We start from the raw sequence: 72,089 nt of genomic DNA on the forward strand, positions 1-72,089 counted from the left end.
CTGTAAGACAGGAAGTGCAGTGAAGGGGACATGATTAGTGTTTGTGTCGACAATGATCCCTCAGGCTAGTAAATGCTGAAGAATGGTGTTGCCTGGAAATGCAGGCAGTGGGCTTGTGGTGCTGACTGTAAATGACTGACACTGCTTGGTAATGAGCCAAGACTGGATACATGAAACCAAGGAGAACTCCAATCGTGTTTGTATAGCTTACATTAAGTCACCACTGGAGACAGTGAACACCTGCAGGCACTAACACTACTTATCATGTCTTTGCTATCATGGTAATACTCAGCTGTAGCAGGGAAATTGTTGCAGTGGTTATCTGGTGCCTCAGACGTCCCTCCATGGACTCGGCTTTCTTAGCTAACAGGAACTTTGCATTCTTTTAGACATTATGATAACTCTCTTCCTTCTACCACTCAAGGCCTCAGTATGCTTTATCAAAGTCATGTGACCTACCACCTGACCACATCTAAAGGCAAAAGTGTTTATACCTGTTCCGAATGGCCACACTCGCAGCTGTGGGCAAAGAGGCCTGCTGTCACAGAGAGGGGAGGGGCTGGCAAATGGGAAGATAAATCAGACAAATGGGGATAATGGTGCATAATTTTGGACAGTCTGTCCTCTGTGGCAAACGGAGTGTTGAGCTTGGGTTTGTGGATGTAGTTGTGTGAGGAAAGAGAGAAGAGGACTTTAGGGGGAGGTTCAGTCAACAAACCAGGCTTAACTCTTGACGCAAAGCAATGTCATTGGTCAAAAAGGCACTAAGTTGGCAAAAAGAGCACATTCCTGGTGGCACATTGAATGGCACATTTGTTTACCTCGCAATCATTGTGGCAAAAGATGCAATAGTTATTGTGGAGATGACTTTCAGTTTTAAAACCCTATCTGAGCTATAAAAAAAATAAAAAAATACTGTGCACTGTTTTGGTGCCTGATAAGCCTTTAAATTAATCTGTCATTCAAACTCAACTTCCAAGATTGTATTTCATTGTTTCATCACACCTTACAAAAACTAGTTCTTTTCTAGCATAATCCAGCCCTTAGTTTGACACCTCTGCACACAGACATGGAAAATCGCTGCATAAAGTTGGCATGATTGTTTGGGGAGACTACAGAAAATTGTCAGACGGAGCCCTCACACATCCATGATTCTGCTGTCACAAACGCTGTTTCAGATGCGACATATCAGACGATTTGACAAGCGTATTCTTTGAAGCATGCTGAGACCCTTAAGGCAGTAGAGGGAACATTGCGCTGTTAACCTACACTGGAATGGTGACTGTGTCTCGCCTCTCTCTGTGCCAACAGGATTTTCGTGCCGTCTTTGAGTGTGGTCGTCCAGAACAACTATAAACACTTTTGCCTTCCAACGTGTCGTCCACCCATGTATAAACCAGTTCAATTACAGCATACCCCCCGCCCTTTTATTGCGGGGCTGTGCAATAATTTAATATGGCCAAATATTGCCTCTCTGTGGGATCCTATTTTGTATATGACTTTACCATGTTATTATTATACAGGTATCTGCTCATTTGTCCAAATCAATACATCTGAACAAGCTGTAATTAAATAAAAAATAATAATTATTGCACATTTTGGTTAATGTGTGTGAAGAGTTTTGTGCTTCATAATATGTAACAGTGGAACCGAGTTAATTGCATTAAGCATCGGTTTGAGTATTATATAATTTTACATTCATCGGCCATATATTTATTCACTCTTGTGATATTGATTTTAATTATATTGTCCAGTCAAACAGGACTAACCTATTTTTTCCCTTACAGACCAACTAGGAGCCCATTCATACCAGCTACATTCTCACATTGTCTCGACTAAATCTTGTTAGAAGTCAAGTAGCGATCAGTCCTATTGTGACTTTTCAAGGCGTATGAAGTGTGTCAAAACAAGCCAATCAAGCACCATCAAGCACTCACAGACTGAAGTTCTTCATGGCTGCCGAAAAAGTGTTCACTTAACTTTACATGGAACAATCACGAAAGTTGTTGGAAAGCTCCTTTAATGTGTTACCTTCTGACTACCCCCATCCAACCAAATCACTACTTTCTCTCAAGTGTCACCCCCGCTTGTGGCCTCAGGTCTGTGAGTGGCAGTTACTGGGTTTCTCCCCCCTTCCTCCCTCGCAAAGTCCCTCACCCACTTCTCCCCCACGGTATGTTTGAGTCAGACCCTCCCCCACTCCCTCCCCCGTTAGCCTTGACTCAGGCTTATTGCCCTCTCTCAGCTGCTTGGCTGAACAGTGACTGTTGATTGGTGGTTGAGATGGAGAAGGAAGCCTTGGGAGTATTTATAGAGACTAGAGACTCTCTCATTTACCAGAACAATAACAACCCTCCCCCACACAAAGAGAGAGAGAGAGAGGCAAGCTGACTTTTGGTTTCACATCTTAGGGGAAATGTGCATACTAGGACATACTTTGTCCTACTGAATAAGGTGGCTGTCAGGTCATGTTGATGCTGTGTGCCATTAATAGGTTTAATGTTATATAGTTCATTCATGTCTTGGATTATGGTCTTGAGAGCAAACTTCTGGGATGCTTTGAAAAGTGTTTTATGCATTTGTATTCAAGCATTATTTTAAGCATGTTATAATAGTCTGGTTTACAAAAAGTGAGTGCAACAAGTGAAAAGTATTCAACTCAGACATCACCAATTAGAAGCAGCAGAAATTAATGGTTTAATGTTTTTTTTATTTCCATTAACTGCTGGGGCCCCAAATAATTTCCAGGTATTAAAACATACAGTGAGTATATGCTTTACCTGAGATGAGCCAACAGACCGTATATCAGAAATTGTTCCCTATACCAGCAATGAAACAAGTGAAACCGGTGTATTTTAAGGCTGCATTTTCTGAGTACTCAGTCATATGGCTACACCTCTATAAACCCACATGTTTGTACCAGCTATAAGACTTGATACACTGCGAACATTGCCACTCATTACTGGCAGGCAGAGACAGTCCTGGGAGGATTAGTCAGGTAGGTAGGATTGAGTCAGCTGGTCTTAGATCAGTGGCTATTAGTTGTTTGTGACAGAGATTAAAGATGACTGGAGTGATTACCTCAGTATCTGCTGGTTGATGATTACTGTAGTGCGTGGTGCAAAGCGTAGCTACCCATCAGTCTGTCCATCTAATCTTCCAGTTCTTTAAACGCATGATAAGTCATTCATCTCAGCCGGCAGATCATTGAAAGAGGTATTACTGCACAGAGTAAATGCAGTAAAACTCACACAGGGTTTGGTATAAAGCATTGCAGGAAGAGCTAATACTGTAAGCAAAGTAAACAAATTATATCATGAGGGAAACTTCAAATAAGTTTCTGGTAATGAAACCACAAACTTAGTTGTAATGTATCTCCTAGAAATATTTGCACTTTGTGTTAAATACAAAAGGATTTTGTGTATTTGTGGATCTTAGTGTATCTTTTTTTCATGTAACTTTTTTGAGTATAGGTCCATAGGATGTCATATAAATGAATAATTTTCTAGTTTCCAGGAAAACTAAGAATATCTTGTACCTATAACAACTGAATTTCGGCATACAATGACAACAGGCTCTTCATATTCGAAGAATTGAAACAAAAATACAAAATTTCTAATACTAATTTTTCAATTTAGAAGAATTTTATCATTAAAACACACCATAATTCTTCTAGCAAATAACTATCCTTTATTCATTGCTACTTTCTCACCCCCCAGGACTCATCGGAAAGTAGAAGACTAGCTTAGAACAATGATGTGGGAGAAAAAAATAACAAATGCAGAGTGGAACTGTTTATAATCACAAGTTTTAACTATTAAAATCACAGTACCTACTGAGAATGAGTTTGCTATATTCAAAACAGAATAAATATAATGGATAAAAAAAAAAAAAAACAATCCCATTGCTAGCTGTTAGCTAACCTTTACCAAAGATACAGGGAATCGGTAATGAGCAATGCAGTTATATGGCCCATGGCGGAAGCAACACCTTTTCAGAGACTGTTCATCTCGTGCACAAGCAGGACAATGCACATGCACAGCTGACATAGATCTCTTCTGTCATTATCTCTGTTTGGTATGTACACGAGGGACCAACAAAACAGAGTTAGCTTGTTGACTGGCTGCCAAAAGGAACATCTTGTTCCACCATTTCCTTGTTCTTTAGTTGTGGGTGTCACGTTTCTTGAAGCTTTTCCTCTACAAACTTGCAGAACCACACACTTCCCAACACTGGTGAGGGGCAATGAACACTGGCCTCTACAGACTGTCTGTCGGCTTGAAGTCTGACATGAAGGGCCTTGGAGCTAACAGGCAGGAAGTTGGAAGATTGCTGGAAGTAATGCAGTCACCCCAGGCAGACAGTGGTAATAAAATGCAGGCAGATGATGCACCAACAGAGTATGTCAACTGTTATGACCAAGCCCAAGTAGGTAGGGCGGAGCTGTGCTCAGACTGGTGTCGAAACTAACTTACCGGCTGCGAATATTATCTGCTGTGAGAGTTGAGGCCTGTTGTGCTCATCAAAAGTTGAAAAGGCTCATATTGATTTGTTGAAAATATGAGAATACAAATATGTGAAGCTAAACGAATACTTTGTTCACTGGTTAAAACTGTGTGAAATCAACTCATCATGCAACAGCAGCATCTTTATTGCATGTTTTACAGTATGGCACTGTGATGTGTCCAAGCTGGGAATGGAAGCAACACTTACAGCCCATTGTCCCTGTAAACACAGCCGCATGAACTCTCTCTCTTTTGCGCTCTCTCCTTGAAATGCAAACACACATGCACACTCTCGCATAAGCGTAGAAATCAATACATGGCTTAAGGCATGGTGTGCAGAGACTCCTCCCCTAAACCATAAACTACAGTCTGAAATGTGGATAAGTCTGTTAAACATACACAATATATAGAAAAATACAAAAAGGTATTTCAGGGACAGGACTGCAGTGTATCCTTCGCCTAATTACGGCAACACAATGGATATATAATTACAAAACGCATATCTTCCGCCACAATCATGGCTGATTGGAATTTCATGCAAATATCTTGGGTTTTAAACAGACACAGTGATGTGATTGGTGAGCTCCAGAAGGTTTGGGCATGTTGCCTCAGCTCTTTAATGCAAATGACACTATTAGGAGTTTTTGGCCCTGGGATAAAACTAAAGACTGTTTTGATACATTTTAAAATGTTTGTTTGTCATATGGTCACAGTAATCCTACACAGCACATATGCTCTGCCAAGTCTGAGTGTTCATCACAGTACAACCAAAACTTATGTTGATTCGGTCTTTTGTTTGGCCTGACTGGCTGGGTGAGTTTCTCAGAAAGCACCCACACCTGGGAGTGGCTTATTAACACTAGCTTAAAGTGACCGGACAATGTCAAACAATGACAAACGCCTGCCAGCGGTTGCCCATTTATAGACGAATTCCCCCAACAATAGATTGGCTCGTTCTCCCAAAGTGGTTCCATTCATTTGCAATTGCAGGCAAGAGGCCTTCGTCCTGAAGTGGGCAATCAAGAGACACGTGCATCTGCAGAGTGGAGGTGCAAACACACACAGAAAGACACACACACACGCGCGCACACACAGAAACATTAAACGCACGCCTGCATCCATAGTCCGTACACGTAAACGAGGCAAACGGGCATCCATGCACAGCAGTAGTTACACTGCTGCTGCAGCCAGTGTGGCCTAGAATAGCACACAGGCTACATTCCTCTGCCCTCCCTCCACTGCCTGGCTGAGGCGAACACACAGCAGACTGGTGGGTCACATGGACCAACAGTGATCTCAGTCATCCTGGAGATGAAGTGTGCATGCACATACCAGACTAACACTCTTGCTACACCACACACGCATAGGCCAAATAGATAAGTAGGTGCAGCCAAGTTGAAAACTAGAATTTCTACTCCAGTGTTATGGAGTTTTGACACTCACTGTCAGATATAAGCATGCATGCTGACTTCTACACACGTGCATTAGAAAATACAAACAAACAAAAAAACAATTATCTATCTATCTATCTATCTATCTATCTATCTATCTATCTATCTATCTATCTATCTATCTATCTATCTATCTAAATGAATAAAACTTAATGACAGCACTTGTATTTCACTAATTCAAACACAACAGCAGCGGACACTTATGAAGACAAACAAGATGTCCAAATATTCCTTCAAAAAGAAACAGTGGGGAGGAGGGTATTTAAATTGGCTACTGTGTCACAGCTCTCCAACAGCCCTTTTTTTTCTACGCCCATGCACAATTATATTAAGTAGGGCCAATAGGAACAAAGAAGAGGCAGGACCGAGGCTCCACCTCTCCCCGACTGCCTTCCTCTGAGCTTTTTAGATGTACATAATCCCTGAGTTGACCCAGAAAATAGGCAGTCGTTTCAAGATCTGATGCGGCAGTCTTTGTGCACACCGTCCCCGCTTGAGCATGAAGCGTAACCCTGTGGAATACATACTGTAATTCAAAGGAGCTTTACCTTGCAGAGGATAACTGTTTTTAAAAGACGGAGCTGAAGCAAGTCGCGCAACTTTGTGAAAACGGAGCGGATACGGGTAAGTGATTTTTATCGGCTTTATTTTTTGGAGAAATTGGGGGGTTTTGGTGTGTGGTGGTCTCAGGGACTGCTACTGCTGCTGCCGCTCCATTGTTTGCATTCCCCTGTTTCAAACTCGAGATGAACAAAATGGATAATATCACTCCACAACGTCGGGGGGGAATTATTGAATACAAACATTTAAACACATCGAGACAATGTAAGCGGAGAAACGCGAAGCTTTTGTTGAATTTTCTGCCTTGTTAGAAATGTGGTGATTCAGCTGTTGGGGAGATGTTGCATGATGTCAGTGTTCTTTGTTGCAACCTTACGTGCGTAAAATGTAACAGATTTTTCTGCCTCAGCTGACATGCAACATAGATGGGATTTAAGCGATGTATTACGCGATGCACGTATTTTTCCCGTGTTTTGTCGATCCCGTCCAGGACGAATTATCCGGCTGTAAAATGCACCCAAACAGTGTATGTTAACCTGTAATTTCAACCTGGGCGTTCATACCTTGGCACAAAGAGGGGAGGTTTTAGGAAGACTAAACACACCAGGAAGGCTTCCAGTGTTCGCCAATAGGCAAAACAATCTTGCAGATATTTTTTTTCTCGGAAGCGTTTTCGGTGGGTGAACTTGTGGTGGAATTGTCACGTTAGAAGGAATTTAAAAAAAAAAAAAAAAAAAAAGGAAATACATCTTTGTTTCATTTTCAACGAAGGTGAATGATGTGGTCACTGTAAAAGAATCAATAGACAGGATATGACATTGGTTTGGAGAACAGCAATGTACATCACACATGGCAACATTAACACTATTGTGTATCTTAAACCAGTTTAATACTGGTTCACATGGACAGCTAACTATGTGCATGTCAAGCCAGAATAAACCCTGATCACCATACTCTGAAATGTTGTTACTGGTTCCAAACATCTTGTTTGCTCCTTGCATTGTCCTAACAGTGTCTCCTCTCTTCTCATAGACAGGAGGCATGGCAGACCATCTGATGATGCCCATGAATCACAGCTCAGCGGGCGCCAGTCTCCACGGTTACAGGATGGGCATGAATGGCGGCCTGCAGGCAGGTCACCAGCAGCATGCCAACCAGCAGGGCATGCGGGCGCTGCCCAATGGCCAGATGATGCACTACGGTGGTGCCCAGGCCAACATGGAGACTGCCATGAGGCAGCGGCAGGGCATGGTGGGCGGACCCATGAATGGACAGCTGAATGGGGCCCAGATGGGTCACCACCAGATGACCTCTGGTAACATGATGTATAATGGCCAGCCCCAGCAGCAACAGCATCACCCTCAGCAGCAGCATCACATGCATCCACAGCAACACCAGCAACACCAGCAACACCAGCAACAAGCCCAGCACCCACAGCAGCAGCAGCAGCAGCAGCAGCAACAACAGTTCATGAATGGAGGGTTAACATCCCAACAGCTCATGGCCAGCATGCAGCTGCAGAAACTCAACACCCAGTACCATGGACACCCACTGGGGCCTATGGGTGGGAACCACATGGGGCCCACGGCCCAGTACCGCATGAACCCGGCCCAGCTGGCTAACATGCAGCACATGGCTGGGCCAGCCCTGGCCCTGAACGGCATGGATGCGGATATGATCGACGAGGAGGTCCTGACCTCGCTGGTCATGGAGCTGGGCTTGGATCGGGTCCAGGAGCTGCCAGAACTCTTCCTGGGCCAGAATGAGTTTGACTTCATCTCAGACTTTGTCAGCAAACAGCAACCCAGCACCGTTAGTTGCTGAGAGGACCTGATTTGCAAAGGGGCACAAATGGACACAGAAGAGTGAGAATTGTCCAGGATGGTTGAAGGGTGCTCATCTCTTCACTTTTTATTTTGTGAGCACCTCCCTTTACAACTAAACCAAGTTGCGGCACAGGGTGCACAGAAGAGAACTCTGGATATCCACAGTGAACGCACAGTGCTTGAGTCTCACACGTGCTAGTGGCCAGAGGGTGGCTGGCTTTAAGGCCTAGTTCTGCTTCTCCCATTTTCCTGGACATGAATGTAACAAAGAAAAGCTGAAATTCTTAAAAGCCACTCTGAACAATGCTATGACACTGTGTAGCCTCGAAGCTTGGACTCCATGACAGTTTACCAGTAAAAAGGTGTATTTATTTATTCCTATCTGAGAAAACTGATATAAAGAACAACCACCTTCTCCATTTTGGGAACCAAGTGGCTTTAATAATTTTTTGTTCTGAGAGTAGGATGGGGAGGAAATTAAATTCAAGTTCACTGCTCATGATTTTTTTTTCCCATTCTATTTGGCCTAGTATTAAAAATAAGCTCAGATGACAAGGTCATCTAAAAAGAGCCTGAATTTTCTATCACAAAAGTCAGACATGACAGAAGTACAATGGTAACTCATTTGAATGGGAGTCTCATCCAGATTTTAAAAATGGTTCACTTTTGTTAAAGTGCTGCCTTTTTAGATGTGATGTTCTCGAAAATCTCCTGCTTGTACTGTATGAAGCTGTATAACTCCAACGTGTCCACACTGTTGTGTTCTATTGGAGACGTAGAACCGCCTTAATCACGCAGATTCTTATTTATTGGTTGTTTATATTGTCCCCTTTTTGTGGTCAAGATTCGGGGGGGTTGGTCTTTGTGAAAGGGGTTTTGAGGATCAATAAAGATGGCCTGGATAGAAGTGTGGCCTGCTTTTCCATTCATTGCACAGCTCTTCCCCCGGGCAGTGGAGAGCTAGCTAAGTGCTTAGGTTAACCTGTGGGTGAAGGGAAACCACAGTTTCTTTTAAGTCTGGGATGGAAATGTTTAAACAGATGCAATATTTATGCTTTTGAGAAGGATATCTCCTCTATGTCAAATCTCCTTGGGTTTCAGTAGCCAATCTTTTCCTTAATTCACCATTTTCATCGCCAAAAAAAACCAGTGTCACTAACAGGGGTATGATTGACATATGGTGATAATTACATGTTTTTCTCACTGGTTAGAAAAAGAGCAGCTGTATTATATCAGAGTAGATCTGATATGACATGCCAGGTAATGATATCCAAATGGGATTTACCGTTTAACATTTATTCTGTGGTGATTAGCTAAACAATTGCCATGCATTGACATTAAAGGCGGAGAAAATATTCCCACAAAGGTCGGTGGTTTTACAAAAGTGGCATTTGAATAACACTGGTTTCTCTCTAGCACCCCAAACATTTGTTTCTTTGCTGTGTGTAAAGAGTAATGTGTGTGTGTGTGTGTGTGTGTGTGTGTGTGTGTGTGTGTGTGTGTGTGTGTGTGTGTGTGTGGTTGGGGGAGGTGACCAAAGAATGCCTACCTTGATGGGGGTTTAACTGACTTAAAGCTTGTAAGCCATGACTCAAAGACAGTGCTGCCGTTTCCCAGGTCAACCAGCGGACGGTCAGAAAAAACAGACTATTGGCTTTGAACAATAACTTTGAACAAATGACTTATGCAAATTCAAAACAACCCCTCTCTGCTTAACGCCACAGCCAGTTGGAAGAGTAAAACAATTTTCCTTGTATAATTGCGTTCATTATGAAATGAGGGTAAAGAGATTCTCCGCAGTGGCTGAGTTGGTTGGATTGTTTTGTGCCTGCGGGCTATGAAAATGCTTGATTGAGGTCATGTTGGGAATGTCACCACCGCATTTAGCTTTTCACATTGTCAACAAAGGCATCTTTAGCAAGCATCATGGGTAACGAGGGGCAAATGAGAGCACGTTGTTTGAAACCGGGAATAGTGTTTGCTGATTGCTCAATTTCTGATTCAACTCTGATCTCAAAGCAGCTTTATATATTTCCTATTTTTCCAATTGTGTTAAAGGCCGATGAGTTGAGTTGAAACAAGGTATCATGGATGATCCAAACTGAAATATGTTGGCCTGAATACGGGCTTGTTTCAAGTAACAAAGACTTGCTTAAGGGTGTGTGTGTGTGGGGATCTTCTTGGCTTGATACTGTCAAGAGAATGGCTCATAAGTAGGCCAACAGCCTTGGCACGGTGCTTAGTAACGGTTGTGGGTCCCTTGCCCAGTACCAATCTGGTGAGATGGTCTTCTGGTGTGTGGCACATGGGGCAGGCTGGCACACTGTCAGAACTCTGTCTCCTCATATATCTCATAATTGTATGCTGCACTGTGAGCTCCTTGTTTAGCCCCAATTAAATGCAGAGGTTTTGTTTCTTGATTGTGACTCCATAGACGAATGGCTAACTCTGCCAAACGGCCCTGTTTGCTCTCCCAATCCCTTGTTATGACTGCCGCCTGCCTCACAGAGGCCAGTCTAGACGCAGGCTAAGCAGGGTGGGACACTCAGAGACGTTTACAGTTACTTCTGTTTTTCTTACTCTCTCGTTTTCAGCCCACCCACAGCAACTGCTCAACACAAGACTGCGTCTTCCTGTGGCAGCTTGTTGTTTTCTCTATATAAGTCAGAGACCAAAAGCCACATTGTGATAGAGAGGCAGACAGGCAGAGTGAAAGAGACAGAAGATAAGAAGGGGGGAAGAGAAAATGTAAGGATTTCTCCAGCTTACAATTAGAAATTAGTTTGAGGGTTTTTTTTGTTCTCGTCGTCGGGGATTTCGTAGCTGGGTTTTCCCGCAACGCTTTTATGATTCCATTGAAAACCTGCAATAAACATCATGCGAGGTATGCTAAATGCAATCCAGATTACATTCCTCTCCTCTGCCCCATATCTGTGAATGAAGTTTATAAGTCTATGCATTGAGTACTGTCTAGTTTTCTCATCCTGGGCTCTGGTCCAGCTGTTGCCAAGCCTGAGCTCATGATAATCTCATTCACTAGCGCCAGTGACAGATAGGTGGTCATTTGCTGTTGTCACGCATGGCCAGGTCTTCACTTGCACACACTCACAGCATCAGCACACAACCTGATCAAACAGGCAGACAGGGATACCTCAATATCAGTGTGGAGCCAGGGGAAGATAAAGGATTTATGTCTCAACTCTGTTCATTGTGATCCTTAGACCCACACCTACAGTGTGTTGGTAGACTATGGCGAATCCATCTTTGGTTCAATGAGGAAACCCCAGTAGTGAAAGAGCAGCAAGAAAATATAGCTGATGTTCTGGAGATTGTGTCATTTTGAAACGGTATTACTAAACTGAGTGTTACCATCTCATTGAAGAGCTAATTTTGACATTAAAAAAAAAAAAAAACACTTCAAGAATCCCCTTGGTGTCAATGACTGTAAAGCAAAGAGTGAAATTTGCAATGAAAGTGAGAATCAGACTCGAGTTTCCCAGATGAGAGGATGAGTTATCTGTTGACAGCAAGGGGCATGGCTCTATCTGTGTGTGAATATTGTGTGAAGAGGGGGCAGGTTTGAACTTGTCTGCTTTAACAAGAGAGTTTGGAGGATTTTGGCATGTTTTGTGTTAACTTTGTGTGTGTGGCTGTGTGTAAGAGTGTGTGCTGGCAGGGGGTAAATAAACAGCAGATCCCTCAGGGCAGGGTTCATTCAGTGGACATGTTGCTCAAGCCGAACTTCCTGATTTTCTAGTTGAACAGTCACCTTGTATCTCCACTTGACATGTATTCTTATTGGACACTGCTCTTCCCTCCCCTTGCTTAAAGTGCCCCCCCACTCACACACACCTCATAAAAAAAAAAGAAGAAAAAAAAGAATAGCTAACGCATCACAGACATTTCAATGCAACAGGCCCCCAATGGAAAACATCAGTTGTTGCACTGTTGGATTCTGCTCCTGGGCTCTTTAGTAAAAGCTCAGCGACTCAGCTTGTAAGCAACAAGGGGGGGGGGGGGGGGGCACTAATCACATCACACTTTCTTTCCTGGAGCCGCATAGTTTAGCTGTGTCTCAGTAATTGTTTTGTTTTCCACGTGAATCCTGCAGATGGGGCTTTTAAATTCAGCTATGTACCTTGTGCATGCAGAGGTAAGTGGCTGAGTCTGGCATGTCGGGGCAGGTGACACCGACGTTGCCTAGTGACTAGCAACTCCTCCTCTGACCCCCCTCCCCAAATCTGAGGGTTGAGCGGTTTGCCAGCTCTTTGAAGTAAAGGGGAGGGGGTGTAAATAATTTATTTTCCTGCACACAGCTGACACTTCTCCGTCGAGGCAGCTCAAACACATCGAGGTGTCCCAACAATGTCTAAAGGTGGTAAATATTTAAGGCCTGTGTGATTTACACAGTTCAACCAAACTGAGCAGAGATGCAGTTTTGCAATTGTGGCAGAACGTAAACCCTGCTGCTGTCAGCACATACCAAGTAGAGATTTTAGATAACATCCCTTGTTAAAATGTTATTTAGCGTGTGTTTTATTTGATAGCCTTTTAACTACACGGATTACCAGTTTGAAGGGTTTTTTTAATTATGTAATTCAAACCAATTCAGCCATAGAAATAATTTTAAATTGCCTTTCAAACTACTTTATTGTTTGGCACTCTGATGTGTCAAAGCCTGTCAAGCACATTATAAAGAAATATTAACATTAACAGGGAGTTGGCACAGTAACAGCAACACTTGTACAATGTGATACAATCTAAATAAGAGCTGTGAAAATAACATTACACTTTTAAGTCTTAAAATGTTACAATTTTGTTGACATCATGCCAGCGAGGTGTTAAATAACCGAGGTGTTCCTATTATTACACCCCACTGTATAATATAACCTAGAGTTGAATCTGACAGTCTCAACAAAGATTGAACATCATAAATTTCACTTCACTGGATTGTATGTGTTGTAGAGAAGTTTATTTTATTGTGCTCACCTCCTGTAGTTGCAATTTAATTTAACACAGTTTTATTTAATGTGAGCAGGAAAATCGTTCGGCTCAGCCCGGGAGAATTACAGGTTCATAGGTTAGAAAAGAGGGAAACAGTATTAGTGCAGGCTATGTTCTGTACACAGTGTCTTTGTGAGCAGGGCTTTAAGCCTGCGTGCTAATCTGGTGACAGTGGCAAGCACATGCTACCAAAGACAGAGTAACAGGCTATAGGCTGGGGGTGGAATTAATACAAGAGAGTAGTTCTTGTCAGGCTTTGCAAGTGTTATCCTGCAGGTGAAATCTACATGTACTGCAAAAGCAGTGTGTTTATGCCAAGGAAAACCATATGCATTTTGACTGTATTTGCCAGTGAGTGATTTTTTTTATCCACATATTTGTGCCCATCTACATGTGATTTCTGGCCTTTTTTTTGTTACATGCACTGATAAATAATACCCAAGCTACCATGTGACCAATTTTCCTTGAAGGAAAATCCTGACATTAGCTGGCCCACACCATCTGTAGACAGGGCCAGGACAGGGTGAGTGTGTTGGGGTGAGAGACGTCAAGACACAGTTCTTGGTAGATATTATCAATCAATCAGAAGTCACAAGCGAAGCAGCATCATTTACGGAAAGTGGTAAAATCAAATTTGATTTTAGAAACATCTGTAGGTAGACACAGCTGTCAGTGTCGTGTTTTACAAACATCATTTCTAAGGAAAGAGGAAAAACTGATGCTTTGGGCCGAGTTCTTAGAGATGTCATGGTTCCTCTGGGATGTGATCCCATTTTCTTTTTTCCCTCATTATGTAGTAAAACAGACCCTGAGTTTGCATTGAAAAACAAAATAACAAGCCTGAAACAGTGACAGTTAGTCAGTCTGACAATATTCAGAATAACTGACGTTTCATCCTGTGCGCTCTCTTTTTGAGGCATTTGCATTTTATACATGGCCGGAGGAAACAATACATACAAGCCCAGGACTTTTTAACAATCTGGGAAACATGATCCAAAGATCAACCTGACAAAGAAATTCAAGTACAATTCATTCTCAACTGAGGCCTCAGGGCTTTGCAGGCACACCAGGACCCTCACCCCTCACTGTAAGCACCTCAACTGACAGCCCAGAGGCATGCTGGGAATTCTGGGATCAGGTGGAGAGAAGGCGGTGGACTGAGCACCTTATTTTTCTAACTGTTTTTCTCTAGCTGTGCCAACACGTGTCTGCAGAGTGCAACATGCCATGCTGGTTCAGCAGACTGGCATTTTTATATGCTATAACACCTGAGGCACAGACCGTGAAGTCGTTTTTTTTCTCACAGTTTTGACTGATCTGCAAGCCACAAAACTTCCTTTGATACACACTGAAACTGTCTCATTGCTTTACATGGTATATGACTGTTGGGGCAAACACAGTGGATGACTCAGGAACTCTGCACAGCATTGTTAGTAAATATCGAGGGTAGGATTTCCCCAAAGTGCCTAACAGCATTCTACTATATGTCATAACAATAACGACAATCTATACTGCTTTTATGTTTTGGATATTCAGCTTAATACTTAGAGACCTCTGCCTGTAGCCCTATCAGCGAATAAGAACGGCACCTGATAAAAATCACACTGCAGTGTTAAAACTCACCTCACAACCTTCACAAACACAATATGTGGCACGAGGAGCTGTTATTTCTAAAAATAGCACTGGTTTCATGCACAACACTTTGGCTACTATTACACATCAACAAGCACAGGCTTCAGCCATGAGCTCTGAGCGGGTCACATGTGCCTGAGCATAACACACAAACACAGCACAGATTGTGTGTATGTGTCATATGCTTGTTCTCTCACACACACACACACACACACACATCCATGTCAGTTAGTATCAGTGGGTTTGGTCACTGTTTTCAGCCCTACGTGTTATGTTTTCCTGTTTTCACTAGGAGGATGTGGTTAGATTTTTCTGTCTTGGGCTGAGTTGCTTCAGCAGACACACAGAAGTCATGTTTCGCCCACAAGCCTAATAGCCCACTCATGTACTGACAGAAACAATGACAGCCATATTTACCAGAAACAACATGAACAATAGATGCAGATAATCTTGAAGAGAGAGTCTTTAAATAATGGAGAATAAATTAAATAAGACAACAACAACACAGGAGAAATACTGACAATGAAGCAACAAAATAACAACTGTGAGAAATCAGCATTACGTGGTATAAAAATATCACCAACATTATCATGCTGAGTCTACCAGATGGAGATATGGCCACCTATGGCAGTGCATGTCCGTGAGTCCCAAGGAGAAACAGCTAGGAGACATGTCTTCTTAAAGGTAAACAGGGCTGTGCTGCCCTCTGTTGGTCAACTTCTGTAAGTGGAAAAACCCAAAGAAGATGACATTGTTCTTCAAAATAAAAATATACAAAATATATGAATAAATAGCAAAGTAATTAATGTATAAACATGTACAGTTTTAAATGGACTTCCTAATTTTAACTCAGTTAAAATATGTATATATGTATACATACACACACACACCTCTAAGAGCTTCAAAATGTCAGATTTGTCAAATCTTATATGTTGTATACAGTATAATTAGTCTATATAAAAAGGTCTGTCAAATTAAAGGGAGAAAATATTTCTAATTCAAAGAATAGGTTAACAAAACACGAGAGTGTAAACAGGATGTCGTCACAAATTGTGGTTTAAAAAGGCGTGGCAGACGTAGCAGAGCAAAACTAAACCAACTGTTGAATTATTATATATTTATTGAACAATGTTAAGTATGATAGGGCTCTCCATGTAGGAACTCTAATAATATAGTATAAAAAATTAAAAAAGTACAAATAACAAAGACAGGACAAGGCATTGTAAACAACATCCAGAGTAAGACAAAAGAAACAGATTTCCTCATGGCAGTATTTTCAGAATAAAGTTTTTTTTCCTTTCATAAAACATGTTTTTTTTTTCTCCCCATAATATTGTTGTAGTTGCAAAATTGCGCCTCAAACAGAGACATTAATCAGAAGCATTCCCAACTATTGGGATGAATGTAGTGATTTCTTTTCTTATTTTAGGGTTTTCTTTCTTTTAGCATATCCAACACAAACCGTTGAAAAAGGCAAAAATACCATATATTCATGAAGTACAAAATATGAAATGTACAGAATAAATGTAACATAATAAAAGCAGGCCAAAAAAAGCCTTTTACAGTTAAAATGGCCACATTTGACTCTTCAAGTTATACTGAAATGCAAAACAGATGTCAGACAAGTGGGTGATCCTACGTATCCCATGCTGCCTTAGGGCTGGATTGTGCTACACAAAATAGACATTCCTCATTGGATGAGGTCAGGACAGGGGTATGTAATACCAGATATGGTGGTCTGATGGAAGCTGCTACATGTAAATGGTCAGTATATGTCCAATATGCAGTGCATTATATACTGATCCCAGAACAGGGAGGTGGAGCTGGAGTTAAGTCCTTTGGAAGGCTGCTGCTGGTCGTCTGACCTCCTCAAGGCCGTTTGAGCTTGTCGATGTGGAAGGTGAGTTTGAGGGCGGGACCGAGCTTTAAGCCCATATATTTCATCATCATGTCACTGCGCAGCAACAGGAGTGCTTTGCCGTCAATCTCCTGTAGCAGAGGGAGGGAGGAGTGAAAGAAATTTTATGTTATTTGGCACGGTCCAAAAAGTTCAATTTTGTAAAAGTAGCAAAGGTACGAAACAAAAACCTATGTATAGTATAAGCTAAAAAGTGTATTTGAAGTTTCAGAGAAAAATGTTTAGGTCTATATTTTCTAAAGCAAAACACAGTGAAGCATCTTCATCGTTATGAGTGAATACATACATGTTTTCTGAAAAGGTCAGCATGTGGAGCCAGCACTGGGTCGATATCTCTGATATACTGCATAACATCCTCCACTGTCCACAGGTTGGGGTCCTGACCACTGGGCCTCGGGCTCTCCCGGAAACTGCCTGAGCCTGAGGAGGCACAAGTTCACACACAGATTCATTCATTTTCATCTGCTTAATTGTTATGTTACTTCAATTTTTCACAAGGGTTCACTAAATGACCAAGCACTAACACTCTTGAGTTTGTAACACCAAAATATAATTCACAAAAAACACTACATATTAACCAAGTAACAACTGGTAGAGCTGCTCTAGCATGTGAGCTAATCTAATAAATCTAACTTCTATGCGTCCTGTGCTGATATGATGGAGTTGTAAATCCTGCTTTATCTGTTTTGTCAAAACAACTAAAGCTCAAATTATACTTCTTTCATCATCACCGCTGTGAGGGTTGGCGTTCCCTACATTTCCTCATCTGCCCATGTCTGAGAATGCCTCGGTGGAGGGCTATATTTATAACCACACAGACCGTACACCCTGACAAGCGTGAGCACATCCGTCTGTGCGGACACAAATTGTAAAACAGGATCATCCACTTGTTTATGGTCAATATCCCACTATTTACCCACTGTAAGTAATTCCAACAGTCTGTAAACATTATTCCTCTTGCAAATATATACATTTCTAGCAAACAGCATATTGTGACAAAAGTGCTAAAATCTATCATTATGAGTCTTAAAAACTGTATTGGTTAAAAGCCTATTTACTTACAGTTCATTCAAAGTGATTCTCCTGATTCTAAGGTGTTATGACGCATTCAGGCAGACAGCTGCCTTGCATGAACAAAATGCAGGTCCCTTATTCATTTGAATGCGGCCTTCCGGTGTCACAGCTCGGGTATCCATGCAGAAGGCTCCAGCAAAAAAATATGCAGCGTCACCATATGGCAAAGTGCTATGTTGGCCGATCAAATATGTGTAAGCGCACATTCCTGGTAGACTGATTTGTAAAGCTGTATTTCTGCTGTTTATCTCACGGAGATAAAATGAAAGCCGCCATGATTACTTACGATGATGATGACCAATGTCAGAGTACGATAAACCACTGTGCATTATCAGAAGCAACATGGCCACATTCTTTTACTTTTCTTTATTTTTTTTAAAATATAGGGCAGTTTTAGTTAAATCGCCCACTTATTATAATATCACTACACTGAACTACTGTATCAGTGTCTCTTCCTACCTGTAAAGTTGTTGTGATGCAGCAGCTTGGAGGGAGACCTCAGTCCGGGCGGCAGTCCCGTAGAGTTTGGAGAGAGAGGGCTCTTCTTTAAGTGCTCTGATGCGGCAACACTGTTCTCCATGAAGGACTCGCCTGGGAACAATAAATCAACACACTGATACTTAAACAATCCCAAATACCAAGAGAGACCACCAGCCAAAAAATACTGAATGTTAAAAATATATTTTACAGAGATGTCTGTAACCCTCTGAGAAAACTGCAGTGATTTGAGTGTGTTCTGGCCTTCTGTAAAAGTGGAAGGCCTTTTAAAAGGGGACACTGCCCTTTAACATAAATCTCTTCAAATATTCCATTAACATAATTAAAATCTAAGGAAATTGAAAGATGATTAAATGATTAACCTCCTGCCCCAGAATTTAATACCCCTGCTCCTTAGCCAAGAGCCTCTTTTGTTTTACAAGCACCTTTTATATGATTATATAAGGCTTTACTGGACAACTCAGAGCAGTTGATTAACAGAATAAAAGGTCTCATATAAAACATGGTGCAGCATTACAGTTGAGAGCCACTGATTATAATAAATAAATATTATAACACATCAGTGGAAAGGTTATCTAATCAGTGAAATCCTTTGGTTTGAGTCCGTTTCTAATTCTTATTTTACTCATAAACAAAAGAACAAAGAAAAATACCATCCAAAGGCATTTTAAAAATTAGAAATTTACGAGCCAGGAGCAGAATACCTCTCATATACAATGATCCTGCAAAGCACAAAGTGGGTATGGCCATATCTGTGGGAGTGCACAGCAGCTGGCATATTAACCTCTGGTATGTAGGAAAAATAAATTATTACTGTTAATAGTGGAATTAAAGCCAATCACTAAAAACGGAGTGAGCAAACTAGCTAGAAACAACATTCATCCAGACATGACAGTCCTCTGACTAACATTAATATTATTGTCCAAACACATTGGGCATGACGTACATGGTAGATTTAATAAAATGACTAAGATTACAAAAATACCATCAGTGGAGTGCCGGGGGATTTTGGCCAGTTTCTGGGGAAGGGGACTGTTGTAGTTCTGAAGGAACCTCTTGGTGCCTCGGCCTGGGCCCGTCGTCAGGCTGTCACCAAAACTCCTCCTCTCTAAAAGCACCACATACGGAGGAGAACAAATCGAGTAGCGGACACACAGAGCCTGTCAAATATGTAAATTCTTAAGCAATGGAATTGGTTTGGGTTGGCATCGTGTGTCAGCATTCGAAGCAACCGGCTTGCCAATGAACATCATATTTCATTCATTTTGTACTCCACTTCAAAAAGGTAGCTTATTGTCAGTATGACTGTATCCAACACAATTTCTTTTCATGTCTGATTCATCTTCCCAAGAAATCTAAACTCCAGCCATGAAATTTCCCACATTACAACAAGTTATTTTCCTTTTGTGCAGCTGTGTAGAACATAGTCTACAGATGCTCAGGGGAGGCACATGTTGCACCTCTCCCTTGAGCATTTCAAGATTTGTTTCTTAGGAGGTCTACTAGCGACATCTCCACATGAATAAGGCAGATTTTCTTCATCTGTAGGGACTTTTTTAATCTCCTAAAATCAACTACATACAAAAAAATAAAACACAATTAAAGCACCAATTCTAGCGTTGCCATAAAGGTTGGTTCATTATGTCATTAATCTAATAAATATGTAATAAGTCTGTTTTATTGTTAAATTGTTTTCAAATTCAACAGACATATCCCATTCTAATAATAAGGACAAGTTCAACACAGTTGTTGTAAATGATGATGAATTTGGTATTTGCATGCACCAAACATGGTATGAGAGCCTCCAGAATATTATCAAAGTGAAGTTGTGAACACACAAGAGCAGTGTGCAGTGCTCACCTGTAGTGTATGTGTGACTGTTGTAGTGCAGGCCTCCTCTGGCTACAGGCTGGCTGCCAAACAGAGGATCGCAGTGAAGGTTGTGGCAAAGTTTTTCAAGGAAACGGAGAACGTAGGTGACACTGCTGACTGTAGGCAGGGTCAGGGTGTGCTGCTGCTGCTCAAAGTAGGCTGCACGGGACAAACAAGGCAAATAACAGAAAATCATGTGCTGTTCAATGACATGTACAGTAAACAATGAATAAACCCACTCTCACTGATGTGAGAGTGGGTTTTTCAGAGAGTTATTCAAAGGTTTTCTGGTCCTCACATTTTATGTATGCTATTAAAATTGTATTTACACTAAACAAGGCAAGATCTTCTTTTTGAGGGAAGTAAATAATAAATAAATGCACAACAGCACAACGTCCTGCTCTAATGGAGCATAATTAATAAAAGATGTGATATCACCACAACCATTAAAACGCTGTTTCTTGAGGACTTTCTGCAGAAGGACTGGAACACAGTATGTTACCCCTACCTGAGATGATTTCACCACCTTGGCCAGATTTGAGGCAAGAGAAGACGGTGCCCTGGTTGTGGGCAGAGTCCACACAAGCCTGGACACACTGCTGAAGCACTGAAGAGGCCCGGCCTGGCCCAAAGTGGTCCGGGAGCTGCTGGATACGCCGTTGGTCCAAATGGGGCCCCACCTTGCCGTACTTGTTTAGGTACACACACACTACAGGACAGAACAACAAGCCGAAGATGTTTAATCCATCAAATCACCACTTTGCTGACTTTAAACCTTGTTTCAAAGTATTAAATATAGGAGCAGAAACTCTTATATCACTCACAATACTTGGCAGGTTTCTCTGCATCACAGAAAGCTTGGCAGGTATGACAGACAGGTATTGTATTTTTGCTCTGCTTACTCACTAGTGTCAAGTGAAACCAAGCTACTGTACATCTTTATGATCTGTATCTGTCAGACTATGTTGCTCAAAAAGCACAGAGGCAGTGACAGTGTGTGACAGCATGAGTCACAGTTTAAAACATGTGCTGAACAATCCAGACAGGAAAACCCATCAATAATAATGGGCAGCATGTCTAGGTCTGTGGACGTCATATACCTGTGGGAGCCTGTAGTGCAGAGTTGGGGATGGTGGCATTGTCCAGAGGCACGGTGCTGGTGTCGGGCTCTGGGGTACTGCTGGTGGGAGACGTCGGGACTGGATTAGGTACCACGCGTGGTTTTCTCTGGATACAAACACACACATTCAGACATTTTACAGCTTTTACTGGTTCATTACCATCAAGACATTTGATATGAATAGTTCATAATACAGCATCAAATGTGACTCTTTATGTTGCACTTAGTTGTTATCTTCATATTCAAACTCAAAAAACAAAGTGCCATTGTGTTGTAACATCAGAAATCAAAACAAAGATCAAAAGGAAATTTCATAACTCTGCCAAGTATTTCCATTAATCTCTCCTCAGTACATTATTGGGGCCTGATGAGTGCAGCTACCTGCTTTGCCAGCACACAAACTAGATGCTGCCAACAACTGCTGTGTACAACCACTGTGTTTTTGCCCAGTTCATTTGAAATGGAAACCAGCTCAATCTGCCTTACTTGGAAAACACGGGATGGTATTCATTTATACATTTTCCTCGAAGACACAATAAACATGTGGAAAGATGGACCCCTTTTCAATTTGCGTACTACTTTGAAACATATTTTCTTGAGGTGTTGGCCAGTTTAACTCGTCAGAAAGGTAGTAAGAACACACGAGAGTGGGATTTTGCAGAGTAGAGATATACATAACAAGCTTATCAACAGATGTAATATATTAATACAATAGTTATTTATCATTCATTTTTTTTAAATGAACCAACTTGTCTAAGTAAAGAAGGTGAGCACTGGACAATACATGCTGTTGACTCCTGAGATGCTAATAGATGATGTATGAGGTTTGTAACAAGTATATCTGATAGGTTACCGCCAAATGCTATAATGTAATATTCAGCGGTCCAGTAATGCCTGTGTTTATATGTATGTCGGGGACAGCTACCTTGCTGCCAGGCTTGGGCCCTCTTTTCTTTGGGATCTTGATAGGTTCTGCCTGATTCTGGGCCTGCTGCAGAGCTATCCTCTGTGCCCAGTTGGCAGGCAGTCTTCCCCTGGTTCGCCCCGGGCCTGTCACTGGCCGTCCTGGGCCAGCCATAGCATCTTCCAGCCAGCCAGCTCTTTTTGCCCAGCCCAGCTGCAAACAAAGAGCAAAGGAGACACAGAGTCAAGAGGGGCAAACTCTTCATGCTGTGATACTTTTGAGATATTCGCCTCTGAGATTTCTGCCATCCCAATATAATGGACGTGAATGGTATTTTGTCTGTGGTACTCGCAGCATGAAAAAGTCAAACCAACATGTCTTTCCAGAAACGATGTCCCAGTTACTCTCGATAATCCTCAAGCCTTACTGTGAATAGAAACTGTCACCATAGAGCCAAATATTTTTCCCTGCACTGTAATTGGGAAGAGGCAGACATCTGACAAATATCTCAAAACCTGGGAAAATAAAACCCAAACTATCTAAACGGCTATTCATCATCAGATGTAAATGGGAATATATGCTTTTTGTCATTTGGGTGAACTGACGCTGAAATTGAAGGGATCCGTCCGTCCCTGATGGAGTCTCTAAAAACCTTCATGCCTACCTTACTGCCAGGCTTGGGCCCTCGTTTTTTGGGGATCTTGATGGGCCCCAGGTCTTTGCCTGGCTGAATGCTCTGTGGTCCCAACGCTGAGGCCTTCTGACCCCAGGGCCCTGTGACCTTGGTTTTCCTGCGGCCTGGTTTCCGTCCTCTCTGACCTGGAGGTCTGCCCACCGTTGGGGTGGGGTGCATGGCTGGGCTCTCCACACTCCCGTCTGTCAGCGCCCCAAGGCTCTTGGGTAACACTACTGCATGGACAAAGATGGACAAATACACAAGAAATATGGGAGTTGAGTAAAAAGCTATGGCATAACAGTGAAAAAGAACAAATTAAGAATTATAGCTCCAGGTTTTCCCATTTAATCAAAGGGGGTAAAATGAAATGTAATCACTTTTGCACAGTCAGAGTAGTTATTTTCTCATTAATTGCATAAGTGAGAAGGAATGAGGGTGAGAGGTTACACCAAGACGTGCACACTCCAATTCGCTTCCTCTGCTCATTCTGTGAATGTTAACCTTTCAGTGAACTGAAAGCTGGATTTTTTTCTGCATATAAAGAAGGTCACAGAAATCAGACTCTTGGGAAATTCACTGCAATAAGATTTTTCTACATGGATTAATGGAGGGCCAAAAAAAATACATGCAGCAATGATAATGACACACTGTCTTGCAGTATGGCATCAATAAACTGCTAATGCTAATCACACTACCTTCTCTTTGTAAGCACCACAGATAAAATTCCTTTCCCATAAAATCACAAGTCTCAAAACCTGAGAAAATGAACCCAAACCATCTGTATGGTAAAAGTAAATGGTAAATGTATATCATTATGCTGGGTACAATACATCATTGTAGTCTTGCTTTATGAAATGAGACAAACAGGCTAACTGTAACAAACATAACATGATGAAGCAGAGGAAAAACCAAGGACAGAAAGCTATTGGACAAGAGGAAGGGACATAGATAATCAAAGACGGTTTTCCTTTGACCTACCCTCAAGACCCTTGTGGCTAGAATAAAAAAGGAGAAATGTGTGAACACCTTAAAAGCCCGAGGAATAAACCCTCATAAAGAAGGAACCTGCTGACAGCTGTGAGCCAGTCTTAGAATGTATATCTCAAACTCCCACACATTAACACAAACCCTTCCTGTCTTGATGGGAAGCATTTCAGAAATCACATGTGGCACAGTGGGAAAAAGCACATGCTATAACATTAAGAGAAAGCCTAAATTAAATACATAAAAACAACCAACTAAGACGCGCGCTTTATGAGCTATTGCAGCTGGCAAAACCTCAAGAATGTATGCATGCAAAAACAACCACACAGCAAAAAGAAACACAGTATAGCCAGGATTGCTGGCTACACATGCACCTGCAAGCCTGCACAAACAAACACACACATGCACACGCACACACACACACACACACACACACACACACACACACACACACACACACTAACATATACAAACTAAAATACACTGGTATTCATCCTGGATCAACCCACGACAGATTTACGAGAGGAACAGCCACATTCATTAACACAGGTCTTGGCCCGTGGGGTTGTATTTATTAAACACACTTTTACACAGGCACACCAATCAATGCAAAGCTCAGTCTGCCGGCTACTGCTACTTTTCATAGGGGAGCCCCTGTGAAGCTACGAAAAAAACCCAAAAAAAACCAAGACATCTGATTGATCTTCCACAGATTGGACAATTCGTAGATAATATGTTTAAAAGGTTTATAGAGCTCGAGGTTAGATGTTCATTGATCAAATGGCAGTGCTTGTAAATACAGCCCAACAAGCGCGTAACAAGCCAACCCTTGTTTTTTCCCTCTCCTCTGAGTGCACTGAGTTCATTGAGTTCACAAAGCCACCACTGCCAACCTCATATTACAGCAAGATATCTCCCCAAGTGCTTTTAATCTATCACTCGGACTGCATTTCTGTAATTTCATTCATCTTTACTCACCTCTCTGGCTCAAAGGAAAGTCAAAAGTGTGTAGTTGTCTGTGCAGCTGTCCTTAGATTCACCCTCTCCTCCTGCCCTGTCCTCCTCTCCCACTCTCCCTCTGCGTTGCTCCTCCTTTCTGTCTTTTTCCTCCCTTCTCTTCTTCTCTCCTCCCACCATCTGTTGACAATGTAAACACTCTACCTTTCACAGCATATGTCTGTCTTTTCTCTTCGTTTCTGTCCTCTCTCTTAACTCAATTCTCTCCGGAGTGTCTAATCAGACCCTGTTAGCCAGGGTGCCAACGAGAGGCCTGTGGAGGGGGCACCAAGGCTCGTTTCAACCACGTCATGCCCCGACTTTGCCAACTGGGTGAGTGCCAGGCCTTCATAAAACACTAGCAGGCTACAAAGACATGTCCTGCCTCCCCATTTCCCTCCTTCCTTTTCCACTCCTTCACAAACTGTGGATGAGTACAGCTGACCTCATGGCTGATAACCCTTGTATCCACTCCTTTTATGTTTCTTGTATAACAGTTTGCTTCCTCTAGTTCTCAGCTCTGGTTCTGGCTCTTGGTCCCCATGTTGAAAAAGTTCGTATGGCAACAACTTCTGAAATGCTCCAGTTTTAAGAGACAACTGACTGACAACAAGAAAACCGCCTTATTTGCTAAATGGAAAAAAACAAAGAAGCTTTGTGGTACTGTTCACTGTCAGATTATGTCACACATGCAAGCAAAACCACAGACAGTTTAACACTGGAAGTCAATTCTGCAAACACAGTTCAAAAGAATATGATCTTTGGAGAAAGATTCCTATTAGGAATTAAAAATAGCAAACTCATCCTGATGACTTAATCAACTGTTCAACGTGATGCCTTCAGGCAGATGATGCATCCACATCACTTCACACTGTTAACCACGGTGCGCCAACCTAACCCATAAATACCATAAAAAGCAACAGTAAAAACTGCAGTATAATATGTTGATGAAATTTGCCTCATTATTTTGGCGAACCGGTTGCTTTTCTGCAACAAGTCTTGGATTTAGAAGCAATAGCTAATACTACCACTCACTGTCGTTCAAAAACATGCTCTCTTTTACTTGGTGTACAAGCAGAAAATATGATAATATATCAACTTGTCTTGCACTGAATTCGAAAATTGAAAAATATTGAAAATAGAGTGGGTGGAGAAATTAAAAGTATCATCTTTGCAGTCTAATGTAATACAACACACAGGTCAGGGATAAACAGTACATTTATCAAGGTTATAAAGTTTAACTTTTGCTAAGACTTAAGTCCACAGCAAGAAAGATAACTATAAAGTTAACTATAAATATATTGTTTTAAAAATCATTCTAACTCAAGTGGATGCCGGAGTTCACAGCACAACTACAACGACAATGATATCGTTAGAACCACTTTCAGAGTGAAACGACTGAAACACTGACAGCCAATCATAATACATCCAAATTTACAGGGTGTCGCCTTCAACATCTCATGTTCATAAAATATAATAATTAACTAATGTATGAACCGTAGCACTCAGGAATATGAAGGTGTATTTGTTCCCCACAGGAGGTTGGATTACTAAAATGGTCTTTGAACATCAATCACCAATAAAACGTATTGAACCAAACATCGTCTCCCTGTTTCTCCTCGCTTCCTTAGTGCTGAAAGAAACACAGCTTCTCGTCTGTACATCACAGCAGTGGCTACTTCTCAACTGTTTTCTTATTCTTATCATTCATATTCTTATTAATCAGAATTATGATAAATAAAAGTGAAATTAAATGCTTTATCAATGTTTTATCTGCCCTTTTTTGGCTACCTTCTAAGCTTACGGATGGTACAGGAAACACTTTTAGATCAGGAACAGCTGTATATACTGGTTGTTGTTTTTTTTTTTCAAACGCCATTTTTAATGCTGTGACCACAAGAAAATGTACCTCCATTGTATTGCAGAACAAGCAGGATCCTGAGAGAGCCGTAGCACAATACCAGCAACTACTCAAACAGAACAAGTTTGTAAGATGTGGTGTCCGACCACACTGGGAACCGAAAGTGTTTATAGCTGTTCTGACCCACCACAATCCAAGATGCCAGACAAAAAGCCAGGCATTTCTTACCTTCACTCAGCTGACTGTGTGAGTGAAGGTGGAAAGTTACACAAATGGTCACACATTGCTCCCAATTGTGACATCAGAAAAATACATGTGTGTGTGTGTATGCTCCTTCTGGCAGTTTAAAGGTAAGTGAGATGATATATTTTTTTGGTAATTTGGATTCACAGATCCTATTTGTCAAAAAAATGACAAAAATGTCACACCCTTTTTCATAAAATCTCCCACCCACTGTTAAGGTTCATACCTTTGGTGCCAGGTGGCTGAAGGTTGTCTCCGGTGAGGGCACACCAGCCAACAGGGAAGATGTCACGTGAGTCGTAGCGGCAGTAGTAGTCAAAGGCTCCCCGCCAGCCATCAAAGGTGACCAGCACCTCGACCCCACGCAGTGCACCCACTGTGGCCGGACAGATAAAGTGGGGATTTTTCCGGTCCACCGCCTCCAGCTTCATGCCCACCTGGAAGGAGTTCTGCTCTGGGGCGGGAGGCTCCTGCTGGGGAACATGGAGAGAAAGAAAGGGGTCAGGTATGGAAGTTGGCATGTGTGAATATCTGTTCATTCATTTGTACCAGGGATGTAGAGAAAAATCAACCAAATTCTGGTGAAATTTCGCAATGGGTGATTTTTTAATCTACCAGACATGATGGGAGTTACTCTAGCAAAACAATTAACAATGACTACTAAATAATTATATTTGTTTTCTTCATGAAACAGGACAGCAGCTGTTTTTTGTGTGTGTTGAGCTTGTGAGCCTTGTACAGGTACCTTGTGAAAAATACGTGAGGGTGCCATCTCAGCTCCATTTAGTGTTTTCAGAAGGAACATGGGCCAGGAGGACGCATTGAGACGGAAACCTGAAGAAGATGATGACAACTGTTGTTATATGTTTACCAGCTTTAGAGTCACGGCTTGTGTAATGAACATGATGAGGCTGACATGGACAAACTGGAAAAACTATTAAAACTGCAATGAGTCATCAATGACTCAATTGGATGGAAAATTAAGCTACAACTAATTAATCTACGACTGATTAATTGTTTCAGTCATTTTTCAGGAAGAGAATTTTAATTTGTTGGTTTTCGATTTTTTTTATGACTATGACATGAACATGAATTTGAATTTGATGATGTCATCTTGGTGTCTGTTAAATTGTGATGTGCATTTTTTTCCACTACTTTTTGACATTTCATAGCCTAAACAGTTAATCAAAAAGACAACTAGCAGATTAATCAATAATGGAAATAATGACTTGTTTGCGGCCCTAAAAATGATCAACACCACAGTCTAAATCTATAGAGTGCTCTTGTGTCTTTTCACATGGATATTCAAAACAGAAATGTCCTGGGTAGGTGGCTTTATGAGCTGTGTCAGTTATTTATAGTTAATTATAGACATACCATGAAACATTGACAATCTGTGCTGTCAGTCACTGACATCTAGTGGACAAAATAGTAAAACCAAACAAATGAACAGGAGAAAAGATACTCCTGAAATGAATCATTTAGTTTTCATGACTTCATGTGTGTGTGTCCATACCGAGTGGTGGCTGCAGCATGCCTCCATTCTTCTCACAGTTGCCAATAGGCTGGATCTCTGAGGAGTCCACCAAGCGCCAGAAGTCGTTCTTGTTGTCAGACCCGTCCAAACGCAGCCGCAGCCGTGAGCCTGTCAGGCCCACCACCGTGGCGATGCACGTGGACGTGGTGTTTCGTGGGTCCTGGGCCTCTAGCTTCATCCCTGCCTTGAACTCATTCACTGGAGGCGTGAGGCTCTAGATGGTGATGACAGACAAATGTTAAAGTGGAGAATAGCGAAGAAATAACAGAGGTGGGGGAAGAAATGTGCTCACCTGTCTGAAGCATGAGGCAGGTGCAGCAGCAGCGCCGGTCTCTTTCAGGTATTTCTCCCAACTGAAGTGCCCTACAACAGAACAGAACAGAACAAGAACAGTTAGAAAATGTTCATGTTAAATCACATTACGTAAGTGTTCTATAAATATTTAGTTGAATTATATATATCAATTTTATTGCAGTGTTTTTTGAACCCAGACAGAAGGCAACAAAAAGAGACATGGGGCTTAAAATCTATTATCAACATTTGTGGCCAACTTTGTCTTGATGATTAATGAAACAACGCTGAGGCAATGGTTGGGCAAAGTTTCCTGTTGGTGTTGCCCAGTTACTTCATATATCAATGGCTGCGACACATTATTTACCTTGGTACTGTGAGGGCACCCGGGAGGGCCGTCCACTCCGGGCGTGCTTGATCCTTCTGGCATCTTTCCACTCTATAGCTGGAGGAGCCAAGAAAGACAGAATAAGCTCTCAACTAGGAGTGATTTTCTCATCAGTCAATACCTTGCAATACCTGCCCAACCCCATTGTAGGGGATTATAGGACTATTACAAGCTAATGTATGAATCTGCCCACACTGAAAAACAAGGGGAACGGTTGGAATGAAGTCAAACTAAAATGTGTCATAATTCTAACTTGGCCTGCAAACTAGGTATACTTGTTTGTTACAAATATTTGGGGGGCAATACCATTATCATAGTAAGAGTGGCACAAGAAATTCTTACCTTTCTGTGGTACAGGTTTCCTCATGCTCCAACAATACTGACCAAGCTCACGATGCAACAGTGGCCTCCACTCTAAAGACAAGGAAACATACACGCATGAACCATGCACTAGTGTAAGCAATTTGGTGACTCTTGTTTTTTGTGTCTCCTTCATCACTTTATTTTAAATTTCAGTCAACACACACAGTATGTCACCTTGAAGTTTGGAGAAATCACACAGCATCTAAATTATTTGCATCTGATGCAATAGTGCCGCCATAAAAAACATGGTCATATAAATTAAATTAGCACATTTAAAGGACAAGGTCAATGCAGGGCGATGATGAACAGCCCAACAGTCTTCTAGGGGTCACCCCAAAGTTTTTCTAAAATAACAAATATGTCATGCTTAATTCTGGGGGAATTATTTCTCTCAGGTTTGAATATTTAACTCAGGATAAACACCATATAGTTAAAATAAAGAGCTGGAACAAACTGATAAAAGAATAAATATATAAAATACTGTCAGACATTGTGAATTTATCCAACCTTAAACCTATTTAAGGGCATAACAGGGGGAAAAAAATCATGTTAAGGGGCTAATAGCTTTTATTAAGTCAAATAACTGATCGTAACAATAAAAACTCTGGAGTACTCAGACCCCAAAGTTAAGATACCATATGTAAATTGTACTACTTTGTTTTAAGGGAAACCAGAGAGCTGTCCTTGTTATCTTTTGCAGCTCACTGGATTTCTGACCTCATGGCAGGCAGGGGGTCGTCACAGGAGGCAGACAGGGGCAAGTTCAACAAAGAGGCCCAAGATCATACCAGCCATGCACTACATATGGATTCCATTTACTTTTTCACGCTTTAAAGATTCATTGTATGATCAAAATATTTGCTGTACTGACAATATATGAAGACAGTATTTGGTAGAAACAAAGAGGACAAAATCTTAAAAACATTCAGCAGCATCTAAAAGTACAGCTTCCAAAATCTAAATAAAAATGAATAAACACCTCTCTGAAAATGATTGTGATATTTAGCTCAAATTGCAAGTATTGCTATTACACACAACTTTAATTAAACACTTCCATGCAATAATCTCATGGTCAATTAATTACACATATTCCTGATTGATTATAGAAAACCAAGTGATGCCCATTATGTTAAAAATGACTGTGGGGAATGTTAACACACTTTCTGATTATCAATTTGTGAACAAGGGTTTAGAGAAGGGCAACATGTTTTGAGGCTGGGTGACCCCTGTAACCCAGACCGTGGGCTCACCAGCATTACCAACCAGACACAACATACAGGTCAACGGGTCAAAGTGACATAAACAACTGCTTCAAGTGGCTGTTTATCCAGTCCCACGGTGGCCCCGCTCCAATGCAGTCCATAAAACACAAACTTCATATTATTTGCGATACAGCAATAGGTAGCATTGACAGAAACTATACACAAGCTTTTTAAATATTCACCAACTTTTGTGTGAGGAACTACATGACTTAGTACTGACACAGTAAACAGCGACACTTGTTAACCATCTACCAAATATTTGAATGTGCCGATAAAACATCCAAGCGTTATTTGAGAGCTGTTATAAATTGATTAACGTAGACAAACGAGTAAAAGCAATGACAGAGAGGCACCACAATGTAACTTACTGAGGGTGCTGTTCATACAAACATGCCTACCTTAAAACTTCATAACCGTTTAGCAGCGTCTCTCCCCTCCGGATGATTTTCTTTTCAATAGAAGTGCGCCTTTTTCCTCCGCCAAGGGGGATGGCGTCCAAATTAAAGCGACCCGCTCCCTGTTTTTCCGTCTGGGAAAGTGACAGGACGACAAGCATTAGAGAGCTCAGCAGGTACACCTTCCTCCTGTTGCTAACCCAATGAGTGTTCAAAACTCGACCCCGAGCTACTACCACATGTCTGACATCTATATGAGACGCTATGTTTCCTTTTGTAGCCAAAACCTCGCGTCTTACATTGCCCGAATTTGTTGAGCTCCATTCAAAACACAAAGCCAACACATGGGGACCCCCCCTCTCCCGTGCTACATTTGCATGAGCGCTATATGCTCATTTACGTGACAGCAGCGCTAATTATGTTATTTAGGATTGAGACTAAATTAATGCTAACGCCAAATGTGTAAAACATCAATAATATTACAAAATGAAAGTCAGGCGTGCATGCAGCCAGTGCAGCCGCGCAGACAACACATCCAGCATGCTATGCTACGCACGGCTACACAGAGACATGCCCACTGTCCAGGATGCTAGCTTAGCATGCTAGGTGGCTCGCTAGCTCGTTGACCTGATTATAAATATTAGCATTAGCAAAACGGGAGCATACCAGCACACTCAGGTTGGCCTGTGCTAACCTGGGCTCAACGCTGAAGCCGAGCCTAAAAGGAGACGTTGCTCGGTGTATCCGAGGATGTTTACCTTGCTTTGTAACGTGTGTGTTTGTTTCTGATGTGGATTTAGCGCTTGTCCGCCATTTTTTCTACACGATGAGGAGGGGGTGTTTTGCCAACATTTTTTGTTGGCCAGTCAGTCAGGCAGGCGAGCGAGCGAGCCGGGGGATGGAGACAGGGGGAATCAACGACTCCTGGTGGCCAAATCACGGTATTTCAAGCAATATGAAAAGCAAAATTTAGATTCATTTTCCAGTTTTACCCCAGGGTAAATAAAAATAATCCATCTAATATCCTGGGTATCATTTATCTGTTTGCATTGCAATAGCAAAACATCTAGGATCATTTCAACTCAAAACTGTACTCATGGATGATCTGCTTGTCCTTTTGATACTTTTATTAATATAATAATTCCTTGTAAGTTGTGTCTTGTGCTGTTTTGTATACATATTATTGTTGAGTTTTGTGTTGTTGCATGTCTTGTTTGCTTGTTTTTAAGCCCAATGCTGACAGATTTTTTTAAGTTTAAAAATTGACGATATATTCACCAACATTCAAATATTTAAATAAACATTACTTATCTCTTGAGCTGGCTTGGGCAGCAGTGACTGTAGTGTTCCATTTGTTGTTTATATAAACTGTATGCATCTACTATGTTTATGTTTCCTTATCTTCATTGCACATTGTTGTCATTGGTTATGTCTGTGTGCATCTTCCTGTAAATTTATTTTTGCACTTAAACATACAGTATTTGACCAATAAAGCTTGTTTTTATTACGGAAATTGTAATGGTCAGTGAGTTATGGAGACTTTTTAATATCCTTTTGTCTACCAAAACACATTGACATTGACAGATATTCATCAACAAATGTTTGGAAAGAGTAATATAAATTCAGGTAAAACTATTAATGAAAATCCGTTTTAATTTTTAATATGACTTAATTTGCATTTATTTAGACCAAAATAGAATAATCTTACAAAAAAGTTCATAACATCTGTTAACATACTAGTCTTATTTTAAAATATTGTATTGTATCCTTTCTAACAGACTATTTTCAGAGGTCCCCCATGCACTGCTGGGACTGCTGAATTGCTAGTACGAATGTTACAGAAACTGAGTTTTGCAGTTCTTATGTAACTCTTACATTTGAAATAAAGTCTCTTATTAATAATAAACACTAATTTGATCAAACAGTGTTAATAACCATGATCAATAATTTATCACAAGAATATGAAAAGAAGACAAATAAGAATGGAGTTTCAGTAAATGTTATTGCCGCATTACTGCTGCACAGAGCACTGGTGTAGTTTCATTTAAACTGTGCTCTAGTTTTGGGTGTCTGACTAAAAATGTGGGGTATTTGCCTTGAGCATAACATGAATAAAATTTGATTATCAGTGCATACAAAGCTTAACTTATTAACCACTATTTGTTCCAGTTAAGTTCTTTATAACACTGAATATCTACAAATAGTGAAATTTATTTCAAATATAACAAACATAATCCACACTGAAATCGGAGCAAAACATCACTGTAATACAGTGTGCCTGCAGCATTGTAATAAATCTGGCACAGTACAATATCTCAAAAGATATTCCAGATAGATTGTGTAGGTGTGAAAATTAGAAATAGGGGCCATTTGGTAATGCCATGCCAATTAGGTCTTGGTAGCAACTGTAACTATGTGATTTGAAGAAACACCCAGCAGTTCAATTGTGTGTAATGGTCACCTAGCAGCACTGCTAATGCCCATTTCAGCCTACGCTGGGCAGGCCATGGCCCAGTGGCCCCCTGCACCCCAGGCAATTATGTTTGGTTTCACACGGTGAAAAGGGTTAATTGGCAGCGCCCACGCGCCTGATTGGACCTGTTTCACGCCTGTCGGCCTTCATCGCATCAAAGGAAGCCCCAGTCCACCAGGCACCATTATTAGAACACACACAAACACACCTCATGGACATGCACTGTACACAGACTGTACTTAAATGTAATGCTCTCAAGACTCTACATATTTGGAGGAGTAAACACACATGTAGATAATCTGCACATACCCTATGAACACACATTCACACACAGACACACACACACGAAAAACCCAGACAAACAAAAAGAGACAACATACACTCACATATACCCACTGAAACACGCTCTTATAAGAATTGCAGCACACTGAAGTCTTCATTGTCTTCATGCAGAGACATGAGTGTGTTGTACAGTCACACAGACATTATGCAAATCGCTTCCTGTATGATTCTGACTAATATCACTAGGGGTCAGTGTTGTTTTATACAAAGCAGGGCCTCGTACATTCACTTCATCATGATGTATGTGAGCTTTCCTCTGAGCAAAGCACAGTCCTGCTTATTATCATCATTGCCACTCACTGTCCTTTTAAAACTCTCAAACTTTTATTACAGTGATGACTATAGTTTTTTCACTTGTCAAAGAATAGTCATTTCTCTTTTATTACATAAAACTCCTTGGTTTTGACTCCATTTCAAACAATTCTGTATCTGATGTGTTTGTATTCTAGTCATTATAGGTAAACCAAGCAACGTGCGGTGAAGCCAATCCTACTGTATAATATGTGCCTGTCTGTTTGTCAGGGTCTCCATATGGTTCTAGTTGTTCTTTTATTATTAATAAGGCTTCAACAACTGAGCTACCAGCAGTCTATGAAAGTCCATCAGCCATTATACAAGCCAGTTTGACTGGCAAATAACAACACTGACAATGTGTCCCATCCAACAGACCGCTCCACTATAAATCCCACTTTTCCAAGGTTCAACAAATTGCACACACAAAACCAATTAGCAGATACATTTCTGAGAGTCTTGTGAAATGTTTTTGTGAAAGAAAAATTGAAAGGCGGTTAGCATCAATTGACAAGTGATAAAGGTTTACCTATATGTACCAAGGTGTTCTTCACTGATGCAATAAAACAGCAAAGATTATGAAATCATAAAGGGATATTCAGTATGTGACTCTGTAGCCTCCTGATAAAGTATTTGATAAAGGTATTACAGACAAGATAATCAGGATAATCTGGCCTCATTTTTAAAAAATATTTTAAGGGTTGAAAGACTGAAAAAACCTGGCAAAAAGCTTATTCTGCACACTCAAAGCACATGTAAATCATTTATACAAACTGCACCGTTTGATTTGCAGATGCAAATTCATCAAATGGCTGTCATCAGAGGAAATTTTCGAAGTAATTTCCTCTTATCTTGTTAGCACGGTTCCACAGTTACACATAATACAAATATACAAAGAACCTGTAAATGTACAATTTTTTGAGATTGTGTCAATGCAAATGTAAATTCTCATATTAGTGTTTGCTCTTTTCTTTTGGCACCAGTATCAGTTTTTAGTCTGTTTGGAATGTCTTGCTTGCTCTTTTCATTTTATCGCACTAATTGAATCTGGCTCTCTTAGCTGGCAATGTGTTTTTGGATTTCCAAACATGTTGCTGTAGGTGTCCACTAGCCAATGGCATGACTCCACCATCGCGGTCTGTTCCTGCACATACAGACAGTACTGCAAGGATCTTTTCCCACTGTGCCTCCTCGCCACTTTCAGCGCTCTGGCACGCTCCAACAAAGTCGCCCTTCTCACACATGCACAAATACCCAGACACACGCAGACATAAATAGACGCGCACACACCTACATGCACATGTACACACAGTGAGAGTCAGATTGCGTGTGTTCCTTCCCGACTGTGCCTCAGAGGACTCTGCGCTTGTTCCACAGACGAGGACATGCGTGCGCGCACACACTCACAGAGTCCTGAGACACACTTCCCATCTCTGCTGGCATCCTGGGAGGGACGTGCAAGAGAGAAAGCAAGAGCATATGTTGGATAGACGTTTGGTGAGGGGGGATATTTCTCTTTGGATGTTGTCTTACAAGCTCTGACGGCGTTGCGCAGAAAGAAGGCATTTTTTCGTCCAATTTATTAATCCTTTTAGGCAATGTTCTCTGTTCAGAAATGCAAATTGAATCAATCTGAGGCTGACTTTAAGACTTTTCAAGTGGGATTTAATTAGAAGCCAGGGCCTGCAGTTTTTAATGAGAGAGGGGGTGGAGAGATGGAGAAAGAGAGAGAGAGAAAGAGAGAGACATGGGGAGGGAGAGTGGGTTGCGGTTTTGATCTGGGGGTCCTGCTGGAGAAAAGATACACAAACACCCACAACACACACACACAAACATACACACATGCACGCATGCACGCACGCACACAATTGCACCCTGTAGAGCAGAGTATGAGGCGGATGCCCGCTGTTTGGTTTTTCTTCACTTCCCTCATCTCCTTCTTGTGAGAGTTCAACCAGAGACCTTGTTACTTCAGTATATATCTCATACCCTCGTACCAACCCAGCGTATATCGCCATAGATGGAGTGCAGCTTCTTCAGCGTTGGAGCTTCTCAACAGTAAAAGACCTTAGGTTAATATCGGACATTTGCGAGGGCATGTAAAAACAGAAGATGCTTAGCGCAAAACAACACCTAACACACAGTACCTGCCCTATGTGGATGAGCAGGTGGAGAAAACAAGTCAATGGATAGTCAAGGTTTCAAGCCTGGTACATCTCAATCACAGGCCACACACATAAGCAGATGTATAACATTGCACTGAACATTGTGCATGTTTGTGACCCATACCTGCTGCGAGTTCATTTACAGCATATTAGTTAAAAGCAAAGAAAGTGCAGTGTTGCTCATGGATGGATAACTAAATGGCTCTACCAGTGGCACAGAGTGGCACAGGGGTACAATGGTTCCGTGCCGCTAAGCTGGTGCTTCTTAATGAAGTGGCTGTTATTAACATTTCTTGCTGGACAGCCAGAAGGATGTTCTGATCACATTGTTTAGCAGCACTTAGTTATGTAAGACCAACAGAAAATGTCACTGAAAAAAAAAACAAAGTTATCCTGTGTGTGGGGCTGCTGCATACTAGCAGGTGGCTTATCATCTGATGATCAATCCATGTAGTTGACTGGTTCCCGATCTTGGCCCATTTTGAAATAAACCTTGAGAACTCACCCAGATTGAATTGAGAGCGGTTCAACCAAAGACTGATTTTATCCTCTCAGATTGTTTCATTTGAGTAATTTTCAGAGGCCTGATCCAGAAATATGTCTATTCTTCTTTTTTTGTCTTGTTAATAATCAGATTTATCTCAAAGGAAGTTTGGGTTGGGAGCCGCAGCTGATTTTGCCCCTTCTTGCCCATTTTACTGTAGCTGCATGTGTGTTTGCATGCATATATGCATGTTTGTAAATGTGTATGCATATTGTATGTCTGTGACTAAGCACATGCAAAGGCCATGAGTACCAACATGTTTGAGTTATTTTTACTTATTATAGTAATTTGAACAGTTATAGATTTCCTGTCACTCCCTTGTAAATGATTTTAGCAGACAGCCCTTTCCTCCCTGGATTTATCAGAGATTTCCCTGCCATTTGGTGATCACGTGCTACGTCTGATACATTTTGGGGGAATATGGTGCTGTTAAAAAGGGTGAAGTCGGCCTGTGGTGTCGGGATGTGGTTTGAGAGCTCACGCTCTCCTCTCTACAGTAACTCTCTGCCTTCTTTCCCTCTCCCCTCACCATTTCCTGTCACCCGCTCAAATAGGGGCCAAGGCTAGAGAGCCCTGATGGTTTTTCAGGGACTGTGTGACATCTTCATGGGCAATATGTCAGATTTTTCCCTTTGTATTTTTTCGCTTTTGTGTTGGCATCCACCAGGACAAGGGGGAGGGGAAGGGTTTGATTGGTTAGTGCTTCTAACTTGACCATTTTCACTTTGAGAGTTTTCTCTGTGCTGCTGTCTAACATAAAAGCTGTGGGTTGTCTAAGTACTGGAAAAGTAGCAAAAGATAAATGTCAGGAAGATTTTTTTTCAAGCTTGGGAAGCTTAATATAGGTAGGAATAAACATGAAATGATATGCACGAAAACAACAATTTCGGATGCCAGCGTGGTTGATGTACAGGAGCAGTGGAAGGAGGGAATAGATGTGAAGAGATGACTTTTAGGCTGCCACGGAGAGACATGAATTTACCCATTAAAGTTAGAACTCCAGTGTGTGCCTCGCAAAATGCTTGACAACTAGTTGATACTGTCACTGTTTAAATAATACTAATTCATCTCCATTATTGAAACATGTAATTAATCTCTCTCTCACCCTTTCTGGCTGTCTCTCTGTCTCCTTCTCGCTCACATTTAATGGAACATGAAAGGGAAACCCAAAGAGCAAATCCTGTGTTGTGGTCCTTGCGGGGAGCTCATTGAGGGACTCACATCAGAGGAGAAGACAAGCAAAGAGACAGACGGGTGGACATGTTTTGACAAACAGACAGTTGGTCCAAAACTCCTCCCTATCTTACTGCTCTGTGCCTCCTCTCCCTCAATCTCTCTCTCTCTGTGTCTTTGAACTCAGGCCTTCATTAACAATCTGCTGATTAACAGGCTTGGGAACACGGGGGGTAGACGGATCAGAGGAGAGATAGAGGGAGGAGGGAGACAGAGGGAAAGAATGAGAGGGGGGTACACGATAGAGTATGTCCACAGTAAGGCTACATCCAAACCAATGTAGCAATGTGAGAAAAAACGTTGCCCCCTGATTCATTTGAGTGAGACCAACGGGGTTGGCACAGCGGTGATGCCAGTGCAGAGATCTTGTGCAAAAAAAAAAAAATATCTGTCATGCACCAACATGATTCTGTGTCCAATCAGGGGCTGTACATGCAAGCACACACTCCAGGTAGATTACAGTGTGAACACTGTATTTCTAATGTTTACCATCACTCGGATGGAGGATAAAATAATGTGATAACAACCCAGAGTTGTACAATCCTTCCTCATACTACTACAAGCTTTTGGAACAGCGTTCCCAAAGTCCTGAGCTCCACCCCATTGAAAAGCTAAGAAATCAGGAAGGGTTAAAGATCCAACCAGAATTCTGCCAGAAATGAAGTGATGGCTACCAAAAGCAGCTGAATGAGGGGAAAAGTGCTGAGGAACATTCAGATTCTAGCTGTGCAGTATGTATATTTCTGATTCGAACTTGTTCTATTTTCAAGAGACGCAAACTTAATTTGTTAAAGAAAAAGGATTTGTTAATGTTTCTTCGTGAAAAGGGAAGTGTCTTTCCAAATCACTCAGTCAACAACATGTGTATGAAAACTTCGGACTTCAAACACACATTCCTGGTAAAGCTTTGCGAACTCCATATTTCTACGGTTTCACTTGTAACCATCGAGATGGGGGATAAAATGTTTGTCTCTGTGATGAGCCTTCAGAGTCATAAAATCCTCAAAGTATTATAAACTGCTGTGCAATGTTTTGGTATCTGATAAGCCTTAAAAGTCATAGATCAATCTTTCAAACTGGCCTCCTTGAATCAAATTTCATCATCAAAGGCATTTAAACTACATATCCCCTCACCAATGAAGCAAACCACATTTAACGTGGTGCTGTTTTCGGTTTCCACTATGTCCACACTAAACGAAAGGTTTTTCAGACCCAGAGTGGATGAAGCTGAAAAATCTGGCCTCAAATTTTAGCATGTACAGAAAAAAAATGGGCTTTTATAGAACAATAGTGTAAGTGTGGTCGGGTCTGTGAAGGCAGTTAGGTTAAGAAGATAACTTTCTGTAACCCTAACCCAACGTTCACTACTCTATTTGTCTCAACATACTAAGTTTGGTTTATTAAAACACTGTATAGGTGATTACAGGAAACAGGAGAGGACAGAACAGAGGTTTTGATGAGATTGTGTGGTGCAAAGTCGACTTAGACGCACAATTTTGTTGTTTGTCAACTGAAAGTGGACAGTGAAGAAGAAATTCAGCCATCTTCCTGTTGTTGTTTTAGTGTGGAAGCATATCTGTGGAACTGGACACATCATTTTCAGACGTAAACAGCATTTTCATAACTAGTCTGCTCGGGACATAGTCTCAGGTGCAGAAGGGGAATGTTGCGTTGCCGGAAAAAGCGGCCAGAGAGAGAGAGAGAGAGGGAGGGAGAGAAAGGGAGAGACATTGACTGAGACTGGGAGAGACTGGGAAACACAGAGAAGTAGAGACAGACTGACACAGAGGGAGAGGCAGTGGCAGAAAGTCGGGCTGATGGGCAGAGACAGAGAGCGAGGGAGCCCGTCTGATGGACAGAGAGAAAGAGACAGACTGACAGAGGGAGAGAGCGAGGGATGGGCCTGTTCTGAATTAATGACTGCTCTCATCAGAAGATGAATGTTCTCCCGCGCTCCCCTCGGAACCAAGCTCGCAAATAAAAAGAAATTCAGTCCAACGAATAATGAATACACAAATAAATAAATAAGCCAATAAATAAATGAATAAACGTGATAGAACTCCTGAAAAACAGATTATGATCGATGTACAGGCAGTGGCGGTGCATTTGCATGTGTGTGAGTTTTTCTAAATGCATTTTTACTTTTGCATGTTATGGTTATGTACAGCTATGTACCCACACTGCATGTGGTTTGGTGTGTGTGTGTGTGTGTGTGTGAGTTTTGGGCTGTAAACATGCATGTTTTCATATGCATGTGTGTTTGTGTGCGTGTGTGTGTTTGTTGGTCTTCGTGTTTCTGTGCATGTTGTTCATGTGACTGTGAGTATGTGGTTGTGAGTTTTTGTTTGTGTATGTGTGTTGGTATTTACTCACATGTGGGTTTGTGAATGTGGCTTTGTGATGGTGTGTGCATGTATCCATTTTTATTAGTGTGAGTTTGTGTGTGTGTGTGTGTGTGTGTGTGCGTGCGCGCGTGTGTGTGTGTGAGTGGGGGGGCTCTCTGGTGAGTCTCCTTAACATCAAACAGCTGGAAGTAATAAAATATTTAGGAAGCGCTGGGAGTCTGTGAATATTAATACTGCCTTTTCCTTCTGTCTCTCAAATCTCCCTCTCTTTTTCCCTTCTTTCTGTGTCTCTTTTTTCCTCCCAGTTACTCCCTCCCTCCATGCAGACTCACCCGGCCTCTATCTCTCTTCCTCTGCTGCTACATCTCCTCCGCTTGCCCTCCCTTCCTTTGCTTCTTTGGTCCAAAACCATGCTCTGGCTCTCCCTAACTCTCTCTCTTTGACCTTGTTTATGAGGGAATCACAGTCATTTAATTGGGAGTCCGTTCTGCCCGCTGGCACTCAGGGTGATGGAAGGAGAGGAGAGGAGTTGACCTATGCCCTTCTGTCATGCTTGCGGCGACAGCGTCTCGCTGTGTGGGGATAAGCAGTGTCACAAGTCCTGTGCGCCACCAGGCAGCAGAGTTCACCACACTGCACCCTGCCATGTCAAACATGAAGGTGGACCAACAGACAGACGGATGCAATGGCTCCTGAACAAGGAGGGCCACAGGACCTTTTTCCAGCTCCAGGCCGGCTCCAACTTTACAGGATTATGTTCAATTCAAAGTTTTACACCTTACTGACATTTTTAGTGACATAAAATCAATGCCTTTGCATCTACCGCACAAGGATTACTACAGCAGAGCACACGACCAGCTTAAGTGATGTGAATTTTTATTTAAATGTGAGAGATTTACATTAGTATGAGTTCGACATATATATCAACTGCAAGGATTCTAACCTTTACAAAAAATCTAAATAGGAACTGTATTTAGAAAAGCAATTATAAATGAGTTAATTAAATTAGCATTTGATTTATGCATTGAAAAACATAAAGTAAAAAAAAGAAAAAATTCATTATTCTGCCTTTAAAAGTTGAATTGAATATAGAATTTTCTTATTATTCTTACTTTTTGTTATGTAATTAAGCGTCTGCCTATCATATTCCATATCACAATTCATCTTAAACTTTACAAATAACATTTAAACTTTCAGACACGAAAGTGTTCTGCCTAAGTGTTCAGGCTGAAATAAATAAAATATCATATATATATATATATATATATATATATATATATATAAATAATTGTAAATTGAAATAGTCCAAAAATTTTTTAAAACTGAACTAATGATGATCATATGTCATTTTGTTTCCTTTCACAACAGAGTTTATTGGATGTCTTTTTCATTTTGTTCCAGCAGTTTGAAGTTCAAAATGTCCTCTTTCCAAACTCTCTTCACATGGTTATATTAAATATTTTGTATTTATTTATTCCTATAATTATTTATTTCATAATGCTACATTTAGTCATTTAATTTTTAACACTTTGGGTCTCCATTAGAGGCTGCAGTAGCTGTGACTGGGCAGCTGTTGAACTGTGTCACCACGTTTCCCGCCAACACATACCACTTATATCCAAATGTTGCCATGGAATGCTTACACTTGTTGCAGTCAAGCTATTATGTGTGGCAGATCTGCTGTACATTTAAATACTCCTAAATGAACAAATACCAACAAACTACAACATTAATGTGTTTTCACTGTGTGCGTCTATGGGTGTTCTTTTTTTTATACTTTACAATATACATATTTATTGATTTAACCAGCTGGGCTGTTATAAGGGCTTGTTTGTTTGTCTGTATTGTCATTGCTTTTCAGTACGATAGCAGTAGCACAAGTTTGATGTAAAAAAAAAAAAAAAAGTATAAATGTTTCTTGTCATCCAAGTTGTGCATTATCAAATCAACAGAAAAACTACTTTGTGCATGCAAAGAACATGTGCTATCTGTTTACCAATATTTCGCTTTAGCTGTGGTTGGGTTGGTATTAAAGTAGACATTTACTGCTAACATTTGTAAGAAAAAAACGAAACAAAAATTTTACAATTCCTCCTGCTTTTCTGTCAACACTTCTTTTCAACAAAGGTTACATCCCACAAAAACTAAGATGCACGTTAACGGTGCACTAACTGAATGAGTCCTAATCAATTTGTGCGCTTTTTCTTAACTGTGACAAAGACTGTCATGTGAATAGCTGAACTCAAAAGCAGACTCACGGGCAGGTGTTGTAAAAAGGAAGTCTTACGTTGCACAATGCCACACATTAAAAGAGACAGTACATTCATATGCACAAGGTAAGACTGGGACAGAAATAGAGCGACGGCACACAGGACAAACAGACTCCAACAGAAGGTTGTGAATCGCACCAAGGTCATTTGTTGTGAGCTACCATTTCAAGGCTACTGTGTTATTTGTCCCTTCTGGCAAAAGTGCTCCTGTATGAGTCTGTCAGAGGGACATGCAAATAAACAAGTAAATACACTGCTTATTACATGGTGACTATAAGAAAGACAGACAAAACATGCTTTACGAAAGGAAACTCAATCAGACTTATAGGCAGACAGACAGGAAGGCAGGTAGCGGGTTCACAGAGAGGAACACAGGGAGGAAGGGTGAGACACAGCCAGATGGACAGTGAGACATGCTTTGGGCAGGGAGACAAAGAGATATAGTTATACTGAAGGACAGGCAGATAGGAGGGCTGGCTGATGTCAGCATCAGTGACAACAACAGCAGCGATGTAATTATAGGCTCTCTGATTAAAATCAATCTCATTTCTGCCACTCACAACACATTTTGCCTGCTGAAAAGATCTCTGCTGCTGTGACACCTTGGCTGGTGAGAGGAAAAGGGAGGAAGTCAAGGTGGACAGATGGGGAGGAATTAAGATGAACCGCCGTAGCCATCTATGGTGAAGCTGCATTGTGGTAGTGTTTTGCATTTCTCAAACATGATTTCTTCTGAGGCTACATCCATCTTATAACATTGTAGCTTTGCTATAGTTACCCCTGGCGTCCACACTACTCCCAATGTTTTCGAGCCACTAAAACTGAGACTTTTGGAAATGTTATAGTTTGAAAACTCCGGGGTTGCGTTGCTGTCTGGACAGGCAAAAACAGAGACTTTTGGAAACGATGACATAGACAATCATGATCACTCTGTGATTGGGTCTTATCACTCCTGACTACTAGTGTCTAATGCAACATGGATAACGAATTACAACATTAATGACCTTGTTGCCTTTGATAGCAGCTGTTGTGCAGTTAAATTCTGGATTTTAACGCTCCAACTGCCTTTGCTGCTCTTTGTTCGTAGTATTTTCTGTTTCTGTTTTACACTGGCTCGCACATCCCCAGTGCACGATTGGTCATGTGATATAGGTTTTCAGCTGTGACAGTATGGATGGAGTTTATTCCTCATACGGAACTAAAATGGTGCTAGCTGGCTAATTAGGGAAGGTCATGGTAAAGAAGAATTGTGAGACGGATGCCACGGCACAAAAGTTAGCAACGTAGCAACACTGCAACTACATGCTATTTATGTGCGACAGACTGCTTCCCCCAAATTTGAGATGGGTGTGTAATTGTTGGCCTACGAGGTAAGTAAGGCTCAAATATATTGTGGTCTTACCTTCCTTCCTGTGGTACAGAGCTGCAGCAGTGGTAAACCAGTACATAAAAATGTCAGTGTTACTTCGTTACTATAATAAAACTGAATGCGGTTTATCCAAAAGTGAAAGCATCATTGTCTAAATTGATGGCTGTCCATAAGTGACATATCTGACGGATGAAGGTAAGCCTAATCTAGTCTTAAAACAATAGTCTGAAACTGGTTGTGACATATACTGTAGGTTAATAACGGTATTATCACACTCATAAGATGGATGTGAACATGCTGTGTAGTAACTTCAACCCCAAAACTTTTCCCTGAGTAATTTCCAGAATTCATTTGCTAGCTTAGGATTTTTGCTAAAACGAACTCCTAAAAGCAAAAACTTCTTCTTCGGGAAAGGTGCTGTCTCAGACAGCGCATGAGGATTTGACAGAGCATGAGTTAAAATAAAATCCATGATGATTTAATGGAGCAAAAGCTTGTAGATTTTACAGTCAGTTTTCCCAAATTTAAAGTTTGTTACCTCTGCTGAAGAAGCTGATAATGGCGCAGCCCAGCAAAAGTAGTTTGATGATTTGCAGGTGAAAGTGCATCTGTACCTGTTAAAACTTGATTGAATTTGGTTGAGAAATGGCTCACAACATGTTGCTTCAAAAACATTTGAGGTTCTACAGGATCTTCTGTAGCGAGATGTTACCACAGGGCTTTTCTCCCACACCTCCCGGAATTTGTCCACAGCCCAGAGACCTATAGGATAGACTCATGATTACTGAATATTTCACAAGTGAAAACTCCCTTTTCCCAGCAAGGGAGACAAAGACATGCAGAGTGAGTGAGACGCAACAGAGAAACGTTAAGTGGAAGAGGAAAAAAAAAAGACGGATTGACAGAGAAAGAGAGACAGAGACAGAGAGGAGAGGCGTCAGTGAGGAAAGGATTTATGAGTGGGGCCTGTCTGTTGGCTATGGGCCTGGTCCCTCTGTGGTCCACTCCTCTGTAATATTCACCGCTCCTCAGGCTCCCATGTGTCTGCCTGTGGCTGCAATGTACACACATGCACGCACACACACACACACACCCTTGCACACACACGTATACTGTACAAACACGGGCATATGCGTGCACAATATAGACCGCTCACTACAGAGGAATCCAGTCACTGTACAATTACCCTTCTGCTGTGTCATTGGGTAGTTAACATCTGCTGTCTCTTTTGTCTTGTCCTCATTCTCCACCTCTTTCTGTCTGTTCATCTGAGGCTGTTTATCATCCCAACTGTCCACCTGACCCACACATGCAGACATCCGCAGATGAAACACGACCACAAATCCCAGGACGAAGTATTGAACTTGAGTGAATTCAACTTAAATTTCAAAACATCTGCTTCTCTGCACTATATACTGTTATTGGCATGACACTGCCACAAGACAACACAGAAGAACAGGTAGCTCAGTCAGAGACACGTCCAGGAATTTACTTTTTATAGGAAATGGTTACTGTCCTTTTGCGAGCTTTCAAAGATTCAAAGAAAAGGATCCTGCTGGAGATCAGCAACCGTGAACATCAGATCTTAGTAAAGGTAAAGTCAAAGTCAAAGGTATTAGCTGAGTAATAGTGAGAAGAATCAGGTTATAAGGTCACACATTTATATGTGTATGATTCATATATGATTCATATATGAATGCGAGTCAGCTGGTAGCCAAGCAGATCACAAAGGAGCCAGTGGACGGTGAAGCAGGTAGATGCAAGTCAGCTGAGGCAAACACAATTTAATGTCCCTGCCTGAACTAACCCACAACTCTTTTCAAGCCACAGGTAACGATGCAAGTTTAATGCTGAAATTACACGCATCAGCTACAACATTAAAACCAGTTAGAGGTTTTAATGGTGTGGCTGGTTGGTGTACAGTTTAACGTAAATGTCTCAGTGATTCTATGAGGGGAGGGTGTCATGGGGTTGCTGTAGGTTGCATAAGCTTTGCAGATGAGCTGACATGCAAACCTGCCAGATCTAAAGGAGAGAAGGAAACACTTAAACTTTACACCCAAAACCTGTGGAAGCGTAAAACAAACAGCCATGCAAACATCAATGTTCAACACCTGTGAACGTTTGCTTACGTGCAGCCTTAAGAAATATGTTCCAGCCTAAATTGGCTCAGATTCACAAGGCAGAGCTGAAAGCCAAACATATTTTGTTTGTTTCAAATGAGAGTCACTGATGTTCATAATTTAACATGCATCTTAAGGTGTGTTTCACCTGCAAATCAAAAACAGCAAACAGTCACTCTCACTAACACACACTATCAACATACAGTATAATTCATACTGAAGGTAAGTTAGTAATAGTGTATTATATAATAGTATAAGTTCCACTTATACTTGCATGCACTCACACAACACATACATACACATACAGTATGTATACACACAAATTAAGTCAAATACTGTATATACTGTACATATATAAAAACACACAGTCAGACACATACAAGTGCTTTCTGGATCTTGTCATAAGAAGGTCACAGACTGCAGAGTGAGAGAGAGTCAGGCCCTTATTATCAGTCTTAAGTGTGACTAAGGCCATGTGCTAGATGTGTCTATGTTGCACTGAGGGGAGACTGAATGGGGATTCCTCTGCTGTGACCCTGGTCAAAAAGCCCACAGCAGTCTGCCAGGCCAGCTGACACAGAGGCCAACCATATCAAAGACAGCAAGGGGGGGGTTCGCAAGGCAGGAGGGAAGGACATGAGGGAGGATGAAGAAGAGAAGGATGCAGGGAGGGGAAGTGAGACAGACTGGTGCTGGGAGGAATAGGAGCATCTAAGGGGACATTGTAAGAGCGATGGAGAGACACGATTGGGGGGAGGGAGGGCAGAAAGACTCAATGAAAGAAGAACAAGACGTAATGGAGGAAAGAAAAAGTGAGGCAGAAAATGATGGGACAGAGAGAAGAGAGGGACTCATGATCTGGGATAGTAGTATTTCCATGAGGGTATGCGATGTGTGCTTGAGAATGTGAGTGTGCATCCACATGTTCAAAGAGAGTGCATGAGGGATTTGACAATAAGAAAGACAGAGGGAAAAAAAGAGGGAATATAAAAAAACATCAGTGGCATCAAAACAACAAAATGAAGAAAAAAGAGAGAAGAGAGGATGAAGAAAACTTTGGAAATAGCCGATAACAAGTGTTTGTGTGTGTGTGTGCGTGTGTGTGTGTGTGTGCGTGCGTGCGTGTGCGTGCGTGAGACTCCCTCTTAGTAGCCAGCTGCCACTTGTGAGCCTCTTTCTCTGCCCAGGACACTTCTAGAGGACATTAAAAGACAAACATATATCAGTAGCAGATTCATATGTGTGCTTATTAAAAAAAAGAAAAAAAAAAAAGATTTTTTTTTATTTTTTTTTTTTTATAAAACTGATGCAATGCAGGGCTTCCCACAGCATTTTAAAGCGGAGATAGGTTACCTCGCCTGAACCTCAGCTAACAGAGGGAAAAGTAATACAGTTTTATGAAATGGGAAAACATTAATATTCAGGAAAAAATAGCAGAAGGGCAAATATATGTAATGAGTTTAGTTATTGTTTAGGCCTTCGTCTACTGCCTAAATTGATTATGGGACAGGATTAATGGGGATCTAGGTGGCTTACCACCACAGCTAAATAATTTCCTTGAGGAAGCCTGCAATAGACACGATGCAGACACATGACCCGACACGAAATGAAGCTCACTGTATATCTGTCGTCCATTCATTTATGAATGCACTTGCAAGTGACAGTTTAAATATTATTTTAAATGCTCTTCAACACTAATTCTTTGCTATAAGTTTACATTAAAATGAGCACTTCTATAGATATTGAACAATGACAGGGAAATGCCATTAGCTTAAATATTTTGATGCCTCCCTCTAACGTCACATAACAGTGAAACATGAACAAAAACGCTGCATATGTGTGTGTCTTACAAGAGAGAGGTCTATGAATGTATGTTATGTGTATGTGAGTTTGTTTGTGTGTGTGCGCGATGATCGGTTCACTTATGTAACAACCATAGGACAGTGATGCTGGAAGGTTGGATTAGGATTTACAAATCGAGGTGCAGGGCAAGAATAAAAGAAAGACAACAAGACAGTGAGGGCATTTTAAACAGAGACAGCATAAATTACCGACAGTTACCTAGTAAACATACTTAAACATGAAGTCCTCACAGCTACCAAAATACAAGACGAAATTGGTGATATTGCCTGTGATAATAAAGCAGGATTAAGTGAGGAAGATTCATCCCACAGACAGACAGTGAGACAGACAGAAAGCCCTCACAGAGTGTCTTTGCTCAGAAGTGGCCTTCTGTGATCCCTGCCACTTCCAAACAGCATCAGGAAAGAGTGTAGCTCTGGCCGCCAGCCGGGCTGTCGCCAGAGGGACCCAATTCAAAGAACCCCCAGCCAAACCATCTGAAAGTTATGGGGGGTGGGGGGGGGGTTGAAGATGCGAAGACCCAGAAAGAGTGTGGATTCAGTGCTTAAACACCCCATATACTGCCATCATCCGGCCCACTAATCAAAGCCCCCAGTTTCTCTTTACTTTCCCTGTGTTTTTTAATGTCTCTTTTTCCATTATCTCCATTTCTTTTCCTCTGTTGCTGACTTTGAAGTTGTTTTAAGTGAGATGAGAATCCCAAATTTTCTCTGTGAGTTGACGTCTGTCTCTGGCTGTTTCTCCCTCTGTGTCTCGTTTCCCCCCGTAGCTCAGAGAGAAGAATTCGAAGTGTACTCTTAATGGCTTACATGTGTTTCGATTAAGAAGCTGGCATGCACTTCCCATTTTAATGGGCTTTCTGTGCTCTTAGTTCAATGCTGGGCTAGGTTATGTGGTGGGGATTTGGAGGTAAAGGCTTTTAATTGCTAGGCTATGGCAGGAACGTGGTTAGTAAGATGGCAGGAATGTGGCATGGCGCACACACATATTTTTTTGGCTTTCAGTTGGTGGGCACAGATGCTCAAATGATATGGGCACCATACATACTGAAGCAGATGCATCAAGAAAACATGCGAGGTAACAGGTTATGTTACACGGTAAAAGCATGGGTACATGCTGTACAGTATGTGTAATTCCCCTTTTAAAAACTCTATTTAAGAGTAGGATTTTAAATCAGAAGGATGAGCAGCACTGTTTGTTATGGTGGCAGGCATTTGGACACATGAACATGAGACTGAGTGCAGGCATCTTGAGAAAGGAATTTAGTGCTTGCAAGCATAAATGACACCTGTACAGCAGGATGTACAGTGTTTACCTCTACACCCTCACAGTGTTCGGTATGAAAATCACACATTGCAAACATTTATGAGATGGTTTGGGTTACTTGGGGGCGAATTAATGATTGTTGTTTAACTAATGTCAGCCAAGCCTACTGTTGTTTACTGTGTAAATAGTTAAGTTAGCTTAACTCACAGAAAGCTTAATTTTGTGTATGTATGTGGAATAAAGGAACAGTTTTTCTCAAAAGCGTTAAAATGCAACATTAAACTGATCATGAGCAGCTGGTCTGTTTTAGTCAGACTCATCATAATTTACATTTATAAAGTTGCTAATTAACTATTAAATGCAAAATGACATAAATGAAACTTCCAATCTATTTCCAGGTTACATGTGCTCACAACCACTTAGAACTTTTTTGTCTTTCTCCTTTTTCTTTTTTGATTTTGTATGTTTCTTATGTATAAAAAATGTTATTCCAAGTAAAGGCCGATGGGTACAGAGTAATAAATACTAGAGAAGGTGCTCGAAAAGGCGCACTGAGCAGCTGCTGGTTGATTAATCTCCAGCAGTTAAAACAGGCTAAGCTAAACTCATCAGTTTACTGTATGAAGACGCATAAAAAAAGACATCCAAGTGTTTGTCCCCTGGTCCCTTCTTGCATCTTCTTATTCTCTTTTGTTTCTTTTCTCTTTTTCATCTTTTCTTGTTTCATTTCATGCATTAATTAATGCCTTCATATTATAAGTTGGACTACAGTGGGAGGGCCCTCTCGCTCCCTGTCGGTTTTCTTGTCTTCTCTCTCGCTCTGTAAAATTCTTTGCAGGCCCAAACCACGCTGCGGTTAAAGAAAAAAGAAAAAAAACATGCTGGGTGTAAAACGATCCCAGCCCTGTAAAATTAGAAAAAGGGGAGGAAGAAAAATGAGCGTATCCAATGTGGCATGTGAACTAATGATGGGTTGGTGGGGGTGTTGGTTTCGGCGGAGGAGCATGGAGACCAGCGAAGCGTGTGATGCAATCATCACCTTTCGTCCGGTGTATGGTTAAAGTGAGCTGTGCCCCGGCAGTTTGTGGTGTGCCCACAGGGTCATGCCAGGGCACGTGTGTGGGTGCTCGGGTGATGGAGGCAGGACGGGGACAGGAATAGGGCTGAGAGAAGTTAGGAACACGATGATGAGGAAGAGGATGAGGAAGGCAAGGGCGGGGGTCGGGGGGGGGTTGATTGAGGTAAGTGCGAGAGCGGGTGAGATGAGGAGATTTGGAGACACAAGGATGGACAGATGAATCGAGTGAGGAAATGAAGGAGCAGATATGCACATAAACACATGCATTCAGACACACGCACAAGCACACTCACACACAACACAACCACTCCAAGTCACCCTATTATTATCATTATGCAAGTGTGACTGCAAATGGTCCCCCTGAGCAACAACGGGACTGAGCAATGAGCCCATAAACAGATATGTGTAGCAGTGTTGGCATTTTTGATGAGGCAGCAGCCACACACACACACACACGCACACACACGCACATACACTCCTCTTTCCCTTCGACCTCTGCTCTCTGAGGGAAGACAGTGCTAGCACACATCCTGCCGTGGGGACTGAGCGACAGTGTGCCCAGCTGCATGCCAACTGCGCCCGCGGGCTGCCCTAGCCCATGCACCCAAGGGAGCACACACAGCCTCCACAGCTCTCTCTATCACCATCTCTCCCTTTCCTTCTCTTGTCCTCCCTCTCAGCCTCTCACTGTCCTTCTCCCATCTCTCAATTTTTCTTAATCTCCCCTCTCTCTCCTGCTGCTCTGTCCCTCTTTCTCTTCCGTTCTTTCTGCAGCCCATCCTTCTCTCCTTCTCACTCTTACTGCCAGTCCTAGAGAGTGAGTGACAGGCTGTGAATTGCTCTGAGGCTATACCCAGATAAAAGGCAAGGAATGCACATAAGTACACACACACACATGCGCACACACACACTTCATTGGGTATCACATCCACTGTCACATAGATAGACACAAGTCCTGCCATTCCCGTGTCGGTGAGGGCAATACACACTCCACACACTGAACGTGGAGTGACAATCTCTTTGTCCAGTCCGCCCCTGATGCCTGTGTGCTTGGTCACTCACTGTAATGGCACCCTGCATCCATCCGCATGTGTGTGTGTATGACAGAGAGAGAGGGAGAAAGTGGGAGAGAAAGCGTGGGTGTGAGACTGAGACAGAGAGAGACACGGAGAAAGACAGATTGAAAACGAGTGTGTGTGCATGATGTGCATATGTGTATTTGTATGTGTGTACGTGAGAGGGAGAGATATTGCGTCTCACAGTGTGCGGTGTCAGGTCTGGCTGTGTGAGCTGACACTGATTATAGTCTTCACAGCTCACTCCCATCACAGGCAACTATAGCCACGGCCAAAGCCCTATATTTCAAAAAGTTGCAACACTGTGCAGGATCCAGAATTGCTTTTATGCCTCCAGCAGCTCGGCCGGTGGCTTCCCGGAACAAAATTTAGAAGCCACACTGTCCGACTGCTTGGCATGAAACCACAGCATTCATTCCTAATGGAATCTATATGAATTAAATTGTATAATGATAGGGCTGAGCACAGTGCACAACATCACAGAATAGATTATTCCAACCTTAATTTCAGCGCTAAAATTTGGCCTAATTTTCTGAAGAGATGCTTTTGACAACCAGCTAAAAATGTCACCCACTTAAGGCTGGACAGAAGCTCAAGACTTTTTTTGGTACTGACGTAAATTGTGTGATAGCACGGAGTACCTGGTCAGATTCTGAATCTTGTTTTCAGATCACATAGTTCCCAATTTCAATAACTTTACTAGTGTTGAAACTTTTAAATGATACCAGCTAATTATCATTTAAATATGTAAGTAAAGTACATATGAAAAGTGTATATTTATGTATATATCTGGAGCACTACTGCAAAAAATCACCAACCCCAACAGTTTTCTATGGAAAACAGTTCTGGCCTGCTCCTGTTCCTGTCTTTTGTGGCAAATGATAGGCCGTACTGCAGAGTGTATAATTATTGTAACAAGCCTTCTGTCTTACCCTGTATACACCAATGACGAGGAAGCATTCAGAAAAACAAACAGTGACACTGACGACTGATGCCTGCTCTTAGATGCTCGCATTTAAAGTCTACCAAACCGTGAGACTCCTTTCTCTGTGTGGACCGTTTTTTTTCTTTTTCTTTTCATGTGCTCTCTCTTTTCAGTGTCATTGACTGCTTTATGCCAGATATAAAAACCGATGCATGGCCAACGAAGCGCATAATGGGCAGATTTGACTAACGTGTCAGTGCAGAGGAGTGAAAAAAGAGGAGAGAGGGAGGGAGAGGGAAGGAGATGAGGGAGTGTGAGGCACTGAAGAGGAGGAGGGAGGTGAAGTGATTGAAGGAGAGAAAAAAGAGAGGGTAGAGAGACAGAGGCAGAGGGGTGGTGACCTGTGCCCCATCCTACAACAGAGGTAGCCGCCCTGGCATCTGCAGGCGCAGCGGGCATCAGATGACATGCTACACAACTCGCAGGCTGTGACTGAAGTAGACTGGACCGGCACGTTCATGTTGAGTCGTGGTGGAGAGACTCCGCTGTCAGATAAAGTGACTCTCTGTCAAATGAGAACAGATGATAAACTGAGTGGACATCCAGTCTGAATCAGTCTGAATCACAACGGAAGCAACTATGAGCCAAATCCAAGCAGGCGCTGCGGTGAATTGGGACTGACTTTGAGTCAAAACCCGTGTGGGCTCGTTGCAAGATCGAACAGAACAAGCATTGAGAGTCCGGGCCATGCATCACCCTCTCAACCTCACTCACCCAGATTCGATTGAAGCTGACGTGAGCGACGCTGCGGACTCCATTGAGAATCTTCGCTCTGAGCCTAATTCTCCACTCTGTCATGTGAATCACGTACACCATGAGCATAGTTGACTCCAGCTGATGTGTGCTGACATGTAAGTGCCCATAGTATGAATGTTAAATCCGGCAACGTGCTTCCATCATTCATGTGTAAACTTCATGCTGAGTGTGTGTACAGTGCATTAATCCTTTACTGGAGATGATGTAAGTGGAATTAAGCAGAGGTCAAGTGTTGTCTGTAGCCAAATACTGGCCTTCGCATAATGTAATGAATACATTAGTTACATCACTGCGTCAGACTCTTCATTATGTCTTCAAAAGATAAACATACTGTAAACGCCTTAGGCTTATATTACTGTGTATACCAAGTAGCAGCAGCAGTATATGGTGGAAATAACAAAATTTACTGTATATAGTCATTTGGCACTGACTGCCATCACAGATCATCTTGTGTTACGTCCTCCTATCGTTTGCTTATGAAACATTTGTCAAGGCTAAATACAATGCAGTAAAGCTGACAGGCCTCACAAAACCGGAGTGAAGACCTTTCAACATCCTACTGCTACAGGGGAGGACACACTCAATCACAACAAGAATAGAAAATGAGTCATCCACAAAAAGTGGTGTCAGAAAGGTGTTTTGAAGGTGAAAAATAAAGCAAAAGTCATTTAAAAAAGATTTTTGAAAAATAGGCTATAGAAAAATAAATATTGCATTCACAGGTAAGACAGGTAGACAGATAGCTGCATCTCCTGGTGTCTCTTTTTTATTTATTTTTTATCACAAAATACAATAATTAAATTCAAGGTTAAGGGGAGATTGGATCACATGTCATCATATCATGTATTTTTCAAAACTTCAGGTTTTAGTAACTTTCCTCCAAATTTTTTCAGGAAGTGAAACACCTCCTTGGCTGCCAGCATAAAGAATAATTTTGGATCTCTGCCTATCTTGACGCCTTTCCACACCTGGCCAATCGCTCTAGGAAATGGAGGTGATCTGGGAAATTTTCAGTTTTAGAAAGTCCCAAAAAAATAGGCAAAAGAGAGACCATTATCTGACCCTCTAAGGAAATGTTTCCTCATTTTTAGACTGTCCGAACAGCTTCAAAGGTGTCAAATTAACTTCATGTTAAGTCTTGTCAGACGAGGCATTTAAAAGACAACACCCAGGTTATTAGCTAGTGAAGTTTCCTGAGGACAGCCAGTTCAAACCAGGTGAATATCCTGAAATGACTTCTCTTTTGTTTTTAGGGGAGGACAAATGTATTTAACATCAGAAGTCTTCAAATCCTCTTCCCTTATGTTGGGTGAGTGGATCAATACTTATGTATCCCAACATCCTGATTTTTTATATTTCTAGCTTTAAAAAAAAGTTGTTGTGCTATCGTCACCGATTGCCCCATGCCAGTAAAACAATGCATCTAAATTCGTAAACTGGTATTCCCCTGTCACTCCTGATGAACCACTGCAGTGTTGATTGGCTCCAGATGTCTGCTTTTTTAACCTTGTTGTCGTTTTCTATGGTTGGCCACTGCCCTGCATGAACACATAGTGGAAGAATACTGGTTTGTGGGAAGACAGACGTGCAAGGAGCAGGTGTATGCTGTAGTGGTACAGTCCTGGTCCCCACCCCCCCAGCCCTCTGCTGGTTAATGACTGTGGTACAGCCCTACGCTGTGGCTTTGCCCCACCCCTCCTGCCTTTCTGAGCGTTTGAAATGTGCCAGCCAGATGTTCTGGGCTTACACCTGTAGGAGACACAGTCTTTGACATGGTCTCTGTGGATCTGTGATGAACACACACATACACCCACACACATACATATTACCACATATGTTTGAGCCTACATGTTTGCAGATGTACGTACGTCCATGTGCCCGGCAGAAGTGCACGCTCACGGATACGCCGACAGATGGGCCAGCAGACACGAGTCAACGTGTGTACACACCCCGACACAATCACACTGAGCTCCATCTTTAACCCCTCATTGACCACCGCTCACTCACCCACAGTTTGGCTCCAACGTGAACTTGAGGTCGCTGGTGTGGTAGCGGGGCATCCAGTTTATGCCACCCTGGTGCTATACACCTCTCTCCCATGTCTCGCCCTCCCTCTGCCTCCTTTTCTGTTTCGATATTGTGTGCCATTACGCTTTAGCATTTTGTAACTGGAGACACACTGTCTGGCTGATGCAAGCTAATGGAGAGGAGCAAGCATATGGAGAGGCTATAGGAGAGACAGTCTTCCTTCCTCGCATGCTGCTGTCAGAAAGCATACGGGCCTGATTAACGACAACAGCCACAAAAGCTCTTTATGCATTCTCTCCCCTCTGCTGGCCCGCTGCCAACTCACCCTCAGGGAAGGAGAGGTATACACGGTGTGAGGAGGCCGAGTGTGTGCGACAGAGAGAGAGTGAAGAAGGTGAGGTATGTAATATGTTTTGATTTTGTGTGTGTGAGAGAGAGAGAGAGAGAGAGAGAGAGAGAGAGAGAGAGAGAGAGAGAGAGAGAGAGGGGCAGGTGTGAGAGGGAGCATTCACAAAGTGCTAAAGAGAACAATCAAATGCTGCAAATCCAATTCACAACTCTCCAATTCTCTCTGTGAAATACAGAGCTGCTTACTCTTGTGTCATATATCTATAATGTCTATCAACAGCTCTCAAAGTGACCTAAATGTAACCCTTGTTCTAGTCGGGACTGTTGCACCAAATATAATTGGGAGTCGGATGAAAATAGCCCTAAAACTTTATATCTCTTTTAGGTTGTGTTTTGGGTTTCAAGTCTCCTCTGATGCTGAATACTTGTGGGTGAGTGTTTGCGCGCGTGTGTGTCTATGTATGTGTGTGTGTGTGTGTGTGTGTGTGTGTGTGTGTGTGTGTGTGCGTGTGTGTGTGTGGCTAGCTAGCAGCTATCTCCCCTCGCTCCTAACACAGAAAGGTTGAGAAGAGCCATCTTTCATCTCCTCTGCATCATCACAGCGTCTGCATTATTAATGGCCCTGATTACTGTAATCAAAAATTCTTATTTATTTGGAGGAGTCGGAGGAGGGGGAGGAGGCAGCGAGGCCTGGGCTTCTCTCTCCAGACAAAAAACCTTTGGTCTCCAGCTTTAATTTTTCAGAAAAAGAGATGCCGCAGTGCCCTATCTTTCCCAAGTTTGGAGCTAAGCTAGTTAGGCGCACATAAACATGCAAATACTGAAGCACAGGCGTTCAAACTTTTTCTCTCTCAGTCTTTGAGCATCATGTACACTTACACACACAAACACACAGCTGCAGTAAGATGCACATGCACGCACACACATAGAAGTAACTGTCAATAATAGCGTCTTAACGAAGACAATCATCTAGACCTCCAGACAGCCAAAATGATAAAAAAGCAGAATGCACTCATCCCTGCCTTTCATCTGGTTTTGAGCTTCTTTTCCACCGCCTTTCCCTCCTTCAATAAAGTCTGTCTTTTTCCTTGCCTTCCTCATTCACCTCCTCCTCCTCCGTTGCTTCCTCCACCATCCACTCCACCCTGTCTAATCTTTCCAGGCACTGCCATTTGCATGCAAATAGTCCATTACCCAGTGGCAGGGAGACACAGCCAGGAGCTCACTACTAGGTAATCAAGGACAAAAGAAGTGAAGGAGAGATGCGAGAAAAGAAGGGGGGAAAAAAGAGAGAAAGACAGAGCGGAGAGAGAGCAGTGAAAGATCACAGGTGAATTAACATTAAGAATGAAAAGCACAAAGCGACTTGGCAGAATGAAGGAAAGAAAGAAAGAAAGGAGGAGGTGAGTCAAGGAGAGGAGAAATGCAGTGCGCCTAGTGGAGAGATGACGTGTTTGAAGAGGTGATTGGAGGCAAGGATCTTTGTAATGTAAAAGTTACATGTTAAGTTGAAGACTAGAATGAGCAGAGTGCAGCTTAGAGTGCGAGAAGGATCAAAGAACACTTTATTGCAGCTTGTCAGCCTGTCAATCTACTGCAGGTTTATGAAATAAAAGACTGTTACCCTGAAGTAAGCATCCAGAGGAAAGGTTTCTCCCTGCATGTTTTGTCTGCATTTTAAAGAACAGCTTGCAACAAATAGCTTGTCACCGCGGCAGTGCCCATAAAGGGGCAAATTTGTAGCATTTGAAAAAGGTACATTTCAAAAGGAATTAAATGCATACCTTGACACTTTGAATATATCTGGTTATTTCTTGTCAGCACATATTTGTCATATTGAGGAAAAAACATCAGCTCTGCAGTTTTTGTAAATAGTGCTCACATTCTTAACATTCTTCGCAACAAGTCCTGCTCTAGCCGTGTGTTTTGATGATTGTGAAGGATAAGTGTAAAAACATTTTCCCACACTGTGGCAAATGTTGACAGAAATGGCCATTTAAAACGTCAATGTCAAATCATTTAGATGCATACATTTGAAATACATATTTTTCACTTAAGGTATATTAAGTGTCTCTAATGATACAAACCACAATGGTTCAAATTACATTCCAGTATAATGGATACAGTACAGAGTCCAACATGAGGACACAAGGAGTGCAGACAGAATTAGTCAATATATCAATTCAAGAAAAATATTTGACAGCATTTTTGAAAATGAATTAAGTCTTTATCGTTATTGCTGTTGTTGTTGCCACATTCTCTGGCTTCACATTGAATTTACCGTTTTTTGTTGTTGTTGTTTTGTTTTTTTTTTATTAAATATATATCTTTTCAATATCTTTCTTGGACTGTGTCAGACAAAACAAGCAATTTAAGGATGCCACCTCGGGTTCTCAAGGAAAATTTATTTTTCACTAATTATAGACTAAATGCCAAAATTATTCATCAACAGGACTAAAAGTCACAGCCACTAGAGGCTCTGTGAGGCTGTACTTCATTATATTGATGGTTTGAGCTAAATGTTGTAATGCTGACCACATTTACCATCTTAGTTTTGTGTGTTAGCATGCTAATGGCCACTAACCAGATTATTGGGCAACTTAAGCACAAATGTCTGTACCAAATTTAGTGCTGATGCATTAACTAGATGTTGAGATACTTCGCAAGTGACGAGCTGGTAGCACTAGATGAAATGTCTAGAGCGCACCAAAGTCAGCAGGATGCATCCTCTGGGGACCACGAATGTCTGTACGAAATTTCATGGCATTCCATCCATTGTGTGTTGAGATATTACAGGCTGCAGTGGAGTGCACCTACCAGCAGACCAATATTGAGCCACGCCGCTACCGTGGCTAAAAACAGCCAAATACTCACTAGTTCCAGAGCCTTTGGATTTGCTGCTTTTCTTTGGTTTATTTCTGTGTAAATTGAGCATCTTTTAGTCTTTGTTAGTTGCACAAAGCAAGCAAAAAACGACGTTAACTTTGGTTCCAAGGAACTGCTGTTTTTCATTATTTTGTCACATTTTACAGATTAAATGACTGATCTGTTAATAAAAGAAAATACAAAAAATTGGCAGGTTAATCAATAATTTAAATCATTACTATTTGGAGCTCTAGATACGAGACAATACTTTATTCCTTTTTTCTCAGTGTATGAAATTTATGGTCTTGTCACTGAAATCCCACCCGAGCGTCTATTCTGAATTATCATCAAGTTTTTCCAACAAACAGCTGCTCTTGAGGGCTGAGCAACAGTGACGGAGCGCGGCAACAAGAACTGTTCGTATGTAGCCAGATCAGTCTATTTTGTCAGTCGCATGGAAAATGAGATTGCCTCCTAATTATGAAAAGACTGCAAACAGATGATGACATCTTAGGGAAATATTTTAAAAAGTTAGGGACTCTAGACTACTCTTTTCACTCTGCAGAGTCCATCCTTCTGTCCTTCCTCGTCACCTGTTGGCATAACCTGCGTAACCTCTTGCACCTTCTGCTCCACTTTCACATACCTTGTCTCACATTCAGTGTCTCTTTCTCTGTTTCTCTCGATAGATGCTTGAAGTAGCTAAACGTCTTCTTGCGGGAGAGGAAGAAGTGCATGAACGTCAAAGGAAATGAGCCCCCCCACCACCACCCCACTGCCGCCGCCACCTCCGAGCCCCTCCTGTCACCCCTCCTCCTCTCTGCGAAGCGGTTGATTGCGGCCCGTTTGATGTCCTAAACGCGGCGTGCTAAGATTTGCTCTCTGTTCCTCGCCGAGCCCGTTTGAAGCTCTGCATGAGCGACACACATTTTCGACGTTACACTCTGCTAAAACGGGCAATTATTTTTTTTCCCCCCTTTTTTATGTTCGGCTTTGGAATCGCTGCGCATAAGGAGGTGGTAGAAGAGAGAGACAGGGAGGGATGACTTGCACCCACACAATCCTCTAACTAAGACGTAAATATGCATGGTGCAAAGACCTTTCTTCTAAGACAGACACTTTACTGTTTCCTAAACTTTTTTTTTTCTTTTTTTCTGTCACAAGCATTACTGAAATTACACCTCCTGCAGATATCACCAGCATGCACCTATTAAGACCCATATATTACTGTCAGTAGTGCTTGGTTGAACCTGCCTCAACCACTTCTCAGCATCTCTAAGCACTTTCATAAGCTCCCTGTGTCGGTCGTGGGAATATAAAAGAGTCCTTCGTGATACAAGTTGCTGTAAAGGGGTTTATTCATTGTATGAAGAGCTACTGAAGCCGCCCCAGGCTCGCTTCTTTCTACACCCACTACAGCAGCTCAGAGACAGTGGCTTGAAAAAAAAAAAAAAGCTCTAGCCTTGGACCTGCTCCTCACCCACCCACTCATCTCTATGTGAAGCAAGGTCACCACTTATGTAGGTTTATCATTTCACAGACTTGCATTTGACATGCAGTTGATCCAGAGCTCTCTCAGACTGTAATATCTGTTGGGCTGATGGTTTAGCTTTGTGTGCTGTGGCACATTGCTGCATATGCAACATGTGCAAACACACACACACACACTCACACACACCCACACACACCCCAGCATACATACTCACTGAGACACACACTTCTCTCAGAGCTTGGCCTGTGCCCAGCATTGCACTCCCCTTTTATGACCCGTGCTTTATGGTTTATTTAAAAAGTAACAGTCCCTTTATAGGTCATTAAAGCAGAAATAAAAGACGGCAGACGGCCTGCAGTGGATAGAGGAGTGAGCAGACGCCAGCCACATTGGCTTGAAACAGACACACGTACGCACACGCAAACGTATGCAAGGGTGCATCCAAGGCCAAGGGTTGTGACCCTCCTGGTGAAAGTGGGTGGCTGCACATCATCTCTTTGCACATCATTACCCTGGTCATATACTGTGCTGGAACAAACTGTAGTAACAACAAACACACATACATATGTAGGAATACGCAAGACTGTGCAAGGACAACAGACAAAAACACTGGCGCCCCTCTGCCAACCCTCTTGGACTCTTCAAGAACCAGGCAGGGAAAATCATCACAGATTCCTCACACTCCGGACACAGCCGTTCTCAAGTCCTCCCCTCCAGCAGGCGCTGCAGAACCATATCCTCAAGAACTACCAGACACAGGAGCAGTTTCCATGTCATCATCCTCATAAATAGCTATCACCTGATTGAGATGAGCGTCACCAGCAGCTGGAACCAAACTCCTTCTTTGTGTTCACATACTTGGCCAGTAAAACTGATTTTTTGCAGATTCTGACACATTAATTACACATATTCAAGACAGATAAATAAATATGATAATACATGCAAATGCACAGCTAATGCAAACGCATTAACACACGTATAGTCGAGAGGAGGCTTACAGCAGACATGCTGGCAGGCATGCACGACTCACATGTGATTTCATCCTTTTAGGTTCTCTCTCTCTCTCTCTCTCTCTCTCTTTCTCTCTCTCACACACACACACGCGCACACACACACACACACACTTACCCTCTTCTCATTCACACACACTTTGACCTGTGCGTGATGGCAAAATGGGCATGATTAACCGAACAGAAATGTCAGCCGAGAATAATGGCTGAAATGTAATTACTGAGCGAATGTGGTCCATGGAGAGACGAGTAAGACAGACAGACAGGAAAGGAGAGACAGAGAGAGACAGAGAACTGCTGAAAAAAAAATTATACGATTGCATTCGGTGAGTATACTGGTGCTGTGTCTATTAGTTAGAACAATCTTCTTAATATATGGTAAAACACACTTTTGTGCACATTTCAATCAAAGTTTATTTGCTAGAATGATTCCATATGTCCATAAATAAAAATCTTATGTGCACACACACATACTAGTGTTTTATGTGCCTGAAAACAAGCATGCACACGTATGTTCAAATGACTTACGGCGATATCTCAGAACTCCATATATCCAGTCGGTTACATGATTGACTACAGTGCCATTAGAATTGCCTGTGTGTCTTTCTGGCATCGTTAATCTTAATGCATATCTTTGGTGAAATACATACATACAAACAGATTTATTACTTAGATCATGAACTACACTGCATTTGTGACTATAAGCAGAGAGAATAATTGAGTGTTAGTTTGTATGTTGCACGTTAGTTCTGTCTCAGAAATTTTCTGCGACTAAAAATAAATCTTTGTCTAATTTAGTGTAATGTCCTTGGACTGACGTCTGAAGAATGGTGGTGTGCACACATGTGTGATTGTGTATGAGACAAAGACGGGGGGAGAGACAGTGACAGTGAGTGGGTGTGTACATGTTACACTTCGCATTGTAAGAGAGAGAAAGGGAAAAAAGGAAGGAGGCTTCAGTGTAGAGAGAATTTAATTCAAAAAAGAGTTTCTATACATAAGAATAATTTGCAGTGCTCAAGACTGGGATCATTGTCATCTTTGCTTGTGATGTGTGAGATTTGTGGTGTGTGTGTGTTATATCAGTGTGTGTCATCACATGTACATGTGGACCAATTTGAAATCATTTGCTTTCAGGAACAGGGTTGCAGCAACCCTCTTCTCTCTCTCTCTCTCTCTCTCTCTCTCTCTCTCTCTATCAGCTCATCTCTCTCTCATCTAACCGACCATACAAGGAGGGAAAGAGAGAGAGGGAGAGAGAGGGCACAGAGAGCGAGGCCATAGTCTTATTAGTGATAATGAGAGAGAGCCACTCTGCCAATTTACATCCGTAATCTGATATTAGCTCCTGCCACCCGCACTAAGGGAGCGCACACACACACACACGCACGCACACACACACACACACACAAACCTACATATACACACAGATGTAGATAGGCGTGCACCCATTCACAGGCAGACATAAACGCACACACACTCGCACATTTGAAATTAGATATTCATATTCATGAAAAAAAACACGGAACTGCTTTTGGGTGAAAACTATGGTGGTCCCTGAGGAAATAGGAAATATTCTCCAAAAAACAGAAATATCAAAACACATACAAGACACATCGTATATATTAATAATGCTAACTCGCTAACTAGCAAGTTGTCATCATTTCACAGTGCAACTGGAGTGCATTTCTATTAATGATTGTACTTTAACTCTTTTGTGTGCTTTAGTGTTTGGAGCAGATTTAGAGTGTATTTCCTTAATGTTTTTGTTTTAATCCTTGAATGTGTATGAATCTGTTGTTTTGTGCCCCCATAGAATGAGTATCTACTAAATGTCAGTTTTTCAGTTAAAAGAGGCTCATTTTTAGTTTAAAGGTACTGCACTTTGGATGATACCAAATAGGTTTTTGATTTTGAAGAGCATGAAATCATTCAAGTGAAAATATGAAATCATCAAAAGTGGGACGTATAGGCCAGTTGGGTATATGAGAATGAAAGAAAAGGGTCAATACCTGCACAGTGTCAGCGCTGACTTTTAGAGGCAATGTTTGGGTTGTGGACCTTCGTCAGCCAGAAAATTCATAACGAGAAACAACACATTTTTATACTAGAGATACAGGCTGTGACAACCAATCAGAACCCCAGAACCTAACAAAAAAACACTGGATACCATGAAAAAAGGTTTGAATTCTACAGATTTTGATATACTGTATATTTTAAGGACTATTTAGGGAAAAATATAATATTCATATAATATTATATATAGGATATTTTAAGGCTTAATTACTGATGTGCAAATTGTCTCCACTTTTGATTGGTTGTTACAGCTTGTGACTTTAATATAAAGATGTGTTGTTTTACATTGTGAATATGATGACTGATGAAAGTCCGGGACCTTTCCATTCACATGATTGAATTTTTTTTCTATTCACTAGTGTACCAGGTCTGCATTAGAAAACACTTGGTTTGATATGTAAAATTCAGGCACCCTCCCATGGAGAAGTTTATGACCACATGCACATAGTAGGACACACTCCTGCGGACAAACACAGACATTGACAAATTCTCTAATTTCTACAAAGCCATACAGCGTAACAACAAATTCATGAGAAGCATCGCATGCACAGCAACATGTGTAGGTTCTGGGACGTACTACTACAACATATAGACGAGGAAACCCAAGCCTGTTTCTACATCAAGAAACGAATGGATCCAGGAAAGTGATGGATAAAGGGAAGCAGATTCTCTGGGGCCATCACTGAAGAACATGGCTGAACACGATAAGTCCTGGCAACATGTTCATGAATATTCCATCTACGCTGGAGAGGCAAACCTCTCAATTGCTCTCAATCCCTTGTGTTTCAATTAGATCCAAACCACCCAGAATCAACTAATTGTTGTGAGCACTTAAGCATGTATGGCAGGATCCCTCCTGCCTATCCGCGGGCTAGAATACGGGTTTCAACTATGAGCGCAACAGAGCATTATGCAAGCCAGAGGGGGAACCTTTTAGCTGTAACATCACACACTTTAACATACTGTCATGTATGGCAGCAGCTCACTGAAATCACTTGCCTCCACAACAGGCTGTGGTTACACTTCTACATATCGACATCATTTCAATACAACTTTTATCATCCACTCATGCCTGGCAGTCTGGTTAAAAGCACCATATGGATCTACTCTGCTCAGCATTATCTAATAACAGCACATCTCGCCTTAATCTGATCTGCTCAGCTCCAAAGCCTTAAAAGCACATTTTTCTTAATGCAAATGAAGTGGAATTATGATTGTCATGTAACTGCGTCTGTATTTGCCGGATGTTATTCAACACACTGTCACCTGTTTGCAGTTGTTCAAATAAGTGCAAAAGTAGCAAATATACAATTCAAATATGATTCAGTATAGATCAGATCAGTTTGATTGAAGGTATCAAGGAAAGTTCAAAGCTTTTCAATGCAGATAACAAGCAATTAGCAGCCCGTATATATGTAATGCGTGTGAGTGTAGCTTGCTATTTTTTTCTGCTGTATCTTCTTGATGTTGTGTATCTGTGTATCTGAATCCAAAATTCTGTGTAGTATGTAATGTCTGGTCTGCTTATTAATGCGCTCATCTTTAACTTCAGTCATTCTTTCATTTTGAAATCAAAACTTTTTTTTCTTTTTAAACATGCTGCCTCTATGTAGAAGCCCACTGCCCCATCAGTTACAGTAGTTAATCATCAGCTGAAATGATTACTCGATTTATTAGTTGATAAATTAAGAAAAATAATCAGAAACTACTTTGTTAATTGATTAATCATAGTCTTTTTTTTCCCAAGTAAATATGGCTAACATACTTTTGTTCCAGGTTCTGACCGTAAAGATTTGCTGCTTTTCTCTGTCTTGTATGATAGCAAACTGGATATCTTTGAGGTTTGATTGGACAAAACTAGCAATTTGTTTTCATCATTTGGATTTTGAGCATTTTTCATAACATTTTGTCACAGAGTTGCTTCCCCCCCCCCCCACACCAAATGCCACCTTGCTTAGTTGTTTTTTTTTTTTTCTTTTTCTACTTCAGGTTTTGATACAATTAAGTCACATGCCAAATGAATATTTTTGCAATCCTGATAATCCTGAAAAAACCGCATATCAACTCTTTATTTGTTGAACTTTCTAGAGATATAAAGCCTTTTCAAGTGATGCTGCTGCGGAGTGCCATAGCTGCGTCTTTATTCTCATAACTAAAGAAGACCCTTTTCATCCTAAAGAGCACGAGTCTTGGAGGCATTCCAGCCTTTAGTCAGCTTTTCATCTCAATGCATTTATTTTGGACCATATGTAAATATGATATATGTGGACAAAGATGTCGAGTCGGCCGTCAGCATGCTGAGTCAGAGTCTGGCTCCAAATTGGGATATCCATCATGTAAGTGGGAAAAACACATTAATTGAATTTAAAACAAATACGGTATAGTATGAAGGACGGTGCATTACTTCTAGGCTCTTGCTCAAGCAAAAGACAACCAGTGGAACTTGTGGTGTTTTAATTCCATTCAAGCTATTCAAGCAGTGATTATTTTTATAACATGGATGTCAAATTTTGGAATAATCTCAGGGACCTTCTGGCCTTTCAGTTCTCTCTCTCATTGGTTATAAAATAAAACTGTGACCTCAAAATCTGTCTTAATCTAACACCCTCCACTCTACAGTTTCCTTTTAGCATTAACCCTAGCTGCATTAACCTTATTTAGTGCCTAAACCCTGTTGCCTTCGAGTGTGGAGAAAATATAGCCAGCCGGAGCATTGTGCCTGTGTGTGCACTGCATTTTCTGTTTGACTGAGAGTGACTTCTACTTCTCCCTTTCAATATTGTGTATGCCGTCTCCCCTGCACACTGCCAATGTACTGTAGCACACACTCTTTCTCACCAATTACCTGTCTGTATCCCTCCGTCTGTGTTGTGTGATTGAGAGAGGGTGTGAGAGGAAAGTGAGGATGTGCCTATGTATGTGTTTATTTGTATGTGTGTGTGTGAGTGTACCTACATAAGCGAGTGTATGCATGTGCATGTGTGAGCAAGCATGCGTGCGCGCCTGTGTGCGTGTGTGTGTGTGTGTGCGCGCGCGAGAGAGAATGTGTGTCCGCGTCTCATTCTTCTGCCTCTGTTTCCCCTCCGGATCTCATGTATAATTTATGGTACCTCTCATGAATATGCTAATTAGCCGGCATGCAGGGAGAGGTGAGAGGGCTTCCCCTGTTCTATTCTTACATTCGTCTGATGAGAGAGGAACAGAGAGAGGGATGGAAAAGAGAGGGGGAGAGAGAGAGAGAGAGAGGGAGAGAGAAGGGAGAAACTGGGAATGTGTGTGTTGCTGCTTTAGAGGAAAGGGAATGGAAGGGAAAGAGAGGAAAAGACGAAGGGCAAAGAAGGAAATCGCTGGAAGGAGAGAGTGTGGAAATACATTTATGAAATCCCCGGCGTTCGACAAATAAGCACTGTGGCAATATGGATGGTGGCGAGCCCATGTTGTGCTATATTGCGCTGGAGACAAATGAATCACCCATGCTGAGGGGACGTGGAGAGGCGAGATTGGAAGAGGTAGTGAGAGAAACGGGGAGATAAGAGGGAAAAAAGGGGAGAAAGAGTTGTCATTGTTCCATCAGCATTTCAGTCGTGCTTTTGAAAGGCTAGACAGGCAGGCAAATAGGAACGTTATTCCAGTTTCAATTGCTTCTCCCATAAATAGATGATAAGTGCCAAGTTTCTGAAGAGACGCTGAAAAACACCCTTCTGAGTAACGTTCAAGACAAAGGCAAAAAGAGAGTGACGCAAGTTCCTACCACTAATCAGATAAATTGCAGAGAAAGAGAGGTAGAAGGTAGAGAGTTTAAGCCAATAGCTAACAAACTAGCAAACTAAACATCAAACGCTTCGTCTTCAAAGTTGCGTAACATGAAAAACCTTTTAAACCACATCAAAACCCTCACAGACAGCTGAGGGAAGATCTCACTCTTCTTTCTTCTCTCTCTTTCTCTTGAACTCTCTGTCAGTCTATCTGTGAGCCTTTCTCTCTCTCTTTTTTGTCTCGCACTCAACCTCTCTCGCTCTCTCCTCTCTTCTCCCCTCACTCTTCTACTATCTCCCTTCTGGAGCTCAGTCATGAGGAGTGAGTCTCATGTGAAATAGGGCACGACAGTGCAGCATGTGTATGTGTGTGTTCGTACATGCATGTCAGGATGTGCACGGTGTTTGCATGAATGCATAGTTAGCTGAGTGTGTATGTGAGTATTTGAGGGAGTTCACATGAGTGTGTGTGTGTGTGTGTGTGTGTGTGTGTGTGTGTTGTCTTCCCTCCTGGCACCCTCTGGGTAGAGAGAGCATTCCAGCGGGCAGCTGATGATTCAGCATCTGTCGCCCTGCTTATGTAAGAGAGCAGACACAGCCCGGATGGCTGACTGACTGAGTTAACTGACTGACTGCATGAATGGCTGAGTTACTGACTGACTGACTGACCAACTGACTCTCTGAACTAACTGACTGATTTACTGACTGAAAGAAAAGACCGAAACACTGTCTGACTTTGACGGACTGGTTTAGGATGGGGATAAAGAAACCTAAAAACATAAACATAACTATTTCTATCAATATACACATATTTATTAGTGTTGACAGTCAGAAAAAAACACATATTGAACAGCTAATTAAATATAGATAACAACACAAGGTAGATGTGATTAGAAGCTAATTCACCCGGGGGCAGCGTGAACTGATGCAAAGATGTGTCAGAGTGAGTTGAAAATGTTTTAACTTGAGCGAAAAATGTGTGCATATCTTAATTAATCTGATTCATTAATGTACAGAGATGAGATAAAAGGGGAAACTAGAGAGAAATAACAAGAAGAACTGAGCTCTACACACACACATGCACACAGACACACTCCCACAGACACGGTCCGTGTGTCCATTGCTAGCTAACTTATAGCTGAAGTCTATACAGTCTATATAGCTGGTAGCTGTTTGCAATGGTTGAGACAATATGGTCAAGGAAATGGCTGTTTGATGGGAAGATAAAGTGGTGAATATAATCCAAATAAGGTTTACACTTCAACTGATATTGGCCCCGTCCACAGCAGCACATTGCTCAGCTTCTGTGCCAGTACTCCTTGCTGCTTCTTTAAAATGACGACGACTACTACTGCAGGTAATACACTGACTATAGATAAGTACCTCACACAACCCCACATCAAATAACACAAATTCTCACTTTAAGTTAATACCATATAAACACAACATCCATGTTTCAATACCAACCGGGACCTTCGCTGCATGTCATACTGCTCTCTCTCTTCCTATGTTTTCTGTCTGTCTCTACACTGTCAACTATCAAATAAAAAGGCAAGATGCGGTAAAAAAGTCGCAGAGCTAGACAATCCCAGGAAGTCCTGTGAGACCGAATTCTCACATGTTCCTGTACCAAAACAGATACAGACATCCATAGAAAAAAACAAACAAAAAAAAAACACTTTGTCTTGCAAATTTATGCTGGAATTTTCCCGCAAATAGCAAGAAAATGGAAGAGGAATCTATAAAATTGAGAGAAGAATCGAGAGAGAACTTCATAAGAGTGCAGATGAACTTTTGGTACAATCAGCTGTTGCTCTGCACTGAAACTCTTACTGGATTATGAAATAATACCCACTCCCTCGTGAAAGACCACATTATTTTTTACAGTTTTCTTTTGGGATTTTTTCCCCTCACTGTGATGTCCCAGTTCCAGTAGAAAAAAATAAACATGTTTAAAATAAACTTAATGGGGGCTTTTAATGACACACCACACACCACACTATTCAACACCAACTGGCCAAGTCTGAAACCGACTTGGTTTAACTTGGACCTCTTACTTGTGATGTTTAAATCTAATGATAACTGACTCAACACTGCTGTAAAGTTTGTCCCTGCCTTTACTGACAGTCTAGTTGACTCACCGGATTGGTGATGCTGACCAACTAAGTGGTCATCTTCCTGTCATGACAGCTGACAGGCCACTCTGACTCACTGGCTAACTAGCTGGCAGACTGGAGCTAGATGGCGGATAGGTATGCCGGCTGCCTGGCCGGCTGGAGTCAAGCTAACGAGAGAGAAAGAGAGGGAAGAGAGGGAAGAGCACAGAGGCAAACCACAGTTCATTACAGTAAACTTGGAGAGGCAGTGGTGACAGGCCGAGAGAGAGTGCAGAGATGGAGAGAAAATGAGAGTGACATGAATACGCTGAGCCCCCATGCAAATAGATGCAGTTATCTAGATGGCCTATATGAACACATACAAAAAACATTCACAATGCAGGTGAACCCATACACTGCATGTGAGGCCTGTTTCTCAGGCTGAAGGTTGTCAGTGGCAGGGAGCACAGAGGACGGACTGGACAGTTGGAGGGTATGGCAGTGTTGTGTGTATGTGTGTGTGTGTGTGTGTTTTATGGACGAGTGACTGATTGGGTGGCAGAGAAAGAAAGGAAAAAAAGAATGATCAACAAGAAATGAGGAATGGTGAAGGAAACTGAAAAGAGGAGATTGTGTTCAGCTGTGAGCTGTGGGTTGGATCAACCCCTGGGAGACATAGGAAGAAAAGTCACTCAAACACAGGGCTCACTGGTAGACGGAGTCGGGCCAAACAAACACACACGCACACATACACACACACTATCTCACCGAACCACCTCATACCCAGAGCCAGCCTGTAGCAGACATTCAGCCAATAGATATGAGGTGCAATAACACCCAATGCGAGTGGGTCCCTCTCTTTGCTTTAAAAAAGAACACACCTCCAACAACACATGCACACATGTACACACTGCGCTCTCCTATTCACACATCTCACTTTAGTGGCCACAGACAGAGAGAGGAGGAGGACTGAAAGTAAGGGGGAGGAGGAGGAGGAGGAGGGGGTGACAGCGGGAGTGAGAGAGAGAGAGAAAGAGAGAGAGAGAGCAAGAGAGGTGTCGCCTCTCCGCACTGATCCCTTATGCTAAGAGGGATTTGCATACATTTTTAATCAAAGCAAATTAGATCATAACCAAATTAAATCACGCTTTCCAGCCGCCCCCTTCTCTGTCTACCTCCTGTTCCATCCACCCACCTATTCCTCATCATTTAATTATAGTCACTAATAGGTATGGTTAGACAAAAAAGAAACCTCTGCACACATATGGAGCTAATTGACAAAAAAATATATGTGGAATGTGTCTTTGTGGCCGTTAAATTGAATATATCCTCCCATCTAGCAAGAATAAAAGATGGAAACTGGATTTCAGCATACAGTAGGCAAAACTAATTTTGTATTTGTTGCAGGTTTATGTCTGCCTTGGCAACATTCAGTGGCTTTGCTACTATAACTGACAAACATGTACTGACAAATACATAGCAATAAATCAAATGAAAAAACACACATACAAGCAAGCACGCACGCTGGCTTGCAAAACAGTCACCCACCACAGAAACTAGACACCTCCTTCTGCATTCCTCTCCACACCCTATGCTGCTAAACAGATTGGTATCGGCCCCCATTGCTAGCTACTGGCCATTACACAATGACTTCCTACTGTTGTCCGATAACTCAATCACAGCCCTATTATAGGCAATCATCATGAGGTCCACCTCTTCACATGCCCAAACACACTTTGTCACAAACACAATTTGTCACGATTTCATCCCTGCCTAAAAAAAAAAAATCCTCACACACAAATGTAATTGCATGTGCCAATTCTCACAAACACATACACACACCCACTTACATGTAAACACAAATACACTCATGAAAAAAAAAAAGCACATTCATGTGCATTTTTAAGTGCATTCTCTTTCTTTCTCTCTGTCACAGATGCACAAGCACACGGGCGCACAAAGGTGCCTGCAGGCCTATTTGAGATGCAGACTCTCATGTCCCAGTAAATGATATTAAAAGTCATATCATGAATAAATCAGCAGGCAGGGCCCAAACGTCTCCTCCATGACACATTCACATACAGTAGAAAGTAGAAAGAGGGAGTGGAAGATAGAGAGGAAGGAACAAAGATGCTATCACGCAGAGCACAATGCATACAAACACATACTCATATGTACATACTCAGACTGTAAGCTAAGGTTGCAATTCTCAATAACTTTCATTATTGATCAATCTGCGTATCACTTTCTCAAATACTCAGCGAATTGTGTGCTCTATAAATTGTCCAAAAAGCCCATTAAAACTTCTTGAACTCCAACATGATTTCTTCATATTGCTTGTTTTATCCAATTAACAAACAGCCCAAAGATATCCAGTTTACTGACACTTAAGACCAAAAAAGAAAGAAAGAATAATCATAGCTGATCATTCTCTCAATCAAGTAACTGATTGTTTTATTCCTACTGCAAACACACCCATACCTTCAACAATATGTATGTGATCACAGCCAATGGCATTATTAGCCTGTGACAACACATTCTTACGCATTTTAAAAGGGGCTATTTGTAAATTTTCACTGCTTCTGAATGTGGTTTCTTGCCTGGACGGTTAGTGGTGACTGTCCCTTAGCTTTGGCCATCATTGTGTTTACAAGACAAGAGGTTATAATACGCCTTCTGAGCAGCGCTACATCTTCAAGTCAGATTAGAGACTACAGTGAGTCGCTATAAGAAAGTCTCGAGACAGACCGGGGCTAGCTGGGTTGCATGCTAACTTCAGTAGAAGAAAAGACATGACACGAGCTAACATTGGTGTTGCTTTTCACCAATGGAAACAGCTCTTGGCAAGTAGAGGAATGAAGTTTGGTGCTGAACTTGCA

General features: G+C 41.7%; 2 protein-coding genes across 5 annotated transcripts; one reads left to right on the plus strand and one right to left on the minus strand.

The window, feature by feature from the left end:
• The first annotated feature begins 6,298 nt into the window (after nt 1–6,298).
• Nucleotides 6,299–9,250, plus strand: cited4b (Cbp/p300 interacting transactivator with ED-rich tail 4b). Its single transcript, XM_023401116.2, has 2 exons — nt 6,299–6,580; nt 7,550–9,250. The coding sequence occupies exon 2, from the start codon at nt 7,559–7,561 to the stop codon at nt 8,339–8,341; it is 783 nt and encodes a 260-aa protein (XP_023256884.1). The 5' UTR covers nt 6,299–6,580; nt 7,550–7,558; the 3' UTR covers nt 8,342–9,250.
• A 6,831-nt stretch (nt 9,251–16,081) lies between these two features.
• On the minus strand, nt 16,082–32,238 carry LOC111651143 (polycomb protein SCMH1). 4 transcript variants are annotated; one of them, XM_023401102.2, is made up of 17 exons: nt 32,120–32,238; nt 31,365–31,495; nt 29,684–29,755; nt 29,321–29,398; nt 28,955–29,025; nt 28,642–28,876; nt 27,871–27,959; nt 27,352–27,595; nt 23,030–23,274; nt 22,387–22,578; nt 21,442–21,568; nt 20,850–21,050; nt 20,330–20,500; nt 19,455–19,577; nt 18,431–18,562; nt 17,184–17,317; nt 16,082–16,968 (listed from the first exon to the last, which is right to left on the minus strand). In XM_023401102.2, the coding sequence occupies exons 3-17, from the start codon at nt 29,706–29,708 to the stop codon at nt 16,849–16,851; spliced, it is 2,187 nt and encodes a 728-aa protein (XP_023256870.1). In that variant the 5' UTR covers nt 29,709–29,755; nt 31,365–31,495; nt 32,120–32,238; the 3' UTR covers nt 16,082–16,848. The 4 variants fall into 4 exon arrangements, with proteins under 4 accessions (XP_023256870.1, XP_023256868.1, XP_023256871.1 ...); XM_023401100.2 differs by having other exon boundaries at nt 27,352–27,598; XM_023401103.2 differs by lacking the exon at nt 19,455–19,577 and having other exon boundaries at nt 27,352–27,598.
• Nucleotides 32,239–72,089: the final 39,851 nt, after the last annotated feature.

Source organism: Seriola lalandi, unplaced genomic scaffold, assembly GCF_002814215.2.
Source record: "Seriola lalandi dorsalis isolate HSWRI2012SDOR001 ecotype SW California unplaced genomic scaffold, Sedor1 jcf7180002053444, whole genome shotgun sequence".
Taxonomy (NCBI): Eukaryota; Metazoa; Chordata; class Actinopteri; order Carangiformes; family Carangidae; genus Seriola; species Seriola lalandi.

Bases quoted from the DNA above. Each gene is read 5' to 3' on its own strand.
- LOC111651143 (XM_023401100.2), bottom strand. From the start codon at position 29,708: ATGAGGAAACCTGTACCACAGAAAG. The intron at 29,026-29,320 runs GTAAATAATGTG...GTTCTGTTGTAG, and splicing joins GGTGCCCTCACAGTACCAAG to GGCACTTCAGTTGGGAGAAA. The intron at 23,275-27,351 runs GTATGAACCTTA...TTGTCCATGCAG, and splicing joins TCAGCCACCTGGCACCAAAG to TAGTGTTACCCAAGAGCCTT.
- cited4b (XM_023401116.2), top strand. From the start codon at position 7,559: ATGGCAGACCATCTGATGATGCCCATGAATCACAGCTCAGCGGGCGCC.